The sequence below is a fragment of the Miscanthus floridulus genome, chromosome 19 (assembly GCF_019320115.1).
Source record: "Miscanthus floridulus cultivar M001 chromosome 19, ASM1932011v1, whole genome shotgun sequence".
Taxonomy (NCBI): Eukaryota; Viridiplantae; Streptophyta; class Magnoliopsida; order Poales; family Poaceae; genus Miscanthus; species Miscanthus floridulus.
In genome coordinates, this window is record NC_089598.1 from 11,394,234 (window position 1) to 11,466,322 (window position 72,089).

The 72,089-nt window shown below is 46.7% G+C and overlaps 4 protein-coding genes across 6 annotated transcripts in view; 3 read left to right on the top strand and 1 right to left on the bottom strand.

The window, feature by feature from the left end:
- The first annotated feature begins 22,681 nt into the window (after nt 1-22,681).
- On the top strand, nt 22,682-25,646 carry LOC136528368 (transcription initiation factor TFIID subunit 14b-like). Its single transcript, XM_066521325.1, has 7 exons — nt 22,682-22,832; nt 23,136-23,218; nt 23,342-23,563; nt 23,641-23,828; nt 23,911-24,035; nt 25,181-25,259; nt 25,340-25,646. The coding sequence occupies exons 1-7, from the start codon at nt 22,821-22,823 to the stop codon at nt 25,366-25,368; spliced, it is 738 nt and encodes a 245-aa protein (XP_066377422.1). The 5' UTR covers nt 22,682-22,820; the 3' UTR covers nt 25,369-25,646.
- Nucleotides 25,647-57,428: 31,782 nt separating this feature from the next.
- LOC136528988 (protein SMALL AUXIN UP-REGULATED RNA 16-like) lies at nt 57,429-58,197 on the top strand. The gene has a single exon (XM_066522000.1). The coding sequence runs from the start codon at nt 57,569-57,571 to the stop codon at nt 57,941-57,943; it is 375 nt and encodes a 124-aa protein (XP_066378097.1). The 5' UTR covers nt 57,429-57,568; the 3' UTR covers nt 57,944-58,197.
- Nucleotides 58,198-61,216: 3,019 nt separating this feature from the next.
- Nucleotides 61,217-66,164, bottom strand: LOC136527984 (uncharacterized). Its single transcript, XM_066520855.1, has 11 exons — nt 65,747-66,164; nt 65,576-65,656; nt 64,796-64,891; nt 64,561-64,644; nt 64,406-64,475; nt 64,244-64,326; nt 62,675-62,754; nt 62,448-62,546; nt 62,089-62,194; nt 61,557-61,646; nt 61,217-61,450 (listed from the first exon to the last, which is right to left on the bottom strand). The coding sequence occupies exons 1-11, from the start codon at nt 66,005-66,007 to the stop codon at nt 61,412-61,414; spliced, it is 1,089 nt and encodes a 362-aa protein (XP_066376952.1). The 5' UTR covers nt 66,008-66,164; the 3' UTR covers nt 61,217-61,411.
- A 492-nt stretch (nt 66,165-66,656) lies between these two features.
- Nucleotides 66,657-72,089, top strand: part of LOC136528275 (probable ribosome-binding factor A, chloroplastic) — a 6,952-nt gene continuing 1,519 nt past the window's right edge. For 2 of the 3 annotated variants that reach the window (XR_010777039.1, XR_010777040.1), the window contains exons 1-6: nt 66,657-67,034; nt 67,111-67,284; nt 67,891-68,094; nt 70,325-70,422; nt 70,827-71,225; nt 71,674-72,089. The exon at nt 71,674-72,089 is cut by the window's right edge and continues 247 nt beyond it. Coding sequence is in view for 1 of the 3 variants with exons in the window: in XM_066521203.1 (XP_066377300.1) it covers nt 66,741-67,034; nt 67,111-67,284; nt 67,891-68,046 (624 nt within the window). In the remaining 2 variants the exon portion in view is untranslated. The other variant, XM_066521203.1, reaches the window with a different exon arrangement.

The following is a 72,089-nucleotide window of genomic DNA, read 5'->3' on the forward strand; positions in this document are numbered from 1 at the left end:
GGCTCGGGGAGGGGAGTAAGAGGCTACTGGCTGGATGTGGAAGCGAGGAGAAAACTCTAGAGAACCAATATTTTTTTAGAGCAACCACTGATAGTGAAAGCTCTAGTTTGGTTTTGGTTAATTGATGAAACCCTCAGTGCTAACATAGTTTATCAAAGTAATTATGAGATAGGTAGCACTACTCCAAGTGATGAAGCAATGGCGAAGATCATGACGATGGTGATGGCATGGTGATGATCAAATGCTTGAACTTGAAAAAGAAGAAAGAGAAAAACAAAAGGCTCAAGGCAAATGTATAAATAGTAGGAGCCATTTTGTTTCGGTGATCAAGACACTTAGCGAGTGTGATCACATTTAGGTTAGATAGCCGTACTATTAAGAGGGGTGAAACTCGTATTGAAATGCGGTTATCAAAGTGCCACTAGATGCTCTAACTCATTGCATATGCATTTAGGATCCAGTGGAGTGCTAACACCCTTGAAAGTATTTATGAAAATATGCTAACACATGTGTACAAGGTGATACACTTGGTGGTTGGCACATTTGAGCAAGGGTTAGAAACTTCACCAGTGGAGTGTCCGCCCGTAGAGTGCGGATAGTCCGACGGTGCCACCTGCGCCCTAGATAGAAAAGACAGGGGTTCACAGAGTGACCGGACACTGGTGGTGTAGTGACCGGACGCTGGGTTCAGAGTTCGGTCGGTAGCAGCAGTGAGCACGCGTCTCGGTCTTGTGACCGAACGCTGGCATGAAGAGTGATCGGACGCTGGCCAGGTGCGTTCGGTCAGTGCTGACGTACGCTGACGTGAGGCGCATAGAGGAAACATTGAGTGACCGGACGCCGGGTGCGTCCGATCGTGAAATTTTGCATTTGGAACCTTACTAGAAATGACCGGACGCTGAGGTCCTGCGTCCAGTCACTTTCTAACTGACGCGTCCGGTCATCACTTGACCGTTGAGATCAGACGATCGGCGTTTGAAGTCGATGACATGTGAAAAGCATCGGGCGACCGGACGCTTGGGTCCTACGTCCGGTCGATCTGACCGGAGCGTCCGATCACCCCGTGTTGTGCCCAATGAAGGGGTACAACGGCTCTATTTCGTGGGGGCTTCTATTTAAGCCCCATGGCCGGCTCAAGCTCACTCTCTTAGCCATTTGCATTGACATAGCAACCTTGTGAGCTTAGCCAAAGTCACCCCACTCATCTCCATTATTGTTTCATCATCATTGTGAGATTGAGAGAGAATCCAAGTGCATTGCTTGAGTGATTGCATCTAGTGGCACTTGGCATTCGTGTTTCGCTGCGGGAGTCACTTGTTACTCTTAGTGGTTGCCACCACCTAGACGGCTTGGAGCAGTGAGGATCGTTGAGTGAAGGTTGGTGATTGTCTTTGGCTCTGATCGTGGTGATTGTGAAGGGTCTTGTGCCTTCCCCGACGGAGAGCCGAAAGGTAACTCTAGTGGATTGCTCGTGTCATTGAGTTACCTCACTTATGGGTAGGTTCTTGTGGTGTCTAATTGTGTGGACGAGATTTGTGCAACACCTCTTAGTCGTCGAACCACCAAGTGTCGATCGACACAACGGGGACTAGCGTGTTGGCAAGCACGTGAACCTCGGGAGAAAAATTGGTTGTCTCTTGCCCTTTGGTATTCTCCCGGTGATTGATTTAGTATTCATCTTATAATTGGTTCACTCCTCTACACGGCAGTATAATCACTCTACTCACTCATTTATATTCTTGCAAACTAGTTGTGGCAAGCGCTTTAGTGTAATTAGAATTGAGAGCTTATTTTGTTATTTTAAGTTCATCTAGTGGAGCTCTTTAGAGTAGCAAGATTAAGAGCTCTTAGTGAGTAGTAACTTTACAAGTTGTGTGCCTAGTAATCATTGCAACTAGAATTGTTGGATAAGTGGCTTGCAACCCTTGTAGAGCTGGAGCAAGTTTGCATTTCGCTATTTGTCATACTAATCAAATTGCTCTAGTTGATTTGTAGATTTTTAAATATGCTATTCACCCCCTCTCTAGCCATATTAGGACCTTTCAGATAGGCTAACACGTTAAACAAACAGGAAAGAGCGTTGGAAGTAAATCTGGACCGTGAAATTAAAATCAGACGGATGAAATCTTTTTTACTACCGTGGATGCTCTAAACGGTGACCAAAGTAAACTGCCTTAATATATTAGAATGCTAAATTGTCTCTACCTTGGTCGTCCTTGGATGGCTGACAATCATGAAGAGAAAGAACTTAGGGTCCGTTTAGATCCTTATAATTGAATTCGTTTTAATAATTATGGTTGTATATGGAATATATTTATACATTATTGTTAGCTATACAAGAGACATACTTTATATGTTGTATTTCTATTGTAGGGAACGAGTTGAAGAATGTGTTATAAGTTGGAGATTAGAAATTTAGCATGGTATAGAATCCATTTCCATATTTTAACCTATGAATTTTAGATAGGCTTATTTGTGAGCTTGAAAAAGTTATGGCATGTCAAATTCTAAACAAAATAGTCTAATTTATTAAGTAGATTCTAATTTCTTTAAAATAAAGGGATTCAAAAGCGTCATACATGTAATTAATGCTGTCCGCACCTAATGTCTGAGTATGCTTTTTTTTTGCGAAAGTCGAGTATACCATCTACCGAGTCTACCGATTGAGTCGATGATGGTGGTGGCGGTGGTGATCGTGAGATTGTCGAAGACCTTTTTCGACTTTATACTGAGCATGCATCTTGTGTGGAGTTACTCTATACTGTATATTATAGTCCGTACGTACTAAAATGTCACTAGGTTGGATGATGAGCGTTGACAGAGAGAACTTGACGTAATATGGTCTTTGCACTTAATCGTGGTGCTTACTTTGTTGAGAATGCTATTGTATCAACAATACTATTTATGCTAAATACTACCATGGATGACCAACGATCGTCGAGAGAGAGAACGTACTAAAGCTTGTCTTTTGATGCTTAATTAGCAACTAGAAAGTATGTCCGTGCGTTGCTATGGGACAACTAAATTTTTATACTAAAAACACACGGATCGTATGATAAGATAACATGTGAAATTAAGGCCCCGTTTGACTTGTCCAGAAGCTGTCTTGTTCGGCTTCTTTTTTCAGCCGGAACAGTGTTTTTCTCTCACAACAATTCAGCCAGAACAGTGTTTTCAGCTAGTTTTAGTCAAGTTTCAGCAAGCCGAACGGGACCTAAATACCGACGTTAAAGTAACATTTGATCCAAAAAGCAAAGTTCATGAAATTAACACAGACACGGAGAGCGCGGCGTCGTAGGCTCACCAACTCTGTTGTATAGATATTTCTGTGCGTTGCAACGGGAATAAATAATGCCCTAGTACTTTGAGCACGAACATGTTGTATTGTTAAAAATAATTGATAATACGAGCGTGATATTCGTAATGTTAATATTATAAATTGAACTTTGTGCATGACTAAAATTCTCATTGATGTGTTCGCGAAAAAAATCTCATTGATAGTTTTGCGATCATCAAGGCATGTATTTATAGTATTGTACATTTGTGCATACACATTGTTGTAAAACGACACCTATACGTGAACGGGCGTCTACAGACGACCAGTCGTCTCTTCACGAGTGATCTTAAGCATAGGATTAGTGAATAAAAAAAGTTAATTTTAATTTTAAAGGACATATCTTTCAGGAATAGTTATGTCCCTTCGTGATACCCCTTCACTTGTATAAATATATTTAAGAGATCAATGAAAGCAACCACAGGAGGAAGAACAGAGGCGCCTCTCGACCATCACCGTTCGCTCTGAGTTCACCGAGAACAAGAAAGCAGCAACGCTGATGCAGAACTGGTGGCCACCGGCGGCCAGCCCCTACGCTGATCCAAGTCTTCCAAGAAGAGCAGCAACGCTTCCCTTGCCGCCGTGGAAGACGACGTACTGCAATCTTGCCGTAGCAACAAGAATGGTTTTCATCCTGTTCTTCCCCAAGATGAAGAGAGGTAAAGCATCATCAAAACGGGAAAGAGGACAGGAGATCACAGACCTTCATGAATGCACCCACGTCTGCAGTGCCCAAGCGCCTGACCTGCGGCAGTGGCTTCCTCGCCGTGGCCCTTTGCAGCCTCCGTGCCATGGCCGCGCGCCAGTGGCCTCGCGCCGTGACCGGTGGCCCCGCAGCGGCCCAGAGACGGCCTCCCGCGTGACCTGGTGCCTATGATTGTCAGCGGCGGCCGGCTGCTCCCATGGCACCGACCGCACGACACTCACGCCTACGGCTTTGCGCCGCGGGTGGCTTCCCCGGCCCAGCACCTCCCTACGGCCCCATGGCGGTGGCTAGACGCGACGCGAGCCTCGCGACTGGCGCCCCCCGAGCGGCTGACCCCCAAGTCAGCGGCCTCGAGCCGAGGCCTGGTCCCCGCAACCGAGCGGCCCTGCTACTCCACGCCTAGTGGCCTACGACCCCTGCTCCCTGAGGCTCGCGGCCGACAGCCTCCGCGTCTCCATAGTCGGCGGCCCTGCGGCCGGCCTTCCCAGCCTCACGGCCTCTCGGCCTAACGACGATTTTCTCTCGAGGAGAAATCGTCCGTGAGAAGGACTGGATGGATAAGGTTGTGTAAATTTTGCAGAAATGGCCTTACATTTTCTATAAATTAAATAATTATCCTTCTAGATAATTATGTTCCGTGTCTTCATGTTATAGCCAAAGGTTACAACATTAATCACATAGCCTGTTCTCGACTCCAGTGTACAATATTTCACTATGCTTTATTTGCCTCGTGCAAATGTATTTTTTGGAACCTTAAGTATTCAGAAAATTGCCTAAGTGATAAGTTTTGTTTGCTTCTGAGCCCTCGGTTCAACGTAAATTTTTTAAATTTACAAGCAAATAAAATTGTTATTTTAGATTGAAAATTATTTCAGTCTAGAATTGGTACTGTTCAAATAGTTTGCCCTATGACATTTCAAATAAACATGTACTATTAGCATTGCATGTTCAAAGTGTTTGTTCAAATTGACAAACCCAATAAACATGTGTTATTATTACATTATTCAAAATGTTTGTCCAAATTGGCAAACCCAATAAACATGTAATATTATTATCACGACCTTTGCATTGCAATTACTTTGTTATTTGCAAATTTCATTTCATGTTAAGCCCATTTATGCTTTATTTAAGGCTCAGAGTGCTTACATTTTTAATGCAAAATCGATGAAGTGTATTATCTCATTATTTGTACAACACAAATGTTCCACATTGTATGTTGGCCATACACAGGGTAGCACCATAGTTGCTACTGTAGGATCTACATTAAGTTCTAACTTAGTGATTATCCTCAATGTGCTTACCCAACATCATAAATTAGAACATACGGTCAACATCTTTTCACAAGATGACTACCATTAATTCACATTCCTATTGGCCATACACAAGGTAGTGCCAAGTTCCTACTGCGGGATCTACACTAAGTTATGACTTAGTGACTATCCTCAATGTGCGTGCCCAATTCGTTTGTGAATTACAAAGGTCTACATTAACTTTTTGATGATTACCTTAAGATGTGTTTATACAAATTGCATACACCGCTTAACATCTATTGTACATACAGATGATGTCCATATTATTAGAGGTCTACATCTTTATGATGACTACCGCCAAAGTGTTAGCATAAATATGAGGTTCACACCATTAACAATACAAGACTCATTTTGTTTCCAAATTTATTTTGCATTAATTAATACAACACTACCATAGCAATTTTAAATTTACCCTTAGCATAAATTTAGAAAATTTATGGTTTAAACCTTGTTGGAGTAATGGCCAGGAAAGAATTTGATTTTTTGCTCTTGATGGTCACGGTTATCCAACATGGTGAATGGACATAATGTTAAACTTGATGTTCTATGGATTCATAGCAGTATTTGATGCTCCTCATAAGAGAGCATCACCATTTATGATCAATTTAAATATGGAGTTTTATTTAAATAAAGCATCATATACATCCAGATCACACGTATGTGTATCTCAATGGGTGCAAATTGAAGCACTATATGGCCAGCTCTCAATGAGTGATATGAACAACACACAAGGCAGTCATTCTGCCCAATGTCGACTATGATTGGCCACAACTTTATCTCTAGGATTTTAAGTCCACTTGAGAATACAATTATGTTGTTCCAAAATATCTCCCACATTGCGTTTTTGCGAAAACACACATCTTACCATATGCATTATGGATTAATTCCCCCAATACTTCAGGTCCAAATGTATGATACTCTTATTGAGGAATCATCATTAGCATTGTAGTGATGCTCTATTATCTGAAGTACATTGAACTATCAAAATCATGACAAGTTTGATGCCATGAAATAATGTCATCCAGAGAACTTTAACGGTAAGAATTAACGCAACAAGAAGCAGCCCCATGGATTCCTTGGGGTCAAGGTGTTTCCCAAATATGACAAAACCATATTTTGTTCCAGCTATGGATGTTATAGCCACATAACTTGGAAATGTCATGCCTTGAGATATTTAGTTGATCGGTATTAGAAATCCATTGGACATAAATATTCGGCTCACCAACAAGATATGAAGCACGCTTCAATCTTCAACCTGACACCACCATGAAGGCCAGTTGTTCACAATAAGTTTCATGAAGAAACCAAGAAGCAACTAAACACTTAATTAATAAGTGGGTCTTATGAGCATGGAGAGCACGATCATCGAATTTACTTCGCTTGATCCATTTTGGAGACCAAAATTTGTCTCCTATTTATCAAGATACCTAGTATCTACGTCCCATTATGGTGTTGTAATATAAAATGTTGTCATTAATTTTAATTGAATATTACAATAATGTGCCATCACATTTGATATTTCACTAATTAACTTATATGTAATCTATATATTTACAAAGAATGTCATTATATTCTTCATGCTATATATAGACTTATACGGGAGTCAATCCAAATGCAAAGAGAAATTTTGTCTAGTGGATAGTTGCACCACAAACTCTATACATAGGGAAGTAAAATATTCCTAATCTCTTACATAGAGACAAGAAAATATTTTGTTAATCACTTGACGCGATGTCATGATAGTGGGCTTTGGTCGTCCTACTATCATACTCCCTATTGGTACTCAAATAATAATCATGAATCCATTCTTGTATTTTGATTCCATAATATACCCAATTAAAATTATAGAGATATCCGTCAATGTGGTTTTCATATGGAAACCCCAAGATGACAACTAAGAGGAGTATTTTCTCTTAAACAACGGATATGACAATACTTAAACAAAACATCCTCAGTTGGATTTGACTACATATACATAACCTATATCCAATATTGCATACAAAATAATTCTCTCTCTTGATGCCAACTCACATTTACCTTGGTTATTCAACTATAGAGATAACGTGAGAATTATTGTCAATTCTATTAGTCATAGCATCAATATGAGCCACTAAATTTCTTGAAGAAATTCAAGAACATACATGTGACTCTATTTACCCTTATGGATCGTAAAAATACTATGTCATGCACATTTATGCATCCATAATATAGTCTCAGGTGTGTCTCTTAGTCATGAGAACCATCACTATACCAAACTCATTGCTCAAAATCTTTAATTTAGATCAAATTATTTTGGATGTGGGATCAAATCCATTTTATATGGAGCTGTTTGGTTTTTGGGTACTATATATCAAGTACCTTATGTCCATAACAATAATGGTTTGATTGAGTCTCTTATTGACAATCAAATTGCATGACATATTAAAATAGAATTGTAATTTACTAGCACTAAGTTGTTTTCATGCGGCCTTACACGCCGCATCATTAATTCAAATTCATCAAACTGCACCTATACAACTCCCTCCATTGCAGTATGTACGTGAAACTTTGGCCGCGGCCAAATATGTCCCATCTGTGCATCGAGTATGTTTTCACATACCCATATCACCACCCATACCAATGGGCATTAGGGATCCCAAGAGGAAACTTTGCAGGGGATTTATAAATTCCCCGTATGTTGATTACATTTGAGGATAATTCCAGGTATTAGGGGGAGATTTATAATACATTAAGAATGCTGAGAATAAAAAGAGCAATCCTCACATCCACATACCAAAGATTCTAAATCTAATCATTTAGAATATCTTATATTTGCATCATATTACAAAGAATCTGCCAGAAACATTTACTGATAATAAGGTGTCACAAAATCCTCTTATTCTACTTATAATATGCTCGAAAGAATGGAGGTACCAATTAAAACCATTCAACTCCCACTTCCAAAGAAGAGGGGAAGAAGTACGGTTGCTCCTAAGGATAGTGCTCCAAGTAAGCGTCCGAGGATACTGAGGACAAGATCCTCTAAATCAGTAAATCCAAGGCAACCTCAAGTTGGTAGACACCCAAAATAGATGAGCATCCAAAACCCGAATCAACGATGCACCCAAATTCTGATCCTGGGACATTGGAACACACTGACTCCTTATGGGAAATGACTCAAAGTCCAAAAGGGTTAACATTTTCATATGCTATATTGATTCCAAGCAATGAATCAATCATTTAAAGACTACAAGTTATCACAACATAAACTCCTCAAAGATTGCTTTTCACCTTACTGGATCTAGACCAAAAGTCCTAGGCAGAGTTTCTTCACACTCCAATTTGGTCAAACTAAAAGGTGGTAATTAAAGAGAATTGCTCTTGTTCAGTGATGAGAAGTATTACCACAATAATATCTTCCCTCACAGAGTTTCTTTTCAGAAGTAAGGTGGTGAACAATGAGAGCTTGTAGCATATGGTTTCATGCAGAGACCCAGCATAGCATACCCTATGGTATGTGTGAAAATAAAGTTTTCCAAATTCAATAATTGGCAAATCAAATGAATTTGATAGATTCGGACGTATAAGTCTCAATGGACTTCACATTCTGAATCCAAATACAAATCGCAACATACATTGTGTATAATTAAGCATGACTGCAAATATTGATCATTTTGATATCATTATGATACAAAAATAATTATACAATCATTCGAGATATAATTTCCATCATGTGGATTCAAGATGAAGGATTTGGGTAAGACCAAATATTACCTAGGCTTACAGCTTGAGCACCGTCCTTCAGGAATTTTAGTGCATCAATCAGCATATATCCAGAAAATATTGGAGAAATTCAATATTGACAAATCATATCATAACAAAACCCCGATGATTGTTTATTTTTAGAAATAGAGAAAGATCCATTTAGACCATGGGATATTAGAGAAAAGATATTAGGACCGAGGTTCTACATCTTAGTGTCATTGGAGCACTTATGTATCTTGCAAATTGCACCAGGCCTAATATCGCATTTGTAGTGAACATACTAGTTAGACACACTGCAAATCCAACTCACCGTCATTAGATGAGAGCAAAGCATATCCACAGATATCTTAGTGGCATAAAGGATCTTGGTTTATTCTTTAAGAGAAATCATGATCCCAATATGATTGGATACACGGATGCTGGTTACTTATCTGGTCCCCGTCCCAAACAGGATTTGTATTCTTATATGGAGGTATAGCTATTTCATGAAGTCTACTAAATAGACTCTGACGGTAACCTCTACTAATCATTCCAAAATTATTGCTCTATAAGAGTCATCACATGAATGTGTATGACTTCGCAGAATGATTAACCACATACAACAGTCATGTGGTATTGGTTTGTTTGAATCACCAACAATTATCTATGAAGATAATTTCGCTTATGTTATATAGATGCAAACATGTTACATTAGAGCATTGCCCCTAAGCTGGTTTATCCCCATGAATTACAAGAAAGCGGGGAAATAAATATCTGAAAGGTCCTAATGGCGTCGTGTAGAGGAATTGAGCCAATCACAATGATGAAGCCAATCAATCACAATGAATACCAAGAAATCCTCGGACAAGATGACACAAGATTTTTTACCGAGGTTCACTTACTTGTCGGCAAGCTAGTCCTCGTTGTGGTGATACACTCACTTGGAGGTTCATGCGCTAATTGGCATCACACGCTAAACCCTCTATAGAGTGTTGCACAACCAACACAAGATGAGAATCACATAAGACACGAGCAATCCACTAGAATACCTTTTGGCTCTCTGCCAAGGGAAGGTCAAAAACCCCTCACAATCACCATGATCGGAGCCAGAGACAACCACCTTTCTCCACTCAACGATCCTCGCTGCACCAAGTGTAACACCCCTGGTGTTACGGACTTAGTTAGCACTGAGGTTAAAGCCTAATAAACCCTAGTGTATGCATTTTCTAGGATTTTAAAATAAATTCTCACATGAAATGGTAAGGTGAAGCTGGTGTGACTTACTTTTGTGAATAAAAGAATCAAATAAGCGTTGCTAATCAATTTTTCTTTGGCACTTAAAAGCTTTTAAATAATCTTGGGAACAAAACTTGTTAAGGGTTTGTTTTGGAAACTTATGAAGAAAGTGCTTAAAATGCCTGATAGCAATTCTAGCAAATAAATAGTGAGTGGCTTATCCTATTTGATTAAGCATAAAAAATAATTATTATAAATAAAAATAAAATATAACTTGTATTTAGTACTTAAATAAAATTTAAAGTACAAGTTTAGTAGATGAAAATGCAACTTTTGTTTTGGTGAATAGATGTTATTCAATAGTATTTTTAATAGCTCCAGAATTGAATGTGGAATTCAATTTCGGCTTCTAGAACTAAAATGACATGTCTGAATACCTAATGATGATGCTGTTTCGGCATTTAAATTTTGATTAAATTTCTTAAACACTAAATCCATATTTTTTGTAATGTTGGCTACACCATAACGAGTACCTTGACATGGTGTAGTTCATGGACTAGTTTGGTTTTGTGTTGGCATTGCAAAAATTGGCCCGAACTTCATTGAAACGAGTTGTAAACCATGTTGTTAGCGCTCTGTTTGCGAACCGGCGTTCAGCGTGACGAACTCATGTTGGCATCCATTTATCTCCGTATCTGGTTGCTCTCTGGTTGTGAAAATTGCTTTGCTAGATCGCTGTTAGTATCGACTTAGGGTTAGTGGAATTGGTTGAACCTCGGTCGTGTTGATCAGCAGCCTTTGCTTCGCTTTAAAATTCATGCACAACACGTTTCTGGTCACCCCGCCTGGAGTGCGCGGTCATCGTGTTCCGGTGCTCGCCATGGCCATGCTCGGCCGAGCCACGCACACGCGTTGCCACGTGCTGGTGGGCTAGGGCCGCCCTTGGCTTGGCTGTGTCCTAGCTGTCTCTGGCCGCAACGCCCGTTGCGGGCCATAGGCCGCCTACACAGCTAGCCGCTGGCCCTGCGCCCCTCGGCCGCTGCCGCCCTATCGCACTGCTACCCCATCCGTCATTGCACTGCTGCTGCCGCTGTCCTCCCTGCCTCACGCTGTGACATAGCTGTTGTCCTGCTCGCCACCACACGCGTGGCCTTGCCCCCGCTACCGATGTCGTCGCCTCATCATTTATGGAACTATGGCCGCACATGTCGTGCCCAGCCGTGGACGCGCATGTTTTGTCCGTAGCTGCTGCACGCGTGCCGCATTGATGGCTCCGTACCATGTTCCACCAAGGCAAGGACAAGCTGAGCTCTGACCTACCCCCTCCCTTCTCTGCCATCCTGACTGGCGGACCCCGCTCACCAATTTGGCTTGGAGAGGTCACCTTGACTTGATTCGTCATGTTTCATGCTCTGCCATTAAGTCGCATGTTCGCACATCCCCACCCCGCCTTGAATCGCGCCCGGCCAAGCTCCAACTTGGGCGTTTTCTCATCGTCGGGCCAATAAGGCCATGATTGATAGGTGCCGATGGTAGCCCTCCAGCCAACCATCTAGAGCCAATCGCTGCACTACTAGCTTAGCCTAGAACTCCTCTTCCTTCTGCACCCCTTAGCCTTACCGCTACTTCCACCCCGATGCTACTAACGTGGCCGTGTTCGCCGCGGTACGCCGCTGCACCGTTCGGTCACATGCGGCCATCCCTACTCAGGTAATTTTCAACCGAACCATCACCTCATCTAGGTCTACTGGTAAGCCCTCATGCTTCTCCAGCTACCTCTACTGCTCTGTTAGCACTGTAGCTCTCTAGGAATGGCTGTGCCACCGTCGTGGATGACCGCACACCATGGCCGAACCACTCCGGTGCATCCTGTTGCATCTCATCGTTGCTTAGTATAGGCGCTAGGGCCATAGGTGGAGGTCAGCCCAGCAGCTAGGCCTGCATGAGCCTCTGGTGGCCGACATAACCACCACATGCCACCGCCGCGCCGCGCCACCGTGCACAGAGTCGTCGAGGGCGTGCGCGAGGAAATTCGAATAAAGCTAGGGGTTAAATGAATTCGTCTGAGAGACATAGGAATTGTGTTGTGGGTTTAGGTGTAATTCGGGATAAGCTCGAGGTCTCTTTTGCAAAAGCGCCATCACGCGCGGGCTTTCCCCGCCGTAGGCCGTCTCGCGTGTGAGCCGTGTCTGCGCAAGCCACGCGTAAATGGGTCGCGCGACTGAAATCATTTTTCTTTTTCTTAGGAATTGGTTAATGTTTTCTAATTTAATTTATGAGCTAAACTTGTAGACTTAATATAAAATCGTAACGGTGTCCAAAAATTATGAAACTAATTTTGTTAGGTTCCTAAGATCATGATCGACTTGTTAATATATCTTGTTCACATAGTTTCATAGTATTTTCAAGAGTTATCTAATTGAATTGAGATGCTTAATATTGTTAAGATATAAACTTGTAGGATTTTTTTGTAGTAAATTGGTAATAGTGTTGGCTCTAAAAATTTCATAAAAAAATCTTAATATTATTAGGTGGCCACTGTAATTTTTGTAGCTCCATAATAAGTGGCTTGCTAATATAGCTAAGGAGCCCTAGTTCAAATATATATATATATATATATATATATATATATATATATATATATATATATATTAAATCAATGAAATAAAGAAACACCTTGAAAGTCTAAAGCTAAAACACTTGTTGGGAAATAATGTCTTATTCGACAACATGGATATATGGCCTAGTACGTTAGTCATTAGAGCTAGCTCGTTAGCGTGAGAGGCGTAAATGTATTTTAAGAGTTGCGATTGTCGTTGATTAATTACGTCTCTGCGTTGCATCCATGTATATAAAAATAGGAATAATGATGGATCGTGGTGTCGACTGGAGAAACAGAAAAGATGGTGCCTTGATGATTGAGCCACCATGATGGAGTGCTAACTTTTGGTTATATCTTACCCAGGCAAGCCTCGGTGCATAACCCCTATTATTTGCACTTTTATTTTATGCTTATGCATTAAGTTTTAAGGAGTTGAATGAAATCCACTTGCATACATATATCCTTATCCTATGAGTCTTACTAGTATGGTAGGATCATGTAGCTGCTATGCTATATGACCCCGGTAGAAGTCGAGTGATTACCTATTACTCATGAGAGATAGGAAAGATATTATTATTGTTATTATCATATTACTATCACATGGAATATATATGGATGATAATTGGAGATCGAGCGGGATTGTACATTGGATTTGGACTTGGTTAGGCATGTGAGCGAGGCTCCAGTTGCATTTGTCCTGCCTGAGTCGATTGAGGACCGTTCGTTGCTATGAATGGTAGTCAGGTCACAAACTTATTATCCTGAGCACATACTTGCTTATGGAAGTGGGAATACTTGTTACTCTCTTGTCATGGGTTCTGGCTCTTTTTGATCAACTTTTAGGGGTGGGTACTAGGTGGAGGTCTAAGCCCCATACTAAGACCATGTCTCAGGTGTTGGGGGCTTGGAGTCTAAGTTTGGACGAGGACCTGGACCCCATGATAGGAGTGGAGCAGGTTGGTCTTGTTTGTGCCTGGGGCACAAGCGAGGCGTGTGTTTCGGGGTACCCAGCTGGGATACATTGATTTGTGAATCGCCATTTCTTTTGAGATGGTACCGATTTGACTATGGTCTAGCACCATAGTAAGAACTAGAATATGAAAGATGGTAAAATGGTTCTGATTGCTTACCACATGCTTGAAAGTAACTTAGGTGCTTACTTAGAATGATTAGCTAATTAACTAAAAATAACTGCTAAAAACTTTGAACATAAGGATGCACCATTAGTAATGCTTCCTGCAAATGCAATAAACCAGCAAGCCAAATAAGCCTTGCATATCCTTGGAGTCTTTTATTTTCCTCCTGTTGAGTAAGCCTTGCTGAGTAAAATCGAGTACTCAGGGTTTTATCCCCCCTGTTGCAGGGTGACAGGAGGATACTAGAGTTGACTCTTGTGTGTAGAAACCTTCTGGTGGGATCAGAGAGGATTCCTTTCGCGCTGCAATCATAGTGTTTATTTATAGCCCTCACTAAAGGTTTTCATAAGAAAAGATGTAAAATATTCTAGCATATCTTGTATAGAAATGTCCACTAAGTTAATGCTTCACCATGTCATTAGATAAATCTTTGTTTCTATCGTAACCCTAATCATACGCTTAATTTCCGTTGTTGCATTCAACTTGTTTAAGTACTCTAATGTTGTAATAACGTGATGTAAGAAATGGCTAAGAATGTTGTAAGCTTTATCCTCTCATTTATGATCCTGATGAAAGATGTGGATTTTCGAGTTCTCCTAGTTGGGTGTGCTCGAATGGAACAATCTGAATTAGTGCGCTCCCCTGGGTACTTGGTGTCTAATGGTAGATAGGTACTCTTGGGAGGGCATTAGCTCAGGCGGTTCTGCCACACCAAGCCATCTAGGTGGCGGCAACCACCAAGAGTAACAAGCGAAACCCTGTAGCGAAACACGAACACCTAAGTGCCTCTAGATGCAATCACTCAAGCAATGCACTTGGATTCACTCCTAATCTCACAAAGATGATGAATCAATGATGGAGATGAGTGGGAGGGCTTTGGCTAAGCTCACAAGATTACTATATCAATGCAAATGGCTAAGAGAGTGAGCTTGAGCCGGCCATAGGGCTTAATAGAGGCCCCCTCGAAATATAGTCGTTGGGCTCTCACTGCAGCCCAACTCGGGGCGACCGAACGCGCCGGTTAGATCGACCGGACACACCAGCCCCAATGTCCAGTCATCGATCGCCGTCCATGTGTCCCCTGCATTCAACCTCGCGCATATGATTTCAACGGTCAACTTGCTTCCTCACGCGTGTTAAAGAACGACTAGACACACCATAGTCCTGAGATTCGGACGCACCGGTGCTCACTTCAGCCCCCGCGCGCGCCCAAGCCTTCACCCTACAACCGGACGCGCAGCTCACCACCACTGTGCAGCATCAGGTCCACTCTAGAGAGGTTCTAGAGAGGCAAAACCATGGACCTGACGCGTTCGGTCCAACGTGATCTAACACGCTCAGCGTCCGGTCCTCTCTGGTCAGCTCCTCCGCATTGCGTCAGCAAGGACCAGACTCACCCGCCTGAGCGTCCGATCACTGTTTCACAGTTACAATCACATCCTTCACTTCACCAACTTCTCCATCCTTGCTCAAATGTGCCAACCACCAAGTGTATCACTTTGTGCACATGTGTTAGCATATTTTCACAAATATTTCAAGAGTGTTAGCACTCACTAGAATCTAAATGCATATGCAATGAGTTAGAGCATCTAGTGGCACTTTAATAACCACATTTCAATACGAGTTTCACCCCTCTTAATAGTACGGCTATCGATTCCTAAATGTGATCACACTCGCTAAGTGTCTCGATCACTAAACTAAAAAAGCTCCTATCAAGTTTCAGCTTTGCCTTGAGCTTTTTATTTTTCTCTTTTTTCTTTTCCAAGCTGAGCACTTGATCATCACCATGGTCACACTGTCATCATGCTCTTCACCACTTGCTCCATTACTTGGAATGTGCTACCTATCTCATGATCACTTTGATAAACTAGGTTATCACTTAGGGTTTTATTCAATTCACCAAAACTAAACTAGAGCTTTCAACATCTTGCAAATCAAGTCATGCGATAATCTCGCTGACCTATTTACTTAGCCCTTACCAACATCTATGCTTCAAAATTTGTACAAAAGATGAGTATGCGACGACTTCAAATTTTGCAAGGATCAAGGGGAGACATCTCTTAGATGCTAACCTATACCAGCATCATATTATACTCTCTTTTTTCACAAGTTTTACTCATAAGGTTTCTTGTTAAAGTTTTTAATGAGGTAATATTAACATAAGCATGTGTCATATTTTCTATTTTCTCCATCGGGTTTTTTGTGGGAAATATCAAAGACACATATTGCCCTCACAACTCATCTATGGTTTTTTTTCCTGAAAAGGTTTTTCATGTGAGTTATCCTATAGGTAATACCAATAATATGTCGTTACATTTTCTTCTAATTTTTCCATTGGGTTTTTACAGGAGTTTTAGCGGCATATCACTTTATATTGCTCCTCATATTTTTTCTGAAAGGTTTTTGGAGGAGTTATCTTTATATCGTATCTCCAATAGTTTTTCCCCACTGAAATTTTTAATGGGATACCAATGATATAGTAGTTTATTTAAACACACAAACAAATATGCTATTTTCTCCTTATTTTCCAATAAGGTTTAAAGGAGTTTTTATGGCATATCCTATATATTCCTTCAGATTTTTCCCATAGGGTTTTTCGAGGAGTTTCAGTTTATAGATGCATTGATCTCAAGGAAGATTCGATCAAGGGGGAGTGTTGTGAAACGACACCTATATGCGAACGGGCGTCTACTGACGATCAGGTGTCTCTTCACGAGTGATCTCATCCATCAAGCACAGAAATAGTGGATAGGATTAGATAGTTAGTTTTAGTACCAAAGGGCATATCTTTTGGGAACAGTCATGTCCCTTCATGACACCCCTTCACTTATATAAATATATTTCAGAGATCAATGAAAGCAACATTTCTTCCAAATATTGTTCATTTACATTCACGCTTTAACACGCATACCAAGGTATGCATGCATTTACTCGTGCTAACGCTACGGGCTATATTCTCTCCGTTCGCTGGTCTGAAACTTGGCTGAAACTGGCTAGAAAACACTGTTCCGGTTGAATTGTTGTGAGAGAAAAACACTGTTCCGGCTGAAAAAAGAAGCCGAACAAGCCATTTTTAAGACAAACGAACGGGGCCATTGAGTCCAAAGTTAATTCTATTGAATTTGAAATACTTCATTAAGATTCAATCAAAAACATATTTCTATGGTTCCAAAAAATGAAGCGATGCACGTTCAAAAAGCATAGATGTACTTTTGTCGCAAAAGTTATAATTTAATTTTGTTTTATAAAATTTCATATAAAATGACAAAAATCACTGAATTTATTATTCTATTATTTTTTTAAAAATGAGGGAATCCCAAGTATTGAAACAAAAGACACCTTTGGGATATCAATGCATATCATTTTTTTAACTATACTCATATTTTTTTTCTAGATCGAAATATAGTTTTTTTATGAGTTCTCATGGTTTGCACTACATATTCCCTCCTCCTTCTGTAGACAGAAGTCACGCTCAAGCTTGAGGCATAGCCATTAGTATCTGCCCAGTTCTAAACTTCAGTTATATAATTCAATCTTGAAAACTATAGATCTTGTTGAATTTAACAGGTACTTTATCGATAAGAATAATATATGCCTATAGAAAACACTCATAATAAGTCCATCGTTGGGTATAGCCCTATTGGCTTCACTTTATCTCATAGCAATACACATTTTGATTGTGTCCTGTCATACTGTATCGTAGTCACTGAATGATACAGGAAAAGATAGAACAAAGAAAATAGCCCAAAGCTATTCCTTTGTACCATATTTTGCCTTCAATTACATGTTTCCACCAGTATGATCATAGTGATGATGGGGTTCAGTATATAAGTCAAGTTCTGGTTTCTCCTTTCCAATGTATTTATAATAGGCATAGCCTCAGAAGGATCCACGACTCCAACTGTTCCAGTATCAACATCATGCAGGATATATGCATAGTTATCTCGAAGGCAAGGTACCTGCATATAAACCAGGACAGTTGCTGATGAATATTTTAGGACACTCAGTAATATGATTGAATGAGAAGAAATATCAACAGATAGGACACCAGCTCTTTCCTACTAAAAATGGCCTTGAGTTATGACCTTGTATTTTCTTTCTACGAAGCAATGGCAGTCCAATTGTAAGAAACTCATCACAACTAATTTAAGTAGAGCACCACCATGTAGATACAGAAACAGGGATGTTTACATCGATAAGCATTAAGCAAATATCAATAAGCATCGAGCCTTAAGTACTCGATAGCTAGCTAGAAGTCACACAGGTATTTCAGATCACTTACAAGCTCAATTGGCAGCGACGACAAGACGCTGGTCATGTTGCAGAGGAACCGCCCAGCACCAAAAACACGACCCACTCCATACAGTGTCCTCAGTGGCATGACCAACAGGGTGCCGATTCCATACAACAGTGGCTTCCCGGGCCATTGCTTCTGCATGCTTGGCAGCAAGGACGGCTGACCCCTCATCTGCAAATAAACAAAAGCAGACCAAAATTTATTACAATCAAGAATTCACAGAGAACTACTCACACAACAGTGATTGGACCACCAAACCTATCTTCATACCTCGGCTGACTTCCCTCTAGTGCCAGAGTAGGAGGTGCAACTCGTCCACATCCATTTCCGGCACCACCAACGCCGCGATCCATAGCCGTTCCTAGCAGTATTACCTCTTCCATGAGTTGTACAATATTCAAACCAGGCAGTCTACGTTGTCATGAACACACCAATTTAATATGAAATAGGAGACTGAAAAATTCCACTGTTTTTATTTCGACAGCAAATGAGACTATTTTCATTATTCAGATGATTTCACACAGATGTGATACAAATATATGTAGCCCACACACTAAGCAACACCCTGCAGTAAGAAGACAAAATAAGGACATTCTATAACCATCTATGAACTAAATAACTAGAAAACTTAAAGCAACTGTGTCATGATGATGAACCTGCACTTCTTTTAAAAACTAAATCATGAAACTAACAGTGACACATATGTGGTAAATTGTTGTTGCCCCCTCAGCTATTTCTTTCATAAGAATTTCCTTACCTGAACGATGAACAATCATAGCATTGCTTTGATGATAAGAGAAAAAAAATGGTAGCTGAACCTCATTTTTTAGCACTTTTTTTTAAAAAAATGCTGCAAGTCAAGCTCTGTAGTTTATTTGCACACAATAAGGTCAATTTCCAAGCTTCCAGTTTAAATATCCATGACTGCTTCCCACCAAAGCACAATGGTCTCGGACACAAATAATTAACCTCATTGGAGAAAGTTTGTGAATTATTTGCTACACACTTCCAAAACCCCTCACTCCTAGGTCTTAACTATACAAAGAAATTACATGCATTGCACATTCATATATAATCATATCTAAAAATTAGGAAACAGGGAGGATAGCCTCATCCTGCAAGGAGGGATTGCACACGATTAGAATCTGAGCAAGTCTTCGCAGACTCTTCAGTGGGGTTGATCTGGTTGTATAGCGAGGACGTCCTCCTGCTCACACGTGCACCCCAAACAAATCAGATAAAATAAAGCACCAGTAACCACAAGAAGATAAGAACATAGACAAGCTCACACCTCCTCAGGTCTAACAGGAAGCCGGTATGTAACTGAGCCATGCCTCGCCGGAGATGGGATCACTTCAGAATGACTTCACCAGCTGCGGCCTGCGGCAGAGCCCCTAGCACCTTTAGGGCGTACCCAGTGTAGAGAGCTCCCTGCTCTGTGCGGGGTCTGAGAAGGGTGTACGCCCTAGCACCTTTAAATCAATCCAAAATATAATCAGAGAAGTGACGGAGAAAGCAATCGACCGTACTTAGTTGATGCTTGCATTCTAATTACCATTAGGATGAGGTAGGTGTAGGATGTAATTCACAATTGCCAGGTCTTTCTCGAAGCAAATGTAAAAAAATCATTGGGATCCAGATATAGCTGGGTTCAATTGGGCACCTTGCATTACGGGTAGTTAATCGGAAGGATCTAACCAACTGTAGCAAGACAGTGAGAGGAAGACCACGCAGGCCGAGCTTTTCAACCGATCCAGAGACCTGCCACGACTGCCGCCTATCTGGGTTACTTGCATCGTGTGCAAGGAGGAGATCCACATCGTGTGCGAGGAGATCCGGATGGGAGAAGGCCACCAGCCGCGCTGCTCGGTGATGGACACGGAGGGCGTGGGACGCGGGATGGATGGGGATTGGAGTGACGGATCCAGAGCCCGTCGGATGGATGGGGATCGGAGTCAGGGATCCAGAGCCCGAGGGTGGCTGCCCGTCGCCGACACCCACGCACGCAAGGCCCTCGGGATGGGGAAGGGCGCCGCCACGGTCGAGAAGAGATTACAAGCAACTCATGACTGCACAAAACCACTGATCAGAGCAAAGGCGATGCCTTTGGGGAGCAGGGGCGCAATGGGTAGCCGAATCAGGTGTCAAGAGCGCATCTTTGCGTGCCCCGGTGGCTGCGACGGTGGAGGAGGGAGGGAGACGACGCCGGAGAGGAGGATGCGTGAGTGCTGCGTTACCTAGCTCCTTTCTTATTGCAGCCGAGGGAGGGGGAGACAGATCGGAGCGGCAGGTACGGACGCACCTCGTAGCTGAGGGAAGAGCCGAGGAGTCGCCTGAGGTAGCCGATGACGTCCTGGCGGCGGCGCTCCGCCTCCTGGGAGCAGGGCCACGGATCGCACGAGGAAGGAAGCAGTGATCAACATGGTGCCGGTGCCGCGCGGCGTTGTTTTCTTGTGTGAGAATCCGCGATCAATGCCGCGGGATCGCGCGTCGAACAGCTGAGGGATCGGGAGCGTGATTGACATCGCGGTTACCTACTGGGAACGATCGTGGGCTGCAGGGCGAGGGCGGGCAGGATGTCGATCACGGGGACGTGGTCTCACCTGCCGGCGCTTCGAAAGAAGAGTCGCGGTATTGCACGTGGTAGGTAGAAAGACGACCCGATCGAATGTCACACGAAACTGGTGGTGTTAGTTTTGTTTTTTTAGATGCACGAGATAGGAGAAATTCGACCGACTGATGATACATTGCACCAACGGTACGTGCGCGTCACAGCGACCACCAGTCAGTCCACGCGTGACCCCGCACACGGCCAACCAAGAGGAATGCAGCCGTATGCCCTTGCACACCGAGGGTCAGCGATCACCAGCAGCTAGCGCCAAGCACGATCGGAATCAGGCAGTAGCTCGCCTGGAGTGGTGGAGAGGACTGGGTTGAGTGAGATGCACAGGGATGATAGATTTGGAGGTGGAACTGCTGGAGCCCGGACGCTCAATCGATTATTGATCATGGCGGACGGTATAGTGGACCTGGACCGATTCGTTTTCTAGGTGCTCGCTTGCACTCCGCTTCCTCTGCTCGTGCCTACTTTTCATGCGCCCAACCGAGGGCCCTGTGCTCGTGGGGACCGCTGGTGACCTGCGGTCAGCCGCTCCTTGTATCCGGATGGATGGTATAGCAGCCTGCCCCCATCCGCCTCGGCGTCGCCTCACACGCGCACCCTACCCCCGTCATTACACCCCACTCCTTTCCTCGGACCCCCTCCTCTATCTCCGCGTGGGCGAGACTCGGGAGCCGGTCTCCAGCTCACTGCGCCCCCGTCCGTCGGTCCCCAGCTCTGTCGCGCCACATCCCCCAGCGCCTAGGCTGTGCGGCCATCACTTACCGTGCCCCCCGTGAAAACACTTGCAACATGAAACACTTGGATGCAACATACGTTGGAAACAGATGGAATATTTAAAACATATTGTTGCAACATATGAGTGAAACATATGTTACATCTAGATAAAACACTTGCAACATGTGTGTGAAACATATACAACATCCAGATAAAATATTTGCAACATGTGTATGAAACATATGTAACATCCAGATAAAACACTTGTTGCAACATACGTGTGAAAACATTTTTTAAAACGCTTGCAACATAACACTGAAAACACTTGCAAAAATATGCAACATGTGCAATATTCCGATCTACTTTTGCAATATCTATATGTAACAATTGCATTATACCTCTGAAATATTTGAAAGACTTGAAACATACATTTACAACATAGGGAGGGGAGAGGCTGGGGCGGTCGATTTCGGCCATCGTGGTGGGATCCGGTGGCAAGCGGTGGTGCGCGAGCACCAGCACCAGCAGCACCGGCCTTGGCTTAGCTTGCCGGGCGGCGCAATGCACGCCCGAGCGTGAGGAGCGAGGTGCGGGTGGGGCACGCGACGGGCGGGGGCGAGGAGTGAGGAGCGAGCGGTGCAGGTGGAGCGCGTGATGGCGCGGGAGCGAGGAGCGAGCGAGCCAGTGGTGCAGGGTTGGGTGCGTGGTGGGAGAACACCGTAGCAGTGAGCGGAGCGAGGTGTAATGTCCAGATGAGAATAAGAGACGTGGAAATGAAGCCAGGAATAAAAAAGGTAAAATCGGGGTGCATGTCACGCATTACCGATTTGGGGGCATCCTCGCCTTCGCCTCCGCCTCCGCCTCCGCCTCCAATGCACCAGCGTGAGGACGAGGCGATTGCAGGCCTGGGCTGGGCTGCTATGCCAATCAGGCCTTGTAGGCCTTGTAAGGGCCCAGTATGGTCTTCTTTCCCCACCGCGTACTTTCTCTCTCCCAACTGCGGTTCCGGCGTTCCCCCCCGGCGCGCGCTCTCTCTCTCTTCTCTCCCGTGGCGACGACTGGGCGACCGCCGCCGCCGCCGCCCTACGCCAGGTGCCCAGGTCATTGTCGGGTCGTCTTCCTCGGGCCCTTCGCCGACGATGAGCACCCAAGTACGCCTACCCCTTCTCTTCCCTTCCTTTTATGCGAAACCGAGCTCCCAAACCCTAAGTTAAGCTATTTGTATTCGGATCTGATCTAATTACAAGCGTATGTAGTGTACGTGTAGTGTTATGCCTACTAAGTACTAGCTTCGAATATTTGTTTATTTTTGCCAAAAATTATCGGGTGTGAACATCCATGTCCGCTGGATTCACCCCTGTCGTGTGTACTGTGCGTGCTTATCAGTTGGTAGGACCTTATTGATTATTAGTATAAGCTCTGATAGTTCATACGTACTGGAATTATTCCAACAGAATAAAAGGCTCAAGGATGTGGAGATCAGTTTCCCTATCGTCTATGGAACCATTTCTTTCTGGCTCGGTAAAAAGGCCAGCGAGTAAGTTTCTGATTCACAAAATGCGGAAATTCGTCCCGCTCTGGATATGGATTTAGCCTGTGGATTCTTACTACAGTGAATTCAACGTAATTGCCAATTGTTTCCCCTCGCCTTTGTATGTAGGTACAACTCCCACAAGTGGACTGTATATGTCCGTTCTGCAAACAATGAAGATCTGAGTGTCATAGTTAAGCGTGTGGTGTTTCAGCTTCACCCAAGTTTCCAAAACCCAACAAGAGTCGTGGAGCAACCACCTTTTGAGGTGTCTGAATCGGGATGGGGAGAGTTTGAGATAGCAATAACCCTTTATTTCCACAGTGATGTCTGCGACAAGCGCGTGGATCTGTAAGTCCCACTGGTCTTGTTTTTCAGATTTGTTTATTTTGGGGGGCAAGAGGATAGTTATTGTGCACGTGATGTAGGTTCCATCAGCTTAAGCTGTATCCAGAAGAAGAAGCTGGACCTCAATCAACCAAAAAGCCTGTTGTCGTGGAAACATACGATGAGATTGTCTTCCCCGAGCCTACAGAGGCCTTTTTCCAACGTGTGCAGAATCATCCAGCAGCTAATGTGCCCAGGCTTCCTCCTGGTATAACCCTGACTCCCCCGGGTATGTTTCTTTACAACCTGTGTGCATTATATTTCACAATAGGAAATGCCGAAGTAGCACTATGTAACTTCCAATCATCTAGGCACTATGGAAATTGTCCCATATGAAAAGAAGCGTGGTGACACTAAGGATCATCCTTTGAGTCAGTGGTTCTCGAATTTCTCTGAAGCTGATGAGCTGTTGAAACTAGCTGCAGCTCGGCAACAGGTGAGACTTGGCTAGCAGCAACTGTCCTTATTTTTCTGATGTGCATATATGTGCTAAGCATACTGCTTGAACACTAACACTTTTATATGAAATCTGTAAAATCTAGTGAAATTATTCTATTGGTTCATGGAGAGTTTTCTCAGTTTATTTCTGTTTGGCAACTATATCCATGATAGAGTTGAGGGATGCAAGGTGAAATTTTCCTCTCATGAATGGCAGAAAACTCCCAGTGCCTAGTTTTCTACTGCTTGTTCCTTCTAATATGCATGTTGCACTATTGTGAGCAAACAAGACTGGAAAATTTCACATCGGGTGGGTGCTAGTGTTGATGTAGCTTTCATTTCATCTATTTGATTAGTTTTCCAATCTTGCTCAAAATTTTTTTTTACGGCTCTCCTTGGGTATGAATGAACATAAATAATGGAATGGGGAAAACCAAGGTTCGAAAAAGGTGCTAAGCCACCGATTAGCGCCTAGGTAGTCTAAACATAGATCATACGACTAAGTGTTTACACACTAGCTACATAGCAAGAGATTTAGTTGCATAAATGTGCCAATAAATAGGAAAGGAAGAGCAATGCCATAACAGCCCACTGAGCCCACTAGAGGAGGAAGCCCACTAGCCCATCTAGACACCATAACACCCAAAAATGCCCTACCAGTAGACAATCCTGGTTCTCACGCAGCCGCGCCGCCTCTCCTCCGCCTGTGTGTCCCCATCTGTCGCTCCGCCTCTCCGCCTGTGCGCCCTCACCACTACTCCATCCGCACACACCCCATCCTCTCCCCTTTCCATGGCACCCCTGTTTCTGCTGCACACGTGAGGGTGAACGAAATCGAGCAAAAGGGGCTAAATCGAGCAGAGGGTGAGCAAAATCGAGCAACTTAGACACCACGAGGTAGGCAGATGGAATCATAATACAACAAACCATTTTGCCATCCTAACCTCGTAATCCTCTTCCTTTCTTCACTGTCTATGGGTCCTAACAGTTCATGCCACGTTTAATTGGACACCTAGGGCCTAGGCGGCGCTAGGTCTCCACCTAGTGCTTAAGCACGCCTAAGCGAGCGTTTAATGATGTTTTCTTTAACACTGGGGAAAACAACGCCCAGTTATTTGACATTGGATTATTTTCGTCCTCTAGGTGCAGGCTCACATAGCCAAGCTGAGAAGGCAGTTAACCATGATAGAAGGAATGCCCCAGCAATCGAAAGCCTTTTCTGGTCAGTAAAACTTCTTGTTTTTCGATGATTATGCTAGGTGGGTAACTGGTGATGAACTTTTACTTATCTTCTATGTTCAGTCCCTGGACAGCAGTATAGACACATCTAATGTAGCAATGTTAGCGCACCGGATTGTAAGGAAGATGTTGGAATGGAATCTTTCAACAACTGCTTGACAAATTGGATGTGTTACTCTGTATTCACATTGAGGTGGCTGCCTTAGGCTTGCAAATGATGTACTAATATGCAGTTCACTCTGTATATTCTATGATTTGTAGTACATTAGGCTCATAAGATAACATTACTAATGTGACCTGTTCTGTATCTGTTCCTATATCGCCATTGCCGTTCTTTTCTATGTATGAAAATGGCATGTCTTTATTGTTAGCCTTATGCTTCTTCAATTTCTTTTTTTTTTCCTATATGATGATGGATCTGCCACAGTGAAAGAGAGTAAGGACAAACTAGGCTCACTTCTTCTAACGCTTTTGACACTACAAATAGTTATGAACATTAGCATTGTTGACTAGGAATTATGCTATGCTTGTCGAGTCTGTGACAGGGAGCATGCGTTAACAGTAATTTACTGTGCTGGACTGCTGATTAGTGTGACCTGCTGTGATCCTTTTGTTTTGCACAAGCCTTATGTAATCTACATGATGCCATCTTCCTGTCAATATATTTCTGATCTTTGTGCCATTTTCTATGGACGAAATGAACGGCATAATATTCTGCTGGGACCATTTTGTGAACTGAAACTTGGCATATCAGCATGCATGTTCCATATTTTCTAATCACAAGCTACAGTGTCCAGTAAAGGAATCTGAAGCCATAGGTGGCAGTACAATTGCTATAGTTCACTGTTCTCTAGTGTCCTGGACTGTCCTCTAGGGCCGTGTTTAGTTGCTCACCGATTCGGCGCCGCCTGATTTTCGCGAGCACTGCAGCCACTGTAGCTACAGTGACTAATTAGGCACTGTAACTTTCGTTTTTATTTGGTAATAATTGTTCAAAAAATGACTAATTAGGCTTAAAACGTTCGTATCGTAGAGTACAACCAAACTGTGCAATTAGTTTTTGATTTCGTCTACATTTAGTACTCTGTACCATAAGTTTGATGTGACAGAGAATCTTCTTTTTGCATAGTGTCAAAGTTTGGAATATGGGGGAACTAAACGTGGCCTAGGCATTCTTCATGAGTGGTTGTCCACTGTGCAAGATTATGCCTTGTCTGAGCATTGCAACTGCCCACATGAGTTATGACTATCAATGGTGACTCGTGACTTCATGAGTTATGACTACCTATGGCCCCGTTCGCTTCGCTGAAAAAACAAGTCGAAATACTGTTTCGGCTGACTTGTGAGAGAAAAACACTGTTCCGGCTAAAAAAAACAGGCTGAAAAAGACGGATTATAAGATAAGCGAATAGGGCCATATTTTTTACGTTTACTCGGCATAATCTACCGTTTACTCCCTACTTTTGAAATTAAGAAGGCATTTTTGTCAATGCATATAGACCAAGAAATCATTCAACATGAGTACACATCTTTTATTACTAACTCAAAAACTGAAGGTAGTAAACATGTAAAGTCAAAGTCTCTAGCTGTTTGGATGCAAAGTATGTTCAGAGTATTAGATAAAACTAGTGATTTGCGCGCGCCCATGCGCTTGTAGAGCCACTTCATTCATTTTGATTTTTCACAAAGCATGAGAATGTAACGAAGTGCATCGGATACTGTGACCAGATTTATAGAGAAATTGACAATAAGAGTAGAACCATTTTCTTGCACAAGCAACAAAAACATTGGTGCAAACCATTGGCCACCACAACATTGACAGATTTGGTTGATGAAGTTTATATGCCAACTGGTTCACAGAAGTTCATATGTTATCAAGTTCATACATTACATGATATAAATATGGATATTACAACGATTGTTTGGTATATACATATCCTAGCAAGTCAATATTTTACATCACATAGAGGACGTCCCTCAACTCGATTAGTCCAAACCAATCGAGGTTCCAATTTCCTAAATCAGAATGAGCATCAGTGTTAGTTCACCATATAAAGCTAGTATGCTAGACAGATGTAGTGCATGTCCAAAAGCATCCCAAGAGATCTTATTTCCATAGCAAAATATAGATGTGTCTTCAAAAGTATTGTTCTTCCCTAGATGAACCAGTTGTGATATTAGAAGTCTGATATAGTTGCCATGAACATGATTTTATTTTGTTTGGTTAGATGGAGATAAATAGAGGTAGAGAACTAACCTTGATCGCTTAAGTCTGGCATTGAGGAAGCTTCAAGCCAGGGTTCTTTGTGCCTCAGTGAACCTGCAACACCCATGTAAACTTTAATTGGAAAGCCATTGCCCAGCCACCGCCTTAACCTACAGGCCGTGACACCACCTCATCTAGCTGCTCGCCAAGCTACCTAACTATACACCTGAATTGGAGATTGGGATCATCATACTTGCTTCGATCATCAGACAACCATTGGATTAAAATCACAATTCACTCAAACCAGATAAATTTTGGTATAAGTAACGTAGGTGAGCTCACCATCTCATCTATTCATTTATAGAGACATGGTTATTGTCCAAAAACCATCGTAGGCCAAGCATCCTATAATAATATCTAAGTTCAGTGCATCATATTGGTAGAATGGAAGACTGAAACATTTTCATTTGTAAAATGCAAGATTGAACTCTACAGCTAGCATGTATTTAACAATATAAATTTAGCCTTTTTTATCCAACTATTTACAGTTTCTTCAAATATTTTTAGCATGACTGGCAGGTGCTCTGCCTTTTCAGAGCATTTACTCTCTAATGGCATTCCAAATGCTTCGTAATTAAGGAAATATTAACTTTGAGCTAGAAACCTGATGTACAGAAAGCAAAATAAAAAGTGAATCGGAGGAAAAGCTAAATGATTATATACAGAGGATGCATACTTGGTAGCACATTTTCAATTACTCTACAATTCTGTGGACACCTGGAGCTAACTAAGTAAAAGCAGAAGCAACATCAAAATGCTAGACCTGATTTTGCTTTAGCTCCAAATTACAAAAGGTAGTCATAGAGCAATCAATCAAGAAGGATAGTGAGCAATTTTGTTTTCATCTAGAATGAGAGGTTTTTTTAGTAACCTGCACATTCTATCGTGAAGCCTCATCACAGTCTATCATTATCAATGCACAAGGCACAAAGAATTTTTCACAGTCTATTCTTGAGATAATTAAGTATACTAACCAAGAGGCACAAGACAAACTTACCAATGCAATAACTGAAGAGAACTAGTCACCTTTCTTTTCGGATTTTTACTCCACCACTGGTAAACCCTCAACTATCATCTTGGTTTTCAAAAGACTGCCTCCAAATTAAAGAACAAAAGAAGTGATTGATCAACAAATTAATTTCAACGCGGTAATAGAAACTTTGAAGTGTAGCTACAAAATCTAACGCTTACATGCATTGGCAGTATCTTGGTTAGCAGAGGAACTGCTAGTACTCTTTTTTTCAATCTGCATAGCAGAGGCACAATCAATTAATAAGTAAAACTGCCAAAAACTAAGTAACAAAATAGAAGAAAATGAGACATTTATTTACAGAGCCTTATAATTTCTGTATAGCATTCCAAACAGTATCACATAATAAGGCACATTCCATACTACAGTATCACATAACAAAATGTTGTTTTTATACACTGAAAATGAGATATTTGTAATGCTCTGTAATTTAATAAGGCACATTTCAGATCACAGGTATCAGATGACGGAGCATAAATGCCAGGAGGCTTGCTTGCATCAGTGATTGCATGAGCTTGTATCACGCATGCATATAATTTTTTTTTCCTGTGGCCAGCTAGCTTTGCTGATGGAATGTAAGCTAGCATAGTTAAACAAGCACGCATCTAATGACACTGGCATGAATAAGCAAAATCTTTCCTGTAAAAATGCTAGAATCAGTGGTCCAGCATAGTACAGAACTAAAAAAACTCTTACTTGCTAGAATAAGTGGTGCAGCACAAACTCTTTTAAGAAAAATGCAGGTACTACCAGTAGATTCACCATATCTCACATAAAAGATAAGTGTTGATAGCCAAATTTTACCTCTGTGCATGGGCATGTTCAAATTGATAAGCTCTAGACCTATGTTCTTCTGTTTCCATAAAGTAAACAAATACATGATTTGAAGCCTATCATCATTCTATAAGTGGATAAAGGTTCAGGAAACATCACAAATTAATGGAAGGACCATTACCTCTAGGAGTACGTGGTAGGAGCACAAAAAACATTTTAGCATTAACCATCACACATGCACTCCTGCAATAGATGAAGACTAATTTGGTTAAATTAAACATGCTAGCATCACATGAAAAGCAACCGAAAGAACCATATCATTTCTTAATCCCAACCTAATGGTACCTAGATCATAGACCTCAGGTTCATCCATCTGCACTGAAACTGAGAGCAGTAATAAAAAATTGAAGCAAAAATAAAAAAAACTACATAAGGACATGGCGCTTCACACCTGAATGCCTAAATCCCTAGACACATACATCCGATCCACGAAGTAAAATCAGAATCAACATGTAAATGCAATTAATGGAGAGAAGCACACACCTTTCGTTTGAGGATTATCACTTTGCTGAGGGGAAATTCTCTACCACCTTCCTGTTTTCAAAAGATGGAAATGGAACCTAATTTTGCTTTAGCCCCAAACTACAAAAGGTAGTGATAGAGATCAATCAAGAAGGACAACGGGTAATTGTTTTATTCATCTATAATCAGAGGTTTTTTTAGTAACCTGTGAATGACAACTCTCTTCTCAAAGCTAACCAAGCCATGAAGCAGATGGTAAAAACAACTCAAGCATTATCCAAGTAATTTCACCTTATCATACACACAGGACCAATGCCTGTGCAATCTCCATCCTAACTTTGATCCGTTGCATCCTCTCGGCATAGGCAGGCGCCTCCCTAGGCTGGCTGTGTACGTGACCACCAATCACAAGAATAATTAGAAGAGAATGGAATGGACAAGAACACCTCATCGGAGCAGGGAGCCATGGTGAGGAGCCGTGCCTGCTCTGCAACAGACAACTTCAGCCCGACCTGCAAGAAATGGCCCTCTACAGCGGCACCACAACAGCGGCACCCACAACTGGAAGCCTCCATGCCAAAATTAAAGGAGGAACATAAAAAGAGAGCAAGGACCAGCGAACCTGTGCGAAAGCCGAAATGAACGGAAGAATACGTGCCCATGAGTGGAGGGAGGTGGAGCACCGGGAGCAGACATCCAGGAGGTAGTGGCTAGCGCCATCCCTGGCCCACGGTCGTCCACCATGCCACCGCCGCCCTTAGCCGGCGGCGGCTTCGTGATAGGTGACCTGCGCGGATCCGACGGGAGGACGACGGATCCGGTCATGGAGGCACCGGATCCACCAGATCCGTCGGGGGCCTCCGCCAGCAAGGAAGACCGGGCTGGCTAGCCTAGATCGATGTCCATCCCGGCGCCGGCGAGGGAAGGGGAGGGGGAGCAAGAGAGGGAGCAAAGCACCTTAACCTACGCAGCGACCGGGCAGCAGTCGGCCAGTGGCCAGCTCGCGTGCGTCCCGTGGAACAGTGGGGCTGCAGGCGGCCAACGGGCCTGCTCACAGCGCCGCGCTAGCGCCGCGCCACCTCCGCATGGGGGCCCGTAGGCCATGACGCTGGGGCCGTCGTGCCCGGACCACCGCGCTTGGGCCCTCCTGTGCCGCTAAGAGAAGAGGGAGGGAGGAGAGCGGAGACAAGAGAGAGAGGGAGCCGTCGCCGAGAGAGGAGGGAGAGGGAGAGGCAGATGTGGAAGCGCGAGAGGGAGTTAGGGTTGTAACAGGTATATATTCGACTTGGCATCGATCGCCAAATACAACGGCCGGCATCCGTTTCATTGACGTGGCGATCCTGAGGCCGCGCCGGCTCCTGTTCTCTTGTCTTTAGATTATGGTTTTTGCAAAATACTTTGGTTTTCAAAACCTAATGTGTTATTGGGTACAACAAACCTTAGTTTCTAAAACCATGGCTTTATCAAAATCATAGTTTTTTTTTTCTTGTGGAGTTTAGAAACTCATGACCACTAATTTCTAAACCATGGGTTTGTATATCTTTGGCTTACATATAAAACCATAACTTCTTGATACCGTAGTTTTCTAAAACTACACCATTCCAACAGGCAAATAGTTGTTAGGGGCATATGGGACATAACAAACTCATGAAATTAGCCTCTGATGAACAAAATTTAGGCCATTTCCGGGCCCTCAATATTTACATTTCCTTGCATCTGGGTAAATTTGATTGGAATCTGAATAAAGAGTACTAATCCCTACTGGCGGCTAACGAAGAATACCGTGTAAGAAAGTGTACCAAAAACCTGGCTGAAACATGAATGTGGCCTGGTGAACCCCTTAGACCTCAGCCTCATTTGGAACCCAAGGAATTGCGCACTGGTTTTCGCCGGAATTTCTATGATGACACGGTTCTGCTCTCGTAAGAATGGGGAAACCAAACCCCTGCATTACTAATTTATTAGAGCTTTACCGTTTGACATGGAGAGAGGACATTGCAAATTTACAATTCTGCAAAAAGGAAAACAAGTGGATCAATGGTGTCTCCCTGGAGATGCCAACCACCGGCCTAGCCTAGGAGCCTAGGATGGATCGTAGTACACGTCCCGCGGGACCCTGTCGAGTTCGCTCGCTCTCGCCATGGACGATGGATCAATCCATTCATGGTCCTGTTCTTCCAGCCTGGTCGCCTGCAAGGACAAGAGGAACCTTCACAAGATCGCCCTGCCCGCCTCCCTCCAAAGTCCAAACTCCAATCAATCATGTGACCTGCGAGTCACGTCTCGACGCATGCTTGCTTGCTTCCGCCGTCCGTCCATGGCTCCACTCCTCCAAGCTTGAGGACGAAACGAACCGAGCAGACGCACGCATGATTAGTCTCGCGATTAGTTGGGGATGGCTTCATTCATTTGTTTAATCATGATCAGTTCGTGCAGTGGTGGACAATGATGACCTAGTCCAGGACTAGCTGCAGGTAGAGGACGCCATGAGTGTACTTGCGAGGTGGCGACCGTCTCGGCGTGCGGCGCGCACACGAGCGCGTCATGTGGGCGTACGCCCGCGGCCCGCCCTGCGATGTGATGCGACTTGCTGTCTCACTCTCACTCACCTGCAATGATTCGCGTCAACGTCGTAGCGACGAGCCACCGGCCGAGAGTGAGTGAGTGAGTGAGTTCGGCCATGTGGAAGCTCAGACGTCGCCGTCGACGTGGGCATGCATGCGTCGCCGATCGGTCGAGGCCACACGTACCAGTAGCGGCAGTAGCATACCCTACTGCGTGCGTGCGTGCGTGCGTGCCCTGGAGGTTCAAACTCCGAACAGCCGGTGGTGGTCGGTAAGCTCAGGCGTCGGGCTGCGTGCCTGTGCTCTGTCTTCAGTTCGGTTCAGAAACTTCAGAAATCAGAATGCACGCACGCCTCTTCAGAGTTCAGTAGCCAGTTCACCAGCTGGTGCGTTCTCTGACGTCTGAATCGCTGCAAAGCAAAGCGAAGCGAAGAGACCAACACGGCCGGTGGATTATTGGACCGGCCGGCGAGGCCTCTTCATCAGCGTTCAGTGGCCAGGAGCTCTGCAGGGATTTTACAGGAAACCTTCCTCTGCTCCGAACAACAACGAGGCCTGCATGCTTCAGGCCACCTGGAGCTAGCTAAGCTAGCTTCTTGGTAGTCTTACCCGTCAGCTAGAATGGACGATGCTCCAAACGCATCCATTGAAGGAGCCTCCCCTCAAGCATCTGCATGCACGCGGTGTCACTCTCGCCGCGGCCGCAAGTGCCGCCTTTCCCGGCGACGGCGACACCGCACTCGCTGTCGACACCAGACACCAGTGTTTCCAGTTGTCTACCGTTCGATCGGTCCATGGATCCCAAGGATCCACCCTGATTTGTACGTCCCAACCAGCCGCATGCATCTCCTACCCGTACGTGTCTTGCATCTGTCAATGCTCTAACCGCCGGAGATTCACATTCACCTGCCTAGCTAGCTAGCCCGTCAGTGGATCTGCAGGAGCACGAACTGCAACTCTGAAGAACGCACGCATGGTTAGCTGGCAAGATTGGAGGGACGACGACGACGCAGCTTCTATTGGGCAGCTTCATCAGTTCAGTTAGGTGTGCTGCGTTCATGCCTGTCTGTTTACTTGTCGTCGCCTGCCTATTACTACCGCCTGCCGGTGTACTGTGCGGTACTGAAGGACAGCGGTAGCACCGTAACAGCAGCGTGCAGGCAGGCGTGCGATCTCACAGGCACTGTTGGTCCTGATTTGGGCATGGCCGGGTCCCTTAAGACTGTGCCGTGCATGTACCTGCTGTGTCCCTCTCTGCACGCTCGCCTCTGTTTGCTTGCTAACGCTAACGATGCAGGCCTGCTGCCACTTGCTAGTTTGGTGAACCAAGCAAGGGTCCAGGGCCATTTCTTCATGCATGCAAGGGTTAGTTGTTGTAATGATGTATCCATCGGTTTTACCAGTAACATCAGCATCATGCAAAAGGAGCTGATTTTTTTCTTCCCAAGCTTGGTTTCATGGTCATCATCAGGGGGTTAAAGAAAAGTAGAATGGGGGAGATTTGTTCAAGTGTACGTCTATCAGGAATGGTGAGTGAGTGGGCAGGGCAGCAAGCAATTAGTAAAAAAAATCTTTTCAGTATTATTATTCTAGTATGGCCTGCCATTTTGTGAGGAGTGCATGCCAACATTGTGTTGGGTGCGCCCATACGGGCTTGCTGAACGACTGAACGACAGACCAGCAGCGCTTGTGAGTGCTGACTTGCTGTACCCTCACTGAACCACATACTTTATCAGTCATATAAAAAAAAGGTCATTACATACATATCTGAGAAATATCCAAATAATCACCTGGAATTGAGAGAGAATGGGCTGCTATGATATTTGTTTGGCGATGGTTGGTGTTGGACCATCCATGCATGCCTTGGTTTCCGGTTCAGCTAGAGCAGCAGTTCTACTGCTGCATATTCATGATGTTTTTTACATGGATTCCCTGAATTTGATACTGTCACTTGTAGTAGGTTGTGAATTATCCATGGCTGGTCCTACCTGGCCCGTTTGGAAGAGGGGAAGGAATTCAAAGGATTATGGATCCTAGCTAGTCCTCCTTTTCTGAATATATATAGGCCCCAAAAAAAGACATTTGAAGGCGATTGGTTATTAGTCTGATCACCAAGTGATGATGCAGGACATGATCAACTAACTGATTTAAAAAGAAAAGATGCACACAAACTAGAGTTAGTGTGGTGCATAATGCAAGCATTAATAAAATGACAAAAAGCAACGGATAGCATCACCCCCAAATGCTGCGTTTTATTTGGCTCAATCACTCTTGATGCCCTGCAAATATCAACGGATGGTAGCCAAAGCTGGATGGACACCTTTGGGATTTGGATATGAAACCAGCACCGGTTGTGGTTGTGGTATTCATTTCCTGCAAGTCAAGCAGGTGATTTTCTTATTTTTCCTTCCTCACATAGTCACATAGTGCTAGCAAGCAAGTGGCACATCCATCTCGCCGAGCTCAAAAGAGGGCCACCCATATGTAGTCTAGTGTAGCGTAGCATCCTCCGATCCATCGCTTATCATAAGATAGGTGCAGCAACTGGTGACGACTGTCATAGGTTGCCATTTGCCATAGCAAGTGCGCTCTTTAATCTATTTTGACCTGACAAAAGATTGTACATCTGTTGAGAGCTTGTGCTTGTTCTGAAAAAATCAAGGATCGTCAGTAGGAAACAAAGCAGATGCCGTGGTATATTCGTGGCTGAATGACATTCAGAAAATCGTAACAGAGCACTTCTCTGCACTAACTGCTTTCCTTCTCATTCTGAGAACATATTTTTTTTAAAGAAGTTTTTACTACATACAATACAGGATCAGCATCACAATAGGTTGGTGGCCTCTAGAACTGCTATGAAATGAAATTCCTATCATGAGGTGGGACAACAACTGGAGCTAGCAAATAGTGATGGCTGTCATGGGTTGCCACTGACAGTGCGGCTCTTTACTTATCTATTAACAACTGACAAAGTATTGTACAGCTCTTGCGAGCTTCTACTAGTTCTTGCTGAATAGCATTCAGAAAATCGGAACAGAATACTTCTCTGCACTGGATCTGGTTAAGATTTGGCTCTCTGTTTCTGCATCTGCTTTCTTTTTCATTCTCAAAACAACTAAAGATTATCTCTAGCTACCGCACTTATATTATATCTAGAAGATTTTGTAAAAAGAAGTTTATACTAGTACATACAGAATCAGCATCTCATCCCAATAGTACGGTGACCCTCTACCGCACTTCCTATCCAGTCCTTTGGGACAAAAGATTGTACCCTCTACAATTGATGTGAAACTCCTATGGAATGGCTTCCGGCCGTTCAATAAAAAAGATCATAAACAGGAGGAACATTTGCGCCTATCGCTAAACAGTCGCTTCTTCGTCTCTACTCTCTTGTGTGCATTGTGCAGAAACAGAGGTGAGGCACGACGACGACTCCAAAAACAAAATATATATCGCATTTGCAACAAGAAAATTGCATTGAAGCAACGTGTTCTACTGTTGTTCCATATCTCATCCCGGCGGAGAAGAAGAAAAAAGAAGAGGAAAAACCTCACACGAAACGTTACGCAGACGACAAACTAAATCCTAGTTGTATGTAAGTTGTATAACCCGACAAGTTTCATAAAAGATGAATAGACAATCCAATTAATGCAAATTTGAAGATTTCGGAAAAAGGAATTTTTATATATTCTCATCACGTTTCGAAAGGCCGTGGATTTGAGACAGGACGACGTATCTGCGTATGTGGGCCGCTGCTGCCAAATAAGTGTAGATATGGAGCTACACCCCTGCTCCTTTTCTGATAAATAAGTGTAGTGCCAATCTACCATGTCCTCCTCTATATCAGTTGGCAGATCGAGAAATATTGCAATGAGGTGGTGTTCAATGCTCGACCGCCGTGCGCTGACTTGGGCGCCTACCATCGACCGTGAAGGACGCAGCTCTGCTCTGGAAACACAAACACCGTAGTATGCCATGTGAAGAAGAAGCTAGCTGTGTGGTCTGCTGTAGCCTTTTCTGTTTCCGAATATGAATGTAAATGTAATCCTGATCGCAAAAGAAAAAAAAAAAGGAATATGCATGTAATTCTCAATTTCTGTTCTTTCTGATTCCTTCGTCACCCCCCAAGTTGTAATCTGCCTATACAATAATTGATCCCCAAGTGCAATGAACCAGGTGAGGAAGTCCATCTTTTCCCCTCCATTATCATCCAGTAAATAAACAAGTGTAATGTAGAGAGAGCACTTTCAAGGATGGACGAACGATCTGCTTGTCGTCAAACTCCCATTTGCTAAAAAATAATAATGTCAACGCGCTGATTGTTGTTGTCTCTCCAACTAGTGCCATACTAGCATTGTGATGCATGGGTTGACCTAGTCACCTAGAGGTCTGTCTTCATATGAAGTGCATTGTATTATTGCAAAAAAAAAAAAAGCGATCGACCATGTATATATGATGATGAGCCAAATAAAAAGGGTGTGTGCCTTTTCTTCCTACTTTTGCGATTCTTACATTATTGGCGTAAAGCGAGAGATGATTATATTACGATCGAAGAGAGCAGAGAAGATAATCGTACAGTGAGGAATGGTGGTGCTCGGCTAGGGTGACTCTAGAAATCTATGTTATAGGGGGGGGGGGGGGGGGGGGGGAAGAAAACCCATTACACCAAATAGACGCAAATGGCAAACCAAACCCTACTTATAGTTGTTAGGATGATCTCCACCAGTTGGCCCAACGGTCAATTGGACCATTGATCCGCGCCCTGATCGGGGGCGCTCAGCCGGTTCTCCTGGTTGATGGGCCCCCGTCGCGCAGCGCCATAAAAGGACGGTGGGGGCTGGGGCACACCGGTAGCCGCCAGCCCCACCCCGAAGTTCCTAACCCTAGACCGATCGAGAGGGGCGCTGTGAGCGACGGGAAGCGCCATCGCCTTCGCCACCGCCACAGCACCGCACCTGCACTGCTGCTGCGTTCGACGACCTAGCGGGCGCCTGCACGGCTTCCCCTACTACGACTCCAGTGGCCATGTCGCGGTGGTGTCGTGGCTGTGGCTGCGCATGGCGAGGTACATCACCAGGTCTCCCATCTAAGCCAAGTGTATCCCCTGATCTACGATCCTAGAGGTCCTATTTGCCATCAATAGCATGACAAATTTTGTCATAGAAGAAAACACACAATGACTTTATTTTTTTTTGAAATAAAGTATTAATTTGTCAGCTTTTATTTTTTGAAATGGAAAATTTCGGGCCTCCATAACTGCACCACACACAGCTAAGTCTTATAATGTTGTCAGCTTACTTGTTGATAAGATAACGGAGAAAGAGCGCACATAAATTGAAAAAAAATCATATGCAAAGTCTATTATTTCTTTGTCATTTATTCTTAGCAAAGACATCAAAACCAACAACACCCAACACTTCATGTGCCAAACGAAACTTCTCCCTTATGTCCTTACGTTAGCATAGTAGCGTCCAGAACCGCAGCCAATATACATGATGCCCCAAAAATAGCCTATATAAAATAAATATTATACTTTTTCTTAAAATTAATATCATTACAAGTACACCAAATTATCCAAATAATAATACCAGCAACCTCCAAAAAGTCAAAGTTCAATCCTTCCTCTCAATGCCAGTGAACCAGCCTCCAGTATTATCTACATATAAACAGTGTTCCAAGAAGCCTTAGTGGGTGGTGACAATAAAGTATATTTATTCGTGATTTTGCACACAAAAAAATCCCACGTTTCGGTGGAAGGACCTTGGATTATTATCAGATCTCCGACAAGACGTTGGATCTCCGCGTATGGGCTTGGATTTCTCAGGGCGGCGGCCGGTCTGCTGCCAACCTCCGCGTCTCTCTCTGCATATCGACGGCCGGAGAGGAGACGTGTGGTGGAGGCGGTGGAAACGGACGGCACGCGCGCGCGCACAGTGGCCGACGGATACGTTTCCAGGCCAGGGGGGAGATACGGGATCTATCGTGGAGCTGTACGTACGTGTGATCCTTTTATTTGGTGATATACTCCTCCATAATAATTGTACTGTAAAGACTAAAGAGAGAGCACTTTGAGCGGTGGACGAGCATGTACTGAGAGATTGTTTCCCGTTGTCAACTCCCATTTGCTCAAAATGTCAACGTCCACTAAAGCATTGCTCAAAATGCTTGTGTAAAGACCAAAGCTAAGAGAGCACTTTTCAATTAAGTGCCACTAGCATGCATTGCGCTACACCTTGACCTTGGATCGGTTGACCATGGTGGGGTCTCTTTCTCGAGTTGCATTACAATGCATTGCGTGGCAACTTGCACAGTGACCATATTTTATATATATATATATATATATATATATATATATATATATATATATATATATATATATATATACATATATACTGTTCTTTAGCTAGCCGTAGAATAAATTATTTTGTGGCCACTTTGAGTTACGATAATTACTATACTAATTTACGAGATTATGATAACTCTCTCATAAGTAATTTACTATAACATTATGGTAAATATCATCTTGAATTATAGTAACCCATGTATCGTAAATGTGTATTGTCATTATCGTAAATTGGTATAAACATTATCGTAAAACAAGGTGGCTATAGAATAAGTTATTCTATGGCCAGCTGCTGATGTAACGTGTATAGAGCGAGGAGCAGAGGTGCTCAGTTACATCAGATGTGTCCCCGTCACATAAGGAAGGAAGAACAGTCTTGCGTTCCAACGGAGACATGAATACAATTGATATTTTCAATGGGTGTCGGTATGTTCCAAGAGGAATAGTGACCTCAACTTTATTAGAGACCAACTCTTGCAAAGGGGAAAAAGAGAGAAACGTTGATAAAATCTCTAATACAAGAAGATGGAGTGAGAACTATGTATTTTAAAAGGGACGTTTACTATTTTCATCGAGATTTACTTTGTAGGCGTCGCCATGGGGGTTGCCTCAGACCTAACCACAACACTTCTGTAGGGTCCTTTCACTCGCACCTCCTATTTGGGGATACAAGCTGGTTACTAGATGGTATCTGCTGCAAGTGTCCTTGCTCTGACATCCTCCAGATTTGTTGATTGCATCTTCTCACCACATGCCTGATTAGCGAGACCATAATCTCCTCTCTTAGATCTCCTTGTTCTCCAATTGTCGGTCCTCCAACCCTTAAGGCTTTCTCCCCTCTAGGGGCGTTGGTGAAAGGCGAATGGATCACGGATGAACTACATGGAAGATGTACATCACGCCTGTCGTCTGCCATCTTGACTTGGTGCCTTATAGTTGCCAATTGAATGGAGTTCATCAGAGTTTGCCTGCTGGTGGTGCAATGTCCGATGACCATCGTCATGTCTCTGTCGTGGGAATTGTAACTTTGTGTCGGGGACCTAATACCGGGGTACCCCAGAAGGTGGAACCAATAACCGCTGAACGTGAAAAACTTCTGGACGCATAAGGGCGCCGTTTCATCCCTCGTTCGGGTAAACAGGAGTTTGGTTCCGCCTCGCCCGACGCCTTTGGGAGATAACTCTGCCTCGCCCGAGGGCTCAAGGTTAATCTTCGTCTCGCCTGACGCCATTAGGACAGGCTCGGTCTTGCCCGAGGGCTCAAGGTTAATCTTCGTCTCACCCGACGCCATTAGGACAGGCTCGGCCTCGCCCGAGGGCCAAGGGATAAACTCCGTCTCGCCCGACGCCTTGAAGACAGGCTTGGTCTCGCCCGAGGGCCAAGGGATAAACTCCGTCTCGCCCGACGCCTTGAAGGCGGGCTCGGTCTCGCCCGAGGGCTGAGGAATAGGTTCCACCTCGCCCGACCCCAGAGGGGCGAGGTCGGTCTCACCCGAGAGATAGGAATTGGTCTCCGTTTCGCCCGACGGCGAGGAACGAGTCTCACCCTACTCCATATCTAAAGATTGGATTCATCCTCCCTGACAACTTCTCCCCATTCCCTCGAGATGATAAGTACAGGGCAAGACAAGACGTTCGGGTCAACCGTGGCTCCAAGGACCATACCCTGCGCCCTGGCAGGAAAAGTACTGCCAGGGGATGATAGGACAGGTGCTTTAGACCCTTCCGGGCGCCGCAGAGCCCGAAAGGTTGTACAGGTGCGTGCTCCTCGCCCTATAGAGTTGTAGGCGCCACCTTCAGCCTTGGGACACGTAACCCGACAAAGATATACGACAACCGCTACACTCCAGAAAAGGACTTAATATCTCCACGCACGACGGACATTCCATCATCATACTATGGACCCAAGGGAGCGGCACCCACTTCCCGACCCCTCAGGTCCGCCAAGTCAGAAGGCCTTGACCACATCGTCGCTCTGGACCCCGACCCCTCATCCCTCCGACGAAGACTCACAGGAACCAGAAGGCGTGTGGAGCAAGGCTAGGAGAGGCCAATAAGTCAAAACCACAGTACTACAGCCCACACCCTGCGCAGGGTAGCATTCTGTAATCAACCTGACATTCTATAGAGACATCAACAATATTGTAGGCGCCTATCTTCCTTCGCACTCACCAGAATGAAGGAGGAGGATTGGGTAGACGTGAACCACAAGACTAAGTAGAATATACATCCTAAACCCTGGCTCTTGTAAAAGCCACCCCTTTCCTCTATAAAAGGGGACGCGCTTCCTCCATCAAGGGACGGACTCTGAAGACCGAACAATACGACGCACTCATACACACAGTCAAGCGGCTACGAAGCTCTTGACCACCTGTCAACCCTTCCATCAGAGACTTGGGACCAGTCCCTCTCTCGATCGTTTGTACCTCTTACTACAGACCGTTCACGGTGCTAATAACACGAGCAGCAGCAAACTGGACATAGGGACATTCGGCCCGAACTAGTATAAATCTTGTGTCCTTTAGTGCACCATCCGAGCCTAACGCGCATTACTATAAATTTACTTGTCGATGCTTGTACAAAACACCGACACTTTGTTTGTCCATGTGGTTACTGGTGATGGTTGTTTTCCTCTGTACGTGGTGTTGTTGATGCTCTCTTTCTCGCCCTTTGCTTGTATAACTCTGGGTTCATGACTCAACAATGTACTTGCCGGTGCTTGTACAAAACATCGACAGTTGGCGCGCCAGGTAGGGGACTTGCGCATTCCAAATCAGGCCTCGGATGGCCACCCATGCAATCACCTGGGCCCCGGGCGCACACGTGCGTTTCGGCGACCTAGATTTCATCATCACACTAGGAGGAGAGTTGGCGCTGACTCACTCAGCCGCCCCATCTCCCCCTTCCATCAACCTCAGCCGTCTTAGGCTTGAGGGCCCGCCGAGCAACTCCCAGGGAGTCCCGTCATCAAAGGAGGCCTCTCACTACGCCACCCTGTGTCCGAAAGGGTCCATATGGAGCGCCCCGATAGTGTTTCCGTTCGGTCTCCGCAACGCTGCGGCGACCGCTGGCCACCTTCTGGCGCTACGTATGGTTCAATCACCCACAGACATCGAGTTCGTGGGGGCAATTGAGCGGGATACGGAGACTCTCTATGAGCTCCTCAACGAGGAGCCGGGATCGTTCTCTAGCTCGGATTCCAGTAGGGGGAGCCACCACCCTTCTCGGGAGTGCTTCATGACGCAGACCCCCGAAGGTCATGTCGAAAGCGCCTCCAGGGAAGAGGACACCCCTACAAACAACCCTGACAGCAGATCCAGGGAAGAGATGACAGCCCCATCTCGCCTAAGGATGGAGCAGCTGAGGGCCCGTCAGCAAGAGATCGATGAGGCCGGGCAAGGGCTCGTCCAGGAATACGTGGACATCAATCGCGAGATTGAACGCCGCAAAGACGGGGGGCGCACGCGCGCCACGGCCCGCACCATACATCAAAGGATCCTCACCGACGATGGGGCCCTTCCTCACTTTGCCTGAGCCAGCCAGAACATCACCGCAGCAACCGCCTTGCTGCATGGCCTTTCGGAGGCCACGACATCTGAGGATCGCCGCGCTCGTTGGGAGATTCGCACGTTGCTCGAGCATGCAGCGATGCAGCAAGCTAAAAGTTCGTTGTCTCAACGACGCGAACCCGACACCAGCCAGCGTGCGCCCTCAGTGCGTCCCACCAAGGACGCATCCATACACCAAACACCACCAGCCGGTGGGTAGCCCTCTGTCGTCCTAGTACATCAACGCCTCGGCCATGGCCGTGACGTACGCAGCAGCATCGACGCTCGAAGATGTGCCCACGGCGATGATGGAGAAGCAGCGCGCCGCAGCTATCATCCCCGACATGGCGGGCGCTACGACTGCAACGAGGACCAAAGCCCGAGCCTCGGCCTGCCAGGCCCTCAGGCCTTCGGCCGACACATCCTCAACGCTGCGTTCCCCTAAGGTATCGACCGCCTACCAACATCCCTAAATATTCTGTCGAAACAAATCCCGGGCTTTGGCTCGAAGACTATCGGCTTGCATGTCAGGCCGGTGGTGCGAGTGATGACAATTTCATTATTCGCAATCTCCCACTGTTCTTGGCCGACTCGGCGTGAGCATGGCTAGAGCACCTACCGTCCAATGCTATTCAGAGTTGGGCGGATCTAACGGAGATCTTCGTGGGTAACTTCCAGGGCACGTACAAATGCCCTGAAAACCCATGGGACCTCAAAAACTGCCACCAGAAGACCAATGAAACCCTTCGTGGATACATTTGGCGCTTCTCTCGACAGTGCAACGAGCTCTCTAATGTCGCCAACGCCGACGTGATAGGAGCCTTTCTGTCCGAAACAACCTGTGAATCCCTGGTCCACAAGTTAGGACGCAGGGGCTCGCAAACTACCAAGGAACTCCTGGACATCGCCACCAGTCACGCCTCTGGAGAGGAGGCGGTCGGAGCCATCTTTGATCGCTCCGACAGAAAGATGAGGCGGGATGAGGACATCGGTGAAGGCGCCTCCAACCGTCCTGCCAAAAAGAAAAATAAGAAGCAACGGCGCGACAACCCGCTCGTATCCGCTGTCGATTGCAAAGGTGGCCAGAAGCCTGCGGAAGGCACTCCGAACCACTTTGAGCAAATGCTCGAGGGGCCATGCCCAAACCACGCCTTCCCGACCAAGCATCTATACAAGGATTGCGGCCTCATGCGCAAATACTTGGCCGGGGGCCTTAACAAAGGGGAGCAGGAGAAGGTGCCTGTTCCCACCACTGACGACATGGAGGAGAAGGACGACACCTTCCCAACGCCGACCGGTGCCCTCATGATCTTTGGAGGATCAATGGCCTACGACTCCAGGCGCTGCCAGAAGGTCGCACGTCGTGAGGTCTATACTGCTAGACCGGCCACGCCAGCCTTCCTCCGGTGGTTGGAATCTGCCATAACCTTCGACCGGACCGACCATTCGGATGCCATCCCACACCCAGGAAGGTATCCGCTTGTTGTCGACCCGATCATTGGCCCAAAGCGGCTCACCAAGGTACTGATGGATGGGGGCAGCGGCCTCAACATCATGTATGTCAAGACGCTCGACGAGATGGGCGTCGACCGAACACACCTCCGTCCCATCCGAGCACCTTTCCATGGCGTCGTGCTTGGAAGGCAAGCCATACCACTAGGGCAGATCGACCTACCCGTCACTTTTGGGGATCGGTCCAATTACCGGACTGAGACCCTCACCTTCGATGTAGTGGGGTTCCCGGGGACTTTCCACGCCATCCTGGGGCGACCATGCTACGCGAAGTTCATGGCCGTACCCAATTACACGTACCTGAAGCTGAAGATGCTGGGTCCCCGTGGGGTCATCACCATCGACACCTCCTTCCAGCGCGCTTACGAGTGCGAGGTCGAATGCTGCGGACACGCATCCGCAGTCATCGCATCCGAAGAGCTTGCCACCCTCAGGGAGGAGGTCATTGAAGGGACACTCGACGCAAAGAAGTCGTCCAGATCATTCAAATCGGTAGAAGGCTCCAGGGACGTCCTCTTGGATCCCAGTAGCTCCGAGGGCAAAAAAGTCCGTATCGGGACCGCGCTTTCCTCCGAATAGGAAAGCGCACTCGTCGACTTCCTCCACGCCAACAAGGACATCTTTGCGTTGAAACCCTCGGATATGCCGGGCATCCCAAGGGAGGTCACCGAGCATACTCTCCAGATCCTCCCAGGCTCCAAGCCGGTGAAACAACGCCTACGTCGCTTCGACGAGGAGAAACGCAGGGCCATCGGCAAGGAGATAGCCAAACTACTGGCCGTAGGATTCATTAAGGAAGTATACCACCCAGAGTGGTTAGCAAATCCTATTCTTGTCTGAAAAAGAGCGGGAAATGGAGAATGTGTGTCGATTATACCGGCCTCAACAAAGCATGTCCAAAGGATCCGTTTCCTTTGCCACGAATAGACCAAATAGTCGATTCCATCTCAGGGTGCGAACCCCTCTGCTTCCTTGACGCATACTCCGGCTACCATCAAATCGCGATGAAAGAGTCCGACCAGCTTGCGACATCTTTTATCACTCCCTTCGGATCGTTTTGCTACATCTCAATGCCGTTCGGTCTGAAGAACGCTGGGGCAACGTACCAGCGCTGTATGCTTAATTGCTTCAGAGACCTCATCGGGCGAACCGTTGAGGCCTATGTTGACGACATCGTAGTCAAATCCAAGCGAGCTGACCACCTTGTTGCCGACCTTGAGCAAACCTTTGTGAAACTCCGGGCAAACGGCATCAAACTCAATCCCAAAAAATGTGTTTTCGGGGTCTCGAGGGGCATGCTGCTCGGCTTCATCGTCTCCGAGCGAGGCATCAAAGCCAACCCGAAGAAAATATTAGCCATCACAAGGATGGGCCTGATCTAAAACATAAAGGGGGTTCAGCGGATCATAGGGTGCCTTGCCGCCCTCAGCCGATTCATTTCATGCCTCGGCGAACGAGGACTCCCCCTTTATTGACTCCTGAAGAAAATTGACCGCTTCGAGTGGACAGCCGAGGCTTAGGAGGTGCTTGACATGGTTAAACGATTTTTAACTAAGCCACCGGTCCTAGTTCCTCCATACGACAGGGAATCTCTCCTACTGTATATATCGGCCACCACCCAAGTGGTCAGCTCCGCCTTAATAGTAGAGCGAGAGGAAGAGGGGCACGCCTTCAGGGTGCAGCACCCTGTATATTTCATTAGCGAGGTGTTAACCGACTCCAAAACCCGCTACTCCTAGATCCAGAAACTCCTCTACACCGTCCTCATCACCAAAAGGAAGCTACACCACTACTTCGAGTCACACCCCGTGACAGTGGTGACGTCGTTCCCCCTCGGCGAGGTCGTTCGTAGCCATGACGCTACGGGAAGAACCGCAAAGTGGGCACTCAAGCTGATGGATCAGGGCATTTCTTATGCCCCCCGAACGGTGATCAAATCTTAGGTACTAGCTGACTTCATCACGGAGTGGACCGAGGTCCAGATGCCACCAGCAGTCGTCGATCAAGAGTACAGGACAATGTACTTCGATGGATCGCTGATGAAGAAGGGCGCTGGGGCAGGACTAGTCTTTGTATCCTCCCTTGGGGTCCACATGAGGTACATGGTTTGGCTTCATTTCCCCTCATCAAACAATACTACAGAATACGAAGCGCTCATCAACGGCCTACGAATCACCATCGAGCTGGGCATCCGATGCCTCAACATCAGGGGCGACTCTCAGCTGGTCGTCAACCAGGTCATGAAAGAGTCATGCTGCCACGACACCAAGATGGAGGCATACTATCAAGAGGTCCGACGTCTAGAGGACAAATTCGATGGCCTCGAACTCAATCACATCCCCAGGCGCCTCAACGAAGCGGCCAACACGCTCGCAAAAGCAGCATCCAGCCGAGAGCCAGTCCCAACAGGCGTCTTTGCCAGTGATGAACACAAACCCTCGATACACTATGTGGGGTTGGAACAAGCCAACGATGGCCCTTCTAGTCTAACCCCCGGGGCCGATCCGCCAACTGCTCCGCCCGACCCTGAGGTCATGGAGCTTGAAGAAGACCCAGTAGTGGAGTCCGATCCTCCCGATGACTGGAGAATGCTTTACCTCGACTATCTCCTCCACGACGTACTACCGATCGACAAGACGGAAGCCCACATGCCAAGTCCTTCATTCTTGTAGAGGGCGAACTCTACAAAAGAAGTCACATCGGAATTCTGCAACTCTGTATCCCTAGCGAACAGGGAAAACTTCTGCTGGGCGACATCCATGGTGGAGCATGCGGTCATCATGCCGCACCAAGAACCTTGGTTGGGAATGCATTCCGACAAGGTTTCTACTGGCCCACCGCAGTAGCCGATGCCGAGCAAATTGTACGCACCTACGAAGGGTGCCAATACTACGCTCGGCAAACACACCTCCCGGCCCATGTTCTCTAGATGATCCCCATCACGTGGCCCTTCGCGGTCTAGGGGCTCAACCTGGTTGGGCCACTCAAAAAGGCGCCCGGGGGCTTTACCCACCTGCTTGTCACCATAGACAAGTTTACAAAATGGATTGAAGCTCGACCAATATCCACAATCAAATCCGAGCAAGTTGTGCTCTTCTTTCTTAACATCATCCATCGCTTTGGAGTACCAAACTCCATCATCACAGACAACAGCATGCAGTTCACCTGTAGGAAATTCGTTCGATTCTGTGATGAACAACACATCCGAATCGATTGGGCAGCCGTTGTGCACCTCCGGACGAACGGGCAGGTCGAGCGCGCAAATGGCATGCTTCTTTAAGGCCTCAAACCTAGAATTTTCAACCAGTTGAACAAGTTCGGCGCGCGTTGGCTCACTGAGCTCCCAGCTATGCTCTGGAGCCTAAGGACAACTCCTAGCCGGGCCACCGGCTACACACCTTTCTTCATGGTCTACGGTTTCGAGGCCATCCTCCCAACAGACCTCGATTACGGAGCACCAAGAATCAGAGCATATGACGAATAGGGAGCCGAGGCATCTCACCAAGATGCCATGGACCAGCTGGATGAAGCCCGCGACATCGCCCTCCTCCGTTCAGCTAAGTACCAGCAAGCGTTGTGGTGGTACCATAGCCGACAGGTGCGGGGTCGAGCCTTCAATGTTGGAGACCTCGTCCTCTGTCTTGTGCAGAGCAACAAGGACCGCCACAAACTCTCCCCGCCCTGGGAAGGGCCCTACGTCGTCGCGGAAATACTTCGCCCAGGCGCCTACCAGTTGAAAACCATCAAAGGCGAGGTCTTCACCAATGCCTGGAACATTGAGCAGCTACGTCACTTTTATCCTTAAAATAAGCATACACTCTTCCTTATCAATTTTTGTCATAATAATACCCCGATCCTTACTGTCCCCCGACCCTTGCAAATAGCGAGGGGTCGGACCTCACTCGGGGGCTGGCATGAGATCGTAACATATGACATATGATTATGCTTGCAAAAAATTCCTATGTTATACTTACAAACATTCTCTAAGTTTTCCATTCGCCTCATAAACGAGTCCCGAGGGCTAAGATCTTGGGAACCAATTCTGAATACAACTGGTAGGACTGCGAGACACCCATGCCCCAGCGGCTGCAACCTCTTTGCTCACCAGTTCAATCAGAATTAGTTCGCCCACGTTCCTAGCTTCTTATGACTTAGACCATGAGAAGAGTCGGAAAGCACTAAAATCATTCCTACAGAAAGGAGAGAAGATAAAAATTGCTTGCCATAAGCAAAGGATGTAATTTTGTTCATTTTTTGCACAAATTCATCACTTACAAAGCGATTTCATTACAAAAAGAAACAATATACTTATAAATTCAGAGGACTATTTGCTCGGGGGCTTCCCCACAAAGTTATTTCATTACAGTCTCTGCTTAGCTCTACTATAAGTACTACTGCGGTCGCCGCGCCACGCTCTCCATCAGTGACGCCCAGGTCATGTACATGGGCTAGCTCGTCTACTGCGGTTGCCGCACCACGATCTCCATCGGCGACGCCCAGGGCATGTACACAGGCCAGCTCGTCTACTGTGGTCACCACGCCACGCTCTCCATCGGCGACATCCTGATATCCCGCCGCTTCGCCGGATCCTCGAAGGCGCCACCATCTGCGACGTCTCCGCCAGAGCGTCCAGGGACTACGCCATCGTTATCAGCCGCAACCTCGACAATGACACCACCGCTAGGGCATCTGGGGACTACGCCATCATCCCTAGCCATAACCCTGACAACGGCGTATGGGCAGGAAACGCCTCCCACCAAAGGAGGAGCACAGCGGACGACGGCGCAGTCGATGACGTACGACGCCCACTGGCGCCTCTTCTCCTTCGACAGCAGCGACTCCTCAGCAAGGGCAGTACGCACCATCTCATCTACGTTGGATAACCTCTGGCTCGACATCACGCACCAGACTCGTGAGCAAATTTGAGAGTTCTCTCTCTCTCTCTAGCATTACTCTTCCTCACTCAGGAATCGCCATGATGCACGGACGCGTTCGGTGGAAAGGAAGAAGAAGGAGAGATAGCGGCTCGGAGGCAGAAGAGGAGGTGGGATGAGAACTCCTCTCCCTTCCCCTCTTTAAATACGGAATTAATGCTGATTGATATCTGAGGGGACGCGCCGAAACTGACGGGACGCACCCCGGTCGATGAGGCGTCCCTCTTTGGTCAAACTGAGCACTACCTGGGTATGGCCCGCTGCTGACCCACTCTGGACGTGGCAATTAAGGCGCCTACGTAGGCAGACAGCCCTTCACCTCCCCATGCAGGACCACGGACGATCCGATGACAGGACCTTTTGGATCTCCTGGGCCGGCCGTTCGGCCCAGAAGACACGACGAACGAATGTCCAAAGAAAGGTAAGCCTCTCAGCTTTCTTACTTTATGCGTTAAAATTCATTCACGAGTTTCCGACCCCGTCAAACGGCAGGGACACGAACATCACTTGGGGGCTGCCGAGGATGACTACCAGTCTAGACATCCTCTTCACCCGACCCCTCTGTACACTTGAAACTAGGAGTACAGAATACGGGCATAGAAATTTGAGTAAAACTGGATGAACTGGCAGACCCTATGCCTCGGTGGCTACGCTATTTTTGTTCACCAGAAAAACCTTGCTCAAACACCCCTCGCGTCTCCAACTTCAATGTCTGACTTCTCAAGAAGGGTTCGGAGGGGTCCGCCTACAGAGTCTCTCCCAAAGGAGAAGCTGTCAGGTTCCCTAAGTTAATTAAACGGCTCGGATCGCCACCGAGACACGAAAAACAAAGAATAGCAATTCTTATGCAGGTTACTCCAACCTCATCGCGAACATCAGGGTTCGAACCCCGCACGGACACATTTGGTAAGAGCCTTTCGTCACTCATACCGCCAAGGTAACATTGCCGACCCTGCCTTTGTTTCGATTATATTATATGTAGGCAAAACATCCCAACGCTTTGTGTCGCATCACGAAACGGTCGTCGCCTCATTCGATATAGGCAACCATAGGCCAAGGTTCGAAGGTCGGCCCGCGAAGGGCTCGAGGCCGCCTCATGCTGAACAGAGCCAGGGAGAGATAACCGAGACAAGCCCCAGTGGCCCTACCTGACCCCGCTCAGAAGTGGACAGGGACGTCTCGACCTTCTCTCGTTCGATTCTAACCCCGAGCCAAACCCACAGAATCTCCATCGAGGAGAGGCCATCGGGCCCCCTGAGCTTATCGAACGACTCAGGCATCTGCCGAGAGGCGGGTTAAGAAGTTGTGGAGTGCCACCAGAAGGCTCTACCGACCCCATCAGCAAATGATGGACCTGGATTCCACATGAATGTACCCATTAGTGAGCTCGTTGAGCGCGACACTCGAGCCATCGAGGCAAGTGTCGTTCACTCAGCCCCTCCGATTGCGAAAATCGAGGACGGGATAACACGCAAATAACGACCGACCCCTATTAGACCCTAACAAGGCTCGGGGGCTCAGGCCAAACAATACAGGGACACAGGTTCGAAGGCCCCACCTTGTCGAGCCCATAGAGTCCCCAGTTGGGGATTTCTGTTGGAAGACAGGGCGGGGAATATTGCGATGACATCCATGGACTTTGTTGACCCTGTCACTAAAACCACAGTTCCGATCTCCAGTAACCCCCGACCCCAGCAAATGCAGGGGGTCGGACCTTACTCGGGGGCTAGTTAAGGTACGGCTACCTCCTTTCTTTCTTTCGGAACAATCTCCTCGCATTATAACCAGCGGCATAATTCAGGGGAACAGATTGGTAAGATCATAAAAAATCAAACAAAACGAAATTACGACGCAAAATCACGAAAAGCATCCAGACTCGAAAAATACCGACACTTGTCCACATATTACACATAAGTTGTTCTCAAAATTGTTTGACTAATTACTCCCGCGGAGGGAGAATCATCTCTTTCAGATTGTCTGCCAGGTTCTTCGCAAGGGGAGCAACCATCTTCTCCATTTCCTCCAGCTCTTCATCCTCATAGGTGGACGGGAAGCCTTCGCTCATCACCTTTAGGTTTATTTCCTTCTCGTAATGGGTGTGGGCGATGGTAAAGGCCTGGGTAATCCCGACGTGAAAGGCACTCTCCTCAAGCTGGCCCACTCAAGCCATGATACCTGCGACACGAGCCGCGAGTGGGCTGGTCTCCACCAGCTCCGTCACATTCAGGGCATTAAGGACCACCCCGACCGCAGCTTGTAGAAGATCGTGCTCATCGCTCTCAACCTAAAGGGCCCTTCGCGCATAGACAGCCTCTTTTTCTAGCTTGGTGGAGACGTTCTCAGCTCTCAACCTTCGGTTCACCACGTCACCGAGCTCCGCCCGGAGAGAGCAGACCACTGCGACGTCCTCGTCCACCTTCTGCTGGAGGGCCGTGGCCCTACTCTCAGCCTCCCGCCGGAGTTCCCGCTCCATCTCCAGCTCCTTCAGGACTTCGCCGGCCTTCTCATTGACCGCGACATTCCTCTGCAGCAGCTCGTCTCGCTCTTTCTGGAGCCTAGCAATCTCCTCCCCATCCAGCTTAGACCTCGCCGACAGATCCTCAAACATCCCGTGGGCCTCCTCCGCGTCATGATGCGCCTGGGCCTCCCGCTCCTAGGCGGTAGCAAGCTAGGCGGCCATGTCTGCTCGCAGTCGGGCCTCCTCGAAAAGGCGATCCCTCTCCGCCTTCTACTCATGGAGAAATTGGGACTTTTTCCGGCTACAAGCAACAAGAATTTGAAGAGGAAGAAGACCGGTATCAGAAAAGCGAAAACACAAAAACATGCGCAGAAAGAAGAAAGCCCAGCAAATACCTAAGTAGTAGGAATAACAATCTCACGGAGGGCTCCTCTGGCCTGGTCCAGGGCGTTCAACATGGTCGAGATCCCGATGTCAAGACCCTCCCGCTCCATGCTCTCGGAATGATCATCGAGCGAGAAAAGGGCCGACGTCGGGTCCTGAGCAGCCATCCACTAGAGCGGCGGCTCCCCCGCGTGGGGGAGCGGTCTCCTCCCGACAAAGGGGCCAGGGGCGGCTCCCTCCTGACCCTATGCGGCACCACTGTCGTGCTCGAGGATCCTCCGACTGGATCCTCCTCCATCTGGGCCACTTCGAGCACCACGGGCGGATCCACCTAGGCTCCCGGTGGCGTGGATTGCACTACGCCCTCGTGCGCTACCATGGCCGTACCCGGCTGGTCCAGGCTTGGCGCAGTCACGACCGCCTCCACCGATGGTATACGGCCCTCGGCCGGCTGTACCACGTCCGCCATGAAGGAAGCCGCCTGCTCGGTAACCTCCGCAGGCGTGGGCACCACCACAGACGCCGTCGGGTCGGCCAACACGGCCCCGACGTCGGCATCACTCCTGCCCAAAACAGGGGTGATGGCAGGCGACGCCATCTGTCCCGCTTGAATGGCAAGGCTCTTCTTGGGTGCCAGCCCCAGGGGGTGACCCATCCGCAAGAACCTGCATAAAGGTAATAACCATTAAGTCAAAATAAAAATGGAAAAAGGATGAAAATAGAGGAATCAGCAGCTTACGTTGACGTCCTCGGCCGGTGGAAGCGTTTTGGGGATGGATCCCCAGATCCCTGCCCCGACTCATCTGGGTGGGACCGTTTCATGCCTGCCCTCTGCTCCGGAGCAGGGGGTTCATCTCGTCGGGCGTGGCACCGTAGTCGCTCCCCTCCATCGTCTCGTCAGGCGCGGCACCGGAGTCGCTCCCCTCCATCGTCTCGCGGGGCACGGCACCGAAGCCGCTCCTCTCCATCATCTCGTCGGGCGCGGCACCAGAGCCACCCCCCTCCATCATCTCACGGGGTGCAGCACTAGAGCTGCTCCCCTCCATCATCGCCTCGGGGATGGCGGCGGCAAGCCCGCCCTCCCCCGTCCACCGGTCCTCAGCCGGCACGCCATGCGAAGCGGCGACTCGCCGGCCTCCACTAACCTCATCGATCTACTTCCCTCCGCGTGGAAAGGGAAGGGCCCCTGCATGGATGGGTGGCCACTCGTCAGCGTGTCCTCGTCCTCCAGGACACCCCAATCCACGCCGATGGCTACCTTGTCGTCATCATCATCATCGTCGTCATCGTCGTCGTCCTCATTGCTCACGTCCTCTCCTCGATCCCGTGCCTCCTGCTTCAGTTGTTTCGCCTTCTTCATCTCTTCCCTTGCTTTCTTGTCCCGCTCGGCCGCAAGTCAATTCACCGCCGCCACGACCTTGTCCTTCGGCAGTGGAACCGGGCTGTCCTTAAAGACCAGCCCCCCCGGCTGGTCCCAACGTCATAAAGCAAGTGTTAAAAAATGGAGATCCAGGAAAAAGAAAAGAGCACAGGAGAGGAGGGCTTACGAATTCAAAGAATCCAGGCTCCGGTCACATTGGGGGGTGTCCGGGCACCGGATACACAATGTCGAGGACCCTGCCTGCAGAATCCTTTGTCGGCTCCGTCGCCTCATTGATGCGCTGCACCACTTCCAAGTAAGGGAGCGCCTCGTCAATAAGCACCGTCCCCTCGAATGATATCTCGGGCATCATCCGATGCAGGGGAAGCACACGCACCATCAGGGGCACCACCCTCCTAGAGTGGTAGGCACCGATAATCCCTGTCCCCTTTACACCCCGACCCTTTAGGGCTTGGAGGGCGGAAAGAAGGTCGGAGATGTGTTTCTTGTCTTTGGACTGGACGCCCCAGCCCCACGACTCCGAAACGTCCACAATAAGACGTCCAGTATACTTCGGTAGGGTGGCACTCGCATCATCCCTAACATAAAACCACTGCGAGTGCCATCCCTTGTTGGATGTCGCCAAACGCATGTATGGGTAACCCTTCGACCGGGTATGGCGCAGATGAATGCTGGCACATCCCATCGGCGCGTTCACATCTTTCCCCCCAATCTTCCTCTTTGACAGACTAATGTTAAAGAAATACCACCACAGATCAAAATGGGGATCGATAACCTAGGAAACCCTCGCACAGGGCAACAAACGCTGCCATGTGCTGAATCCCATTGGGAGTTAGATGATGTAGCTCTACCTCATAGTAATCCAACAACCCCCGAAAGGAATCTATGCGTGGGTACCCCGAATCCCCGCTCATGGAAGATGGCAAAAGAGACGACATACCCTTCAGGCGGCACCGGCTCACCCTCGTCGCCAGGTAGCAGCCACTCCTGGACGGCGGATAGTGGGCGGAGAAGGCCACGGCGAACGAGGCCCTCCAGACGCCGAGAGGTGATGCTTGATCTGCCCAACAACTCCATTAAAGCAGTAGGGGGGAAGGGCAAGCGCGAGCTTGACGGCGGCTGCAACGCGAATGCAAGCCGGTCGACGTTGGTGATGCGGGCGCAGGAGGCTGGGACGATTGGCGATGGATGTTTCAGAACGCAAAGACAGGGGAGCAAAATACGGAACCTTGGGGGCGAACCCCATGGTTTTATAGGGGGCAACAGACGCAAGAAGGGCAACCGTCCGACTCAATCTTCGGGCCTGCCACGCGTGCCACCATGTCACATCGCGGGACACGCGCCCGCAGTCCCTATCCTCTCACCCCAAAAATCTCGGCGGACGGTTCGCCTTCCCCAGGCGAATCCGGACTCTCTGTCCACCTAGAAAACACAAGCCATGAGGGCCTGTTCTTTTCTTTTTGGCCCACCTAGGGCCCAGAAGCTCGCCGGCCGACCCAACTAAGAAAGGATCCACGAACGATCCGAAATCAAGGGCAGAAGCACCAGTTAGGTTAGCCCTGAATCAGTTCCCAGCGAACGGGATGCCACGACCCACTTGGAAAAACATCCAGTTGATAAAAAACTAAGTCCTTCAGCCTTACCCGCGAAGGGACCGATACAACCCCCCGGGCGACTCTACTCGAATCACCCGGGGGCTCGGGGGCTACACCCATCGGGTGCGCTCGTGCGCACCCTCTGGCGAAGTAACTTCGATGAAGTCAAAGAACACCCTCTAGGCGGTTCTACTCGAATCACCTAGAGGCTCGGGGGCTACTGTTGGGGACCTAATACTGGGGTATCCCAGAAGGTGGAACCAATAACCGCCGAACGTGAAAAACTTCTGGACGCATAAGGGCGCCGTTTCATCCCTCGTTCGGGTAAACAGGAGTTTGGTTCCGCCTCGCCCGACGCCTTTGGGAGATAACTCTGCCTCGCCCGAGGGCTCAAGGTTAATCTCTGTCTCGCCCGATGCCATTAGGACAGGCTCGGTCTCGCCCGGGGGCTCAAGGTTAATCTCCGTCTCGCCCAACGCCATTGGGACAGGCTCGGCCTCGCCCGAGGGCCAAGGGATAAACTCCGTCTTGCCCGACGCCTTGAAGACATGCTCGGTCTCGCCCAAGGGCCAAGGGATAAACTCTGTCTCGCCCGACGCCTTGAAGGCGGGCTCGGTCTCGCCCGAGGGCTGAGGAATAGGTTCCGCCTCGCCCGACCCCGGAGGGGCGAGGTCGGTCTCACCCGAGAGATAGGAATTGGTCTCCGTTTCGCCCGACGGCGAGGAACGAGTCTCACCCTGCTCCATATCTAAAGATTGGATTCATCCTCCCTGACAACTTCTCCCCATTCCCTCGAGATGATAAGTACAGGGCAAGACAAGACGTTTGGGTCAACCGTGGCTCCAAGGACCATACCCTGCGCCCTGGCAGGAAAAGTACTGCCAGGGGATGATAGGACAGGTGCTTTAGACCCTTCCGGGCGCTGCAGAGCCCGAAAGGTTGTACAGGTGCGTGCTCCTCGCTCTATAGAGTTGTAGGCGCCGCCTTCAGCCCTGGGACATGTAACCCGACAAAGATATACGACAATTGCTACACTCCAGAAAAGGACTTAATATCTCCACGCACGACGGACATTCCATCATCATACTATGGACCCAAGGGAGCGGCACCCACTTCCCGACCCCTCAGGTCCACCAAGTCAGAAGGCCTTGACCACGTCGTCGCTCTGGACCCCGACCCCTCGTCCCTCCGACGAAGACTCACAGGAACCAGAAGGCGTGCGGAGCAAGGCTGGGAGAGGCCAATAAGTCAAAACCACAGTACTACAGCCCACACCCTGCGCAGGGTAGCATTCTGTAATCAACCTGATATTCTACAGAGACATCAACAATATTGTAGGCGCCTATCTTCCTTCGCACTCACTAGAATGAAGGAGGAGGATTGGGTAGACGTGAACCACAAGACTAAGTAGAATATATATCCTAAACCCTGGCTCTTGTAAAAGCCACCCCCTTCCTCTATAAAAGGGGACGCGCTTCCTCCATCAAGGGACGGACTCTGAAGACCGAACAATACGACGCACTCATACACACAGTCAAGCGGCTACGAAGCTCTTGACCACCTGTCAACCCTTCCATCAGAGACTTGGGACCAGTCCCTCTCTCGATCGTTTGTACCTCTTACTACAGACCGTTCACGGTGCTAATAACACGAGCAGCAGCAAACTGGACATAGGGACATTCGGCCCGAACCAGTATAAATCTTGTGTCCTTTAGCGCACCATCCGAGTCTAACGCGTATTACTATAAATTTACTTGTCGATGCTTGTACGAAACACCGACACTTTGTTTGTCCATGTGGTTACTGGTGATGGTTGTTTTCCTTTGTACGTGGTGTTGCTGATGCTCTTTTTCTCGCCCTTTGCTTGTATAACTCTGGGTTCATGACTCAACAATGTAACTACCACTACCGACTTTTGCTGAAAGTTGTGCGAATGAAATTCAGGTGGGATAATTCATCCCTTTGTAACCTTTAAAAACTATCGAGAATGACATTCCGCGTTCCAAATAATGAAGGGTGCCTGAATTGGAATTGCTGGTTGGTATTGACACGTTCGAAAAGAAACCATGTCCTGAACTTAACTGGAGTCTGGAGACCACTTTGCAAAAAAAAAAAAAAAGATAAAAGTTGATGGAAACTCATCTCAGATCAGATATAAAGAAGAGGGAAGAGAAATGGTTTGGAGGTAGGGATGAAAACGGTACCGATTCGAAACCGAATTCGTTTAGAGGGGTTGAGATCTGTCCGTATCTGAGTCCAGATATCCAACATCCGATATCGTATCCGTATTCGAATACTCAAATCATATTTTATCCAACGTAGTTGACACTATCCGTATTCGAATCTAAATCCGAACAAAAATATAAAAACAAATATAACATTGATGATATCCATCTATATCCGATCAGGGATCGGAGGTCCCCTGGCTAGGTAGGCAGTACGTACGATCAGGTACCCACCATGAGAAGATCCGGCCGGTACTACAGCCAGCCACTACTAGATTCACCGCGCCAATGAGTACCATCTTGACCCTCCGTGCATTGCACCTACTAAACGTACGGTCGGTGAAAAACATGGAGACTGCAGACAGGTGGTGCCGGGCCCACCATATGCATGCCCGGCAAGCCCACGGGCGCCCGGCCCCACCCTGCCCTGCCCCCGCTCCCTCGTCGCCGTACGTCTCCGCCCCACCACGCACCAGGCACCACCAACAACCATGGGCGCCGATCGACGATGCGCCACCTAGCTGTAATTCTCTCTTCTCCTTCTCCCACCCATCCGTCGATCCACCACCCATCACCCCCTCCTCTCCTGCCCGCCACGCCACTATATATACCACCCGCCCTCCAGCTCGCCGTCGCCCACCACCACATCGATCCCGCATTCCCGCTCCATCACCAGCTCCGGCCTCCAGCTCACTCTCGAGTTCGTCCAAGGCCCGGCCGCCAGTGGTCGTCGTCGACGTGCTTAACACACACACACATGGCGATCAAGAAGGGTGGCGCGGCGGCGTCGGGGCTGAAGCAGATCCTGAGGCGGTGCTCGAGCCTGGGCCGGCGCCAGCAGCAGCAGCACAGCGGAGAGGAGGACTACAACGAGGAGGAGGACGAGGCCATGGGGCTGCCGTCCGACGTGCCGCGCGGCCACTTCGCGGTGTACGTGGGCGAGCGGCGGCGCCGGTTCGTGGTGCCCATCGCGCTGCTGGACCGCCCCGAGTTCCTGTCCCTGCTGCGGCGCGCCGAGGAGGAGTTCGGGTTCGCGGGCGCCGGCGCCGGCGGCATCCTCGTCCTCCCCTGCGAGGAGGTCGCCTTCCGCTCCCTCACCTCCGCGCTCGCCTGCGCCGGCGGCGCCCGGTGAACGCACCGCGCGCCCTGCCGCGTGCATGCTTGTTGCATTTATTTGCATGCCCCGCGCGCCGCCTATTCGTTCGATTCATTGGTGTGGCCCACAGCTAGCAATAGCTACCAGCTACACCTACTGGCTAGCTAGCTAGCTCGGCGAGAGCATCTACGATGAAGGTTACGTTAATGGCGTGTGTAAATATAGATTATTAGAGAAGAAGAACAAGTACGTGGTGGTGCATGCGCGGAGGATTGTATTAGCGCGCGCCGCCGGCCCGCTGGACAGCTGCGATCGTCGAAGAAGAAGAAGAAGGAGATCGATGGAGAGAGAGGACGGATCATCGGAGTCGGAGAAGACGGATGGATGGAGCTTGTATGTAGTCCAGAGCTTCACTGGTTATTTTTTGCTGTTGGCCGCTGTTCTGCTGCACTGCATGTACGTTGTTTGTGATGCGTTCTACTTCCTGGCCTCCTGCAAGTAGATATGCATGGTTAGGCCAGTGCAGCAAGTGAACGACCATCATTTTTTTTTCTGTACATGCAAAGATACTGGCATGGCCGGCTAGCTGTAGTTAGCCAGAGCTAGATATATAGCTGATATGGGCGACCGTACGTACCGATATCAAGCTTGCATTCAGATATGCATACATATAAACATGTATATCCTGATGATTCAATGATTCATCGATCAATAAATCTTTTTTTTTGGCGCAAAGCAAAAAAAAAAAAAAAAAAAAAAAAACATGCATGGTTCATGACAATGATGATGATGTGTTCCTGTTTGTTTATTTGGTTGATCTTGTTTAGCTTTGCTCCTACTGTACGTACTACTGGTCGTACCCATCAGTACTACAGTACGTGCATGCATGTTTGTGTGATCGATCGATTGTGAAATAAATGAGGAAATCGATCCGCAGATCATCGTCACTCTCCGCGCGCGCTGTTTGCCTGGCCGTTTTAGTTTCCATTTTTGGATAACATTTGTTCTGCTTTTGACATCTAGTTAAGTTTGGATATGCGTGCATTGTGTTGTACTCCGACTGATCCAGTTGTTGGTTAGCATTAACATTGCACACTAACTGGGTATACATACTGGCATACACCTATATAGAGGCAAAAATTACAAGGCTTGTAGCAGGAGCAGTAGTACGTATCATCGCAGAGACGGCAGAGTAGGCACAGCATGCTATGAGCAGAACAGAGCAACAGCACCTGGGATTGATTCTGATTGTGCAGATGATAATCAAAGAGACGCAAGTTGAAAACTCTGTTACGAATCGAATAGATAGAGACGGGGAATTAAACAAACTCTGGATTTCCGGAGACAGAACAACCGCAGCGTTCAAGGGGTACCCCAGGGTCACATGGATCCACTGCATGCATGTCGTATCCATGTGGATGTGGTGGAGTCGCTTTTTCACCAGCGAGGCCGAGAACGAACGGAGAACGACCTCTTCAGGGCCGTCGTCGTCGTCGTACGTCGCCGGCAGATGCAGATTGGGACCCCGATCACCCACCCCAGCGTGCACGGCCACGAGTAGTGTTCGGCTCGGCCTCGGCCCCGGCTCGCGCGCGCGGGGGCCAACACGGCCGCGGCCACCAGCACGCAGCCTACGGATTCGCTCGTGCGCGGCGGCCAGCCCGGGCGTTGCCGTTGGCTCGCTAGCTCCGCATGCCAACTTGGCGTCCCGGCGGCCGGACTACACTGCATGCGCGGGCATCATCTCGCGCGATGTCGCTCTCAGTCTCTCAGAAACGTCACGGAGCAGACCACACTCTGGCAGACTGGCACTCTGCACTGGATGAACATGGCTGCACTGCATCATGGTAAAGAATAATAGCCCACATGCCACAGGTTTACTGCTGCTACTTGATGCGACGAGGTATAGCCGGATGGACCGGAGCTCCGACACGTCTGGTGGGAGAGCGAGAGTCACCTGCCAGTGCCATTGCCCCGGCGGGCCTCATGCATGCGTGCTACCGTGAGCCCGTGACGGTACCGTATGACGCATGCCAATCTGGACGACGAAGATCTTCTAGCCAGCCAGAGGCAGTACGCGTTTGCTTTCCTATATAAAGGAAGTAAATGTGACGGTACCGTACCGGCCGTATTCTGTTGACGAGGCTCTCAATATATCCACTGCAGATATATATAAATGAATAAATCCATACGTACGTAGGAGTACTCGTGAAACAGCTGTACTACGTACTAACGTACGTAGCAGTAGGGTAGGCCATGCAAGCAAAATCCAGAGTCGACACTGTGCATGGCAACCCGTGCAGGTCGATCGACCGAGGCCGGCGGTGTTTGTTCAGCTCAGCTGCATGATCCGCTGGGTTTGCTGCCATAAATCATAATCTGCTGGTATGGCGTCACTTCGATCTGAACCCAGCCGCCGGCCGGGTTGAATCATCACCATCATAAGAAGATAGAGATAGATCCATCATCCATCCGATCGAAACCGTCCATTTGCATCGTTGCATGCATTGGAGCAGCACCAGAGGACGGTCCTCCTCGTCCGTCCGTTCGTTCCTGCAGGCAGGCCAGGTAACATGGCATGGCGCCGGGGGGCCGGGCAGCCCATGTGCGGACGCTCGTGGCCGCGGGACGCCCGAGCGCGTGCGGGGGCCGGAAGGACCCGAAGGAGCCGGACCACCGCAGGAACAGGGGGCGGCAGCAGGCGGGTGGCAATAACTGACGCGGCCGGCGGCCCTGGCATCTCATCGGGCGGCTTCGCGCGGCCACGGGCCTCCGCCCAGGCCAGCTCAGTTTGAGCGCTAGCCGCTAGGGTGGCAGACCGCACGAGCTGTCGTACGACCCGCCCTGCACGGATGTACGTTCGCCCATCGCCTGCCTGGCCTGGGAGCCTCTGCAGTGCTGCTTCTGCTTGGAATGGAGATGGACCCCCATCCATGTGTCATGTGTGCCCTCAACTGCTGCTGCTACAGGCACCGTTGCCCTTCTCCTCTTCTGGTAGCTCAGATTTGTTTCGTTTTCTCGGAAAACGCATCCCAGTTCAACAGCTCAGATCATTCATAGCCTCGGGCTGGAAAAGGAATTCGATCACGGGCAGCAACACCAACATGGGGGCAGGCGATGATAAGTCGTTTGATGGTGATTGGAGGGTGTGAAACAATTAGGTGTCACGTAATGCAATCCACCTCTAGGATTGGATGCGTGACGGCGACCTTGCGTGACATTGATTCCCACCCAGTATCTCGCGCCGAAACCAGAGTCCAGGGATCAGATAGAAACGAAGCGCGCCTTTTGCAACATTTCACACAGAAATTTCGACAGGAACAGAACTTTGTATTACTTGATCAATGGATGGATCCACAAAATTGCTTCAACAGGCGTCAAGCGATTGTCGATTCTACATGCAAAGCATCCTCTCTACAGAGATTTCTTTTAAGAAAAACAAGAACGATCGCAGCATTTTCACCAGGTCGGACTTGGACACCAGGTCTCCAGCCACGATCTCCATCACAAGAAGAATCTCCTCCTGCTCGTATCCATATCCGGCTGTGATCGATTTGCATAAAATCAAGCGCACATGTCAGAAGAACATCACATGGAGTTGTAGGGGTGGACGTGACATGGTAAATAAATCAACGGCGAACAGTAGTACCTTGTGAACCCACTCGTACTCTCCACTTTTCGTGTCGAAGGTCCCATGTTGCAAGGTGAGCAGCTTTAGAACGAAGCGAGGTCCACATTCCTGTGCCATCACAAAACAGTTTGGGGGCTTTACTGCTACAGATAATGGGGGTGCCAATAATGCAGAGAGAGCAGCCAAGATCTAAAGTGAGCTCCTTTAGGCTTTAGCTGCTGCTGAGGATTAGAGATGGAGTTCCCTAACATCTAACTGGCAGGATAGTGATATCGTAAAAGCAGATATATCATAATAAACAGTGGCCATTGATAGGCACTGGAGAAAGGAATGGCTAGCCTGGAAACATACTCAACCCCATGTTCGTGTATTCAGGATGATGCATCGTGGATATTGCTGTGGCAACATATTTTTTTCTAAAGAAATGAAGCACAAATTGATCGTGCGCAATCAACAATTGAACCAGTTGACAATTTAAGGCCGCTTGATTTCTGAAACATAAATGAAAATGCTTACAGTAAAACTGTTGGTGGAGTAGAAGTTGACCTACCTGAAGGCGACAAATCACTTGCTTCTCAGATTCGCTTTTGCTTTCAGATGTCTTAGCCTTCTTGTCCTTCGAAGCAACCTTCTTTTCTTTTGTCTCGAAGATGTACCTAGTATGAACGGTCCATGGCAAAGGTTAAAATGCTGGCTGTATAATTACCAGGCACTAAAAGTCATTCCGCAAAAATCAGCTTTGCCTATAAGCTTAGGCAATAACAAATTTGTGTTTACTAAAAATTAACCATTTTTCATAAAGGTAGATAATAGATAACTAGACATACACCCAGGCACCCAGCGTACAGCAGTTGCAAAACACAACTCTCCGCACAAAGCCCCTATCCTAATTGCATTTTATATGAGCACCTGTGATGACGGAAAAATATGTAGTCTCGCTGATTATGGAAGGTCACAACACGGCGCCCACGGAAATTGGGGTCTTGAGGGAAGAGAGATTGTATCATCCTGAAGAATGAAAGAGGCAAGAAAGACATGTAAGGAAAAAAAACAGAGAATCCAAACTAGCAAACTACTGGAAAGAGGCAGCAGCCTTTCATAAATAAATTAAAAAAGAGGTATAAGTTTCAGATCACCTTCCAACACGATGACCAAGGCGTGTAGTGAAATTGTTCAATACTAGCTCTGGCTTATGACTTGTAGGGTTGCCATGGTTCTGTAATATAAAGAGCAGACAAAAATGTAAACCAACATAACAAAAAATGCTCCATACTGTACAATGTCCAGGTACACTCCATGCACAAAAAAGGGTTCTGCTTCACTAACTTAACATATAGAAAAGATAAATTGGATGACCAAATGCCGTTTAAGAGCATAATAAACACACTGATCACACTAAAAATAACAAACAGATCTTGGCATACAATGTGCTACTAGCTAGAAAAATCCAGAGGAAGCATGTCCTCCAGCTCCAGGTAAGATAACTTTCATCTCTTTACATCAATCTAGAAGGCATTAAACAGTTACTAACCAACTTCATCCATGCAATAATTCAATACAACACTGTAAAGCGTGGAAAATTAAAACAAGGACATGGCATGTCAGAAAGAGACATGTACCAACCTATAGCAGACATGCCATATGACACCAAACATAGCCATATAGTTTGGTTTTGGGGCACATAACTCATATGGCTAAGGCAAACTAGGGACAACCTTTTTGTCTCGAAAGTTGATTGTGAAATCATGTCAAAGTGGTCATGCCTCAATGCTTTACCATTTCAGGTGCTGTATGAACCACCTGAATAAATAATTCAATATCGTTCATCTTTGTGCCATCTGCCATGCATCATGCATGACCTCTTTGCTAATATGCCTATGTATCAAACATAGCATTGTTGAGATCCACATTGCCTTCCTTACATAACATAAAACTGGGAGTTCAAACGTGAAGGGGTTTAGCTAGGGCTTATTAGGAACAATCTAGGTACTTCTGTAGAGTGGAGACACAATATCATGTAGATGCGTCTGGAACAAGAGCAATCTACTGCATACAAGTTTATTGTGGTCTCTGACAAGTGTTTACTATAATGCTTAGCAGATCACGACACCAAAAAAAAAAACATCATAGGTTCCAACTAAAATATCAGAGAAACTGTTTGGGGAATAGAGACAATAAACAACAATTCATGTAAAAATCTACTGGATGACCAACTAACATTACTTTGGCCTAATTTGTGATAAGGGCACCAAAATTCAATCCCCATTTCCACAATTCTGTAAAAAAACTAAAGGTTCGTGGGCAAACTGGTCTGATCTGATTTTTCCCTGAGGTCAGGGTTATTAACCTGTACGCGCCCAAAAATATGTAAATGTAAATATTGCAATTTTTATTATTTGGAGTCTGATAAATATTCCTAATAATGTAAACTAACAAGATAGTAATATTTTTATATCTTTTTATAAGGTTTCATCACAGGCTCAGGCTTTTTTTTTTGTTTTCAGGCTGAAAATGGATCAGCTGCTCAAGCCATACAACAAGTTCTTTGTAAATTGTAGGCATGAGCATCCACAAAAAATTTCAATTCAACAAAAGTTCCCAAAACATAACTGTTACATTGCGATGACCACAAAATGCAGGAAACAAATTATAGAACCAACAATAATAAGTACACGAAATATAGCACCAAACAACAGATATAGTACCTTTATGTCCTTCCGAAGAACAAGTTTGGATAGTTTGAAATGTGCCGTAGGGCCATCAGGTAGCCCAATGATAAGTAGAGCATCTGGCACATAAAAACCAACCAGATGTCACAAGCAAGATGAAGTTCAAGAACTTTTAGCACCAATATGATGAATTCATACCAGGTTCCCTTCGATTTGTGTGGACAACAATAAGTGAGGTGAAATCCCTATCCTTTGCATATTCCACAATCTGAAAACAAATGTGTTTGAATGAATTTATAAAGGTGCCTTGTTGAACCAATTAAATTAAAAATTAAATCCGTAAAATGACATACTTTCTTGAGTTCATATGTTCCCCTTTTTACATAATGGGAATTCGGTATCACTTGCATTAACTCGTCAATAAATGCAGGCCCCCTCTGGATATACGCAGCAGAAGGTATATTGTTAAATCATGCAATGTTGTAGGAAGAATATAAAAACATGAAATCATCACAAACTGAAAATCAGCAGAATAAGATATGGAGTAGAAATTCATGGAGAGAAGGGATAAGCATAGAAAATAAATACCCCAGAATTGAAGCGGCATGTCGTAATCAATATTTTCGGGGTTATGTGCTGCTTTAGAACTGCATTGAATTCATCCGCATCATTTCCTGCAAACAGCTGCAGACATGAAAAGTTATTCCATAATTCACAAATCTAGAAATTGAGCTGGGTTGAAATAGTGGTCTAAGTAAATCATTGAACACAATCCCAAAATTTGAATACAGAACTTTAGATTGAGTAAAATTGACACAGCGATCCAAATGAGCATTCATCCGCAAAGACATAATAGACTAACAGAGGTTCCTAATAGTTTCCAAAAGAGAGTGTTACTGCATCCCCGAAGAAAATCAAGTATTTTTTTTAGCATCCCGAAGAAAATCAAGTTGAACAGTGGACACAATGCACAAGAAAAGCTTAGAGAGCAGCTAACAAATTACTAGCAACAAGAGAAAGATGAAAAAGTGCAGTCAGGTACATAAGATGGTGATGCACATCCAAACTAGACTGGATCATTAGGTCAAGGAAAGCGAGTCTTAGTTGTCCTACAATATAAATGATCTCATTGTCACTCTTATGCTTTGCAATTCATTTCAGCTGTGACTTTTCATTCTGTAAACATTGTCACTACTAATTTGACATTCATAGTTTTTTCTAGAGTACATATGGGCATTAGTAACCTAAATATGGATCCCCACAAGTACTGTGTTTGTTAGTTCTGCACTAAATTAAGCATATCAGTCGGTATTTACGCAGACTTATAATGTTATGTAAGCGTGGTGTCATCAAGAATGATATACGGACCTCCTGGTCGTCGGGCCGGCACACAGTCTCATCGGGCTCCCGGGTGTTCTCGATCGTCCGGGGAACCTGCCTCTCCGGCGGCTGCAAACACCCGAAGCAATCAGAACCAAACCGAACCAAAAACTACAAGCTCTACAGGTGGCATGGGCAGTTCGAAGAGCGCTCGCTTGCCTGCTCCCCGAGCTCTTCGGCGCGGCGGACGGCCTGTCCGCGCTCGTGGGCGAGCGCGCGCTTCTGGGCCTTCTTCTCTCGCTTAAGTTTAGCGTGCACCTCGCGGCGCTTGTCCTTGTTCTTGATCTGCGACGGCAGTATCGCCTCCGCCTTCTCCTTCCTGGCCTTCTTGCCCTTCCGCTCGCTCCTCCCCTCGCGCTCGTCGCCCGGGGGCGACGCCGCGTCGGTGGGAGGCTGCTTCCGCTTCTTCTCCTTCGCCATCGCCGGCGGGAGGTTGCTGTGGTTGGCGCGGCGGCGGCGGCGGCGGCTAGGGTTAAGGGATAGCAAGGCGGGAGCGGGAGCGAGAGCGCTGTGAGCCTGTGAGCGGCGTGGCGCGTTGCTGGCGGCGACTAGCTCGACTCGGGGACGTGGGGAAGGGAACAGACACCTGGGCCTTAGAAGATCACGGCCTCACGAGGGTTGCGCTTTGGGCTTTGGGCTTAGACTGTGAGAATGGGCTGGCAGTTCTGGGCTTGTATTCTGTGCTGGTAATTGGAAGGTGTGGGGCTGTGGGCTCCTTTGCCTTTGCATTTCCAGTCCACGGGCGATATTTGATTTTTTTTCCTATTATATTATAATGTTTTGTGAGAGCTTAATTTGTGCAAGTATTTTTTGAAAAAAGAATAACAATTTCATCAAATGCTTAGATGTTTGGATTATTGGATTTTCTCAAGAGAAATTACAATGACGGTTTATATAGAGATGCAGATGCTTCATCACATTACTTTGGGAAGCAGAAAGCAGGAATTGGTGAACTTTTGCAGAAAACGTTAGATAAATTCAGTGTTTCTTTAAAATATTTTTAAAACAAACAAATAAATAAATGGAGTATAATAAAAATATAAAGATATTGCTGAACTGGACCCGGCAACACTATCCCCTTCGCCGGCGCCGCTCCCGCTCCGTCCCACCCGCGCTCTCCACCGATCGATCGAACCTTCCGCCTTCCGGCGCGATGTTCCCGTGCCGCCCCCTGGCTCCGCCGGCCCCGCCGCGTGCTCCTTCGCTCGCGCGGCTTCCGCCGTCTTCGCTGCGGCCGCCGCCGTCGTCGCTGCGCGTGGTGCGGTGCATGGCGAAGGAGCGGCGGGTGCGGATGGTGGCGAAGCAGATCCAGCGGGAGCTCGCCGACATGCTCACCCGCGACCCCGTCCTGCAGCGCGCCGTGCTCCCCGAGGCCGCGCTCGGCGCCGACCGCTACCTCTCGTCGCTCACCACCATCGCCGACGTCGAGCTCTCCAACGACCTCCAGGTCAGGCCACCCGCCGCTCACGCGCTCAAATGGCGGTCGGCTTTGCGCAGGTGGTGCTGAGTTCCGGTGTGCGCAGGTGTGCAAGGTCTACGTGTCCGTGTTTGGGGACGAGAGGGGGAAGGAGGTGGCTATTGAGGGGCTCAAGGCCAAGACCAAGTACGTGAGGAGCCAGGTAGGCAAGCGGATGAAGCTCCGCCTCACGCCGGAGATAAGGTTCATCGAGGATGAGTCCATGGAGCGTGGAAGCAGGGTATGTGATTCGAATTCACTTATTTTTGCATGCTGTGAACTCTGTTATTCATTCCTTTTCATTGCCTTATAATTACTATGTACATATCATATTCGCTGCACATGGTGCCTGTTCCCATTATTGGCATCACAGACCAGCAATTGTCGTTTACATTGAACTCAATACATGCTCTTGATATACTATTGTAATATTGTTCAGTACTGCGAATTTGTATCTCAACAATGTCGTGATTGATCTGCTCGCCACAACATATGCTAATGCTAATCACCCCCTACACCCAAAAACGCACACATGCACCAAATAAATGTCTATCCTTTATTCGCCATTGAATTTGTCATTCCCCTACAAATTGTGAGACAGGGATAGTGTTCTGCATATTTTTTGAACTTCAAAGTGGAAAGAGTATGTGCACTTGTGCACTGCAATTTTTTGGTGAAAATTAGAATCATCTTTATGCTTTATGGGGATAAGGACCATAAGGCCTGTCCGAGGCAATTGTATCTCAACATAAACAATTTGATGGGCTCCAGGAGGTGTATCGCCACAAATGTTTTTTAAGTATTTCTATGTTGGTAAAATATTGACTGAATATTTCTGTCTTTATAGATCCTTGCTATACTTGACAAACTAAAGGAGGAAAGGGAGCAACAAGAAGGAAAAGAAGGGGAGGGAGATGTAGATGGTTCATATATATCAAAGGAAGAAGATGGTGACTGGGATGCAGATGAGCCAGATGAGGAGGACATCATTTACGTAAAATAGCCCATCATCTTCTAGGAATTTGGTCATCACTCATCCAGAACACAGCAGGTGTGCTTCTACTGATTGAAGTTACATCTTGCAAATAACTATGAGGCCTTGACCAAGCACTGTCATTAGCTTAGAAATTTTTGTGATGCTTTCTGCTTTCAAGTTCCTGGTCTTGAACCCTGATGCTTGAAGCTCGTGTGAGCACCACCCTAAAGGGTTTGGTACTCTCCTCTCTCAAGACAAAGTGTTGACACTCAAATTGGGCCCAAGCCAATTTAAATAGGCCCATGATAGTTTTGGCCAAATCTAAAGAAAACTCCATAAAGCGGCAAAATAATAGTACCACATTGGTTTTCCTATGGGATAAGACCACCCCTACCCCTTAGGTACATGGCCAATTGAGTTCCCATTTATCCAATCGTCATACAAACCAATCTACAAACTCCCTTTTACCCTCTTCTCCAACCTCCATGTTGTTCATCCCTCGATCCACGACCAAGGATGGCGCCCTAGGCTTGCTGGCAGACCAAGGGCAACTTGGCGACGTCCTTGCCCTGACAAGGCCCCTCTCGGGCGAGAGCTTCGACGGTTTCTTTGCTAGTTTACCTGAAAACTAGCCGGTTCTTCGTCACGCAAGCATATTGGTTATCCTTTGGTGGTTTGCTTGTAAACCTCTCCGTTCTTCACCACGAAAGAGTGATATCTTCGTTGCGTTCTTCGGTCCGTAGCGGCCCGGGCGTCCAAGGCCCTGTTAGTATGTGATTCGGATCACTTCCGACGTCAACACAAGCCCAAGGGAACATGTTCCCCCATGGTCAAGTTTTTTTGTTATTCTGTCTTTGCAGATTATCTAACATCAAGCCCAAGCTCTTCTAATTCATAATAAACGACTGTGCATGTCATGTGGCAAAATTAGATTGGGAACAACTTTTGGCAATAATTTTTTAAAAAAGTAAACTACTTAATTTGAGCTCTACTTTGGCAAAAGGAAACCATTATGATTTTTAAGAAAAAAAAGATCAGCAAGGCTCAAGAGTCAGAGGACAAGACATAATATGATAATAACACTGCATATATATTGATTTTTTTTGTTATTTGAAATTGTGCTAAGCACATTTAGTTTAGTTGTTCACCCAACAGAGTGTCTACTCTCTAGTGCAGCCACTAGATAAGAAAATGTGCAAGAGAAAGTGATACATCTTTTCTTTTCAACTAAATGATTTGTATGCTTATATAATTGTTCAGCTCCACACAGATTTCGGATCTGACTTAGTGGGAGGTTACCAGTAGTAGCGGGGGTAGGTTGTTCTTCATAGTAGGCATGATATAGAGTTATGCATCCTCAGGCTATCATTTTGTTTTCTTAAAATTATAGCTAATATTTAGTACCAGTAATGTTCTAATTGGTAGAACTAAATGTGCAGTTCTCTTCCGAGTTAAATCCAGTGAAGTTCAGAACTCACTGCTCACCTGCTTGTCGAAGCACTCCAAAGTATATCAGCACTTGAAGAGGTTTCCAGAGACATCTCTTTTGCCATTTGAAGCAGGTCATATCACACCTGCTGCTGTTTAGAAGCTGGTCATGTCCTTTCTTCATGGGTTTTCAATGCGGGGAATATTTCAAAGAGGAATTTGGAAGATAGTCTTTTTTCTATAGTCTTTTTCTGTCCACTGGATCATGATATCTGACCATTGATGCAAGACAGTTTTGGCTGATGCTGATTCCTCTGTTATGTTAACTAGCACTTCTTTAATTTGTACCTGCCTAGCTATCTTGCTGTGTTTCAGTCTCCATTTTCTTCTATGGTTTGAGTACAGTCTTTCTCTTTCTCTAAGCCATTATGTAATAGAGTAGCATCAGTATGACTTAATGATAAAAGATCACTTTCTCATCTGATCTAACAAAAATGGTCTGGACAAAGTTACAAATGTACCTCCAGCTGAGCTTCTTTTTTTTGAACGTACAGCTGAGCTTCTTTTGGAAATTAGTAGTCCTCGAGTTCCTAAGGCACATTGTGCTTTAATTGATTTGATCTGCTGTGGTTGTACTGCTATGTTTATTCAGGTGACCATCAGGAGAAGCATGGCTTGCCTTTTTCAGCTCTTAATCTTATTCACTCCGACAATTCTTTTCACTTTCAACTTTTCCCAGGGAACGTTTCAGTGAGCTAGGAGAGAATTGTGAAAGCTTATGAGCACTGTTGTGATCCAGTCTGCTGCATGCTTCTACTTGTTTTTGACAGGCGTTATGAACACTGAACGAACTATTTGCCATCGTGTGATTTTGCAGTGGTAGCTTAAGGGCTCATCTGTTTCAAGCAATCATCTGAATACACATCTAAAGAGGATGAGGTTCTTGTTACAAGTGCAAATAACTCAACTGGCCTGGTAATTGTTTTAACATATTAGCTTCTTGAATGTAATTTCCTTGCACTGATGAGACATTTCTTGAATATATATTTTTTTAGAAAAAAAAAATATCTAGGGACTAGTTTGAACAGGACCTTCCTTCACTCCTTCACATTCTTGAAGAGTGTTAGCTAGATATGTGCTCTCTTTCTTCACACTACTACTGTTCTCTTTTCTTGCTGTCATGCTAGATATTTGTTCTGGTGATTCAATGCAATCCAAAATAAACACATTTTCTAATAAACCAAGGTTTAAACATAATTCCATATTTCCATGTCTTTTTTAAGTTTTAGAGCATACCAGATGTGTTTACCTGATGCTATAACTTATGCACTTGATAAACTGTATGAACTAGGCCTACTCATCTAAACATTTTGTTTCAGGCGGAAGAAAGCGTATTGAATGGATGTCCACTAAGTGTGTACCCAACACTGCAGACTGCATTGCGTTGGAAACAAAAAACCCAAAGGGTTTACTGAAGCCAATTCAAGAAGGTTACCACTGGATGTCCTACAGTTGACCTTTTTTTTAATCAGAACAAGATCGGCTGACCTCATTTGTGCAGAGTAAGCATGTAAGCCTGAAGAAATCAATGAAGATACTAAAACTTTAAACTTGTCCAGAAAGATGAAATTTAATATTTTGGACTTTTGGTGAGCTTGTTACTGTTACCAAAGGGAAGGCTATACTAACCACCTAGGATCAAACTCAATACTAAGCCCGTTTGGCAGGTCTGAGCGGTTCCGATTCTCCTGTGAAATGCTAGAGTTGCTGCCAAACAGGTAGGTAGAGAAACGTTTCACTTAATCGATTCTCCTCTTTCTGCCTATACTAGCAGCCAGAAATGTCCGAGTAGTTTTGCCTGATTCCGTTTCTTAGGTCCCCCCTCTCTACCCTCTCTACTAGCAATCGTATTTTTTCAGTTAATCATTTTTAAGTGTAACAAGTTTAAATGGCTGCATTTAAGCTGTTCTTTCCCCATAAAAAAGTTGTGAATTTTTTTAACATGTTTTCATTTATATGATTTTAATGAAAATATTTTTTTTAAAAAATCAGAATTCAACCTACTAACCATTAAACTGATTCTGATTCATCATAAAAATGTTCCTACTAGAATTCATATCCAAAGCATTTCTACGAGAATTCGGATTCATACCAAATGCATCCTAATATCACAGTTGCCAAGTCATTTCTGTAGTCGTTGAAGCTTATTCTTTTTTTCTGGATCAGAAAAAGGTATGAACTGCAAGGCATGACACATAAGCCATGAAAAGAACAAAACTTAAAAGGAGGTCAGAGCATGAAGCAAGTAGTCACCAAGATCGTAAACAGTGCAAGACAGAGCAGGAAAGCTGATACAAGTTGGCATGAGATGAAACAATTGTCTCAGTATCTTGTAGTAAGAATGAAAGGACCATCGAAATGCAATCAGGGGCTCAGGGCTCTAAGAACTAGAGAAGGCTGAACCAAAGATCTGAAGTCCACAGACGTGGACGTGGCCAGACTCAGTAGCAGCTGATTGGGTGTCATTCCTAGACGCAGCTAAAGGAAGAATCCGAATCTAAAGGCAATTGTGGTGAGTCTCCATGAACAATGATTACAGGCATGCATGGAAACCTGGCAAAGGAAGGCATGCTCCTTGTCGC

Coding starts and splice junctions, on each gene's coding strand:
- LOC136528988 (XM_066522000.1), top strand. CDS start 57,569: ATGGCGATCAAGAAGGGTGGCGCGGCGGCGTCGGGGCTGAAGCAGATC.
- LOC136527984 (XM_066520855.1), bottom strand. CDS start 66,007: ATGGCGAAGGAGAAGAAGCGGAAGCAGCCTCCCACCGACGCGGCGTCG. Junction 64,892..65,575: donor GCCGGCCCGACGACCAGGAG/GTCCGTATATCA, acceptor TCATGTCTGCAG/CTGTTTGCAGGAAATGATGC. Junction 64,476..64,560: donor GAACATATGAACTCAAGAAA/GTATGTCATTTT, acceptor ATTTGTTTTCAG/ATTGTGGAATATGCAAAGGA.
- LOC136528368 (XM_066521325.1), top strand. Junction 24,036..25,180: donor TAGCTGCAGCTCGGCAACAG/GTGAGACTTGGC, acceptor TTCGTCCTCTAG/GTGCAGGCTCACATAGCCAA. Junction 25,260..25,339: donor GCAATCGAAAGCCTTTTCTG/GTCAGTAAAACT, acceptor TTCTATGTTCAG/TCCCTGGACAGCAGTATAGA.